General features: G+C 45.6%; 3 protein-coding genes across 4 annotated transcripts; 1 reads left to right on the top strand and 2 right to left on the bottom strand.

Moving 5' to 3' along the window:
• Nucleotides 1-16,396: 16,396 nt before the first annotated feature.
• snx2 (sorting nexin 2) lies at nucleotides 16,397-42,776 on the bottom strand. 2 transcript variants are annotated; one of them, XM_023958810.2, is made up of 16 exons: nucleotides 42,400-42,776; nucleotides 36,781-36,880; nucleotides 31,547-31,707; nucleotides 30,297-30,363; nucleotides 29,978-30,021; nucleotides 29,705-29,846; nucleotides 28,973-29,051; nucleotides 27,162-27,237; nucleotides 25,710-25,823; nucleotides 24,937-25,030; nucleotides 23,088-23,293; nucleotides 22,867-23,010; nucleotides 18,997-19,008; nucleotides 17,827-17,907; nucleotides 17,667-17,738; nucleotides 16,397-17,572 (listed from the first exon to the last, which is right to left on the bottom strand). In XM_023958810.2, the coding sequence occupies exons 1-16, from the start codon at nucleotides 42,496-42,498 to the stop codon at nucleotides 17,522-17,524; spliced, it is 1,542 nt and encodes a 513-aa protein (XP_023814578.1). In that variant the 5' UTR covers nucleotides 42,499-42,776; the 3' UTR covers nucleotides 16,397-17,521. The 2 variants fall into 2 exon arrangements, with proteins under 2 accessions (XP_023814578.1, XP_023814579.1); XM_023958811.2 differs by lacking the exon at nucleotides 18,997-19,008.
• A 1,015-nt stretch (nucleotides 42,777-43,791) lies between these two features.
• On the top strand, nucleotides 43,792-48,059 carry rnf214 (ring finger protein 214). The gene is made up of 6 exons (XM_023958812.2): nucleotides 43,792-44,093; nucleotides 45,936-46,165; nucleotides 46,240-46,373; nucleotides 46,515-46,743; nucleotides 46,820-47,029; nucleotides 47,110-48,059. The coding sequence occupies exons 1-6, from the start codon at nucleotides 43,961-43,963 to the stop codon at nucleotides 47,809-47,811; spliced, it is 1,638 nt and encodes a 545-aa protein (XP_023814580.1). The 5' UTR covers nucleotides 43,792-43,960; the 3' UTR covers nucleotides 47,812-48,059.
• Nucleotides 48,060-52,459: 4,400 nt separating this feature from the next.
• On the bottom strand, nucleotides 52,460-65,015 carry sncaip (synuclein, alpha interacting protein). The gene is made up of 12 exons (XM_011479682.4): nucleotides 64,921-65,015; nucleotides 60,690-60,778; nucleotides 59,818-59,890; nucleotides 59,209-59,747; nucleotides 58,928-59,075; nucleotides 58,604-58,860; nucleotides 58,331-58,510; nucleotides 58,098-58,211; nucleotides 57,277-57,402; nucleotides 56,474-56,643; nucleotides 56,264-56,353; nucleotides 52,460-55,286 (listed from the first exon to the last, which is right to left on the bottom strand). The coding sequence occupies exons 2-12, from the start codon at nucleotides 60,744-60,746 to the stop codon at nucleotides 54,311-54,313; spliced, it is 2,730 nt and encodes a 909-aa protein (XP_011477984.1). The 5' UTR covers nucleotides 60,747-60,778; nucleotides 64,921-65,015; the 3' UTR covers nucleotides 52,460-54,310.
• Nucleotides 65,016-70,882: the final 5,867 nt, after the last annotated feature.

The following is a 70,882-nucleotide window of genomic DNA, read 5'->3' as shown; positions in this document are numbered from 1 at the left end:
TTTGGATGAAAGAGAGTGAAAGAAAGATGAGAAGAGGACAAGAGGAAGTTGACGGGGACTGAAGCTGAGGCTTCAGATGTCTGTTGAAAAACAAGGAAAACATCCTCTGAGAAATAATATCTGCTGAGAAATATCCTCTGCAGCTGTAGAGTGGATGAGTCCATAGAGAAAATGACTGAAACATCTCAGCAGCTTCTATGGGGCCAAATTAGAAAGAAAAAGAAAGATTTTAAACTTTAAATAAATTTTTAAATTGGCACATTTTAAATTTAAAAGAAATTAAAAATTTAACTTTGAAAAATTATATTTTAATCTTGAGAAAGAAGTATTGAAGCTTTGAAAATATAAATTAATTGGAAATTTGGATTTAAAAAAAACTACATATCTAAAACTGTCACCAAATAAAAACTTTTTTTTTTTTGCTAACAGCTGCTGTTTTGGTTTCTTTTTGCTTTCTGTGGAAGTTTTTTTAGTCATAATTCAAAGTCATATGCAATTCTTCATTGGAATTCAATGTGCAATTTGAAAATGCCTTTTTTTAATTGAAAATTCAATGTGCAATCCAGGCTTGGAATATGAAAATGCATTTGTAATTTAGAATTCAATCTTAAGATTTACAATTCAAGTAGGCAATATTAAAAAATAATATATTAAATAAATACAAAACCAATTCTATTTTAAATTGTCGTGGGTTTATGATATCATGTTCAAATAACAAGGTATTTCGCAATTTACAATAAAAATTCAAAAATATGGAAGCGTATGTGTCTCATGTTTCAAAATAAAAGTCAAAACCCGAAATGCTTTTTCATTTTCACAATAAAGCTGCGTTTTTTGACTCAAAAATGAATGAAAAACCAATCCTCCAAAATGCTTTTTCATCTTCTACTTACATCACTCATTGTATGACATAATGCAAAACTGCAAAGAGAGGATTGCATTTTCGTTTTCACATCCACCACGCAAAAACTGTTGTTCCCCCTGTCCATACACTTTCGGGTAACAACCCCCGTAACGGAGCCCACAGGTGGAAGCCGGGGAGGAGGGAGGGGCAAAGAATGAGCACTGAAGGTAAGAGAGAATGAACAATTGTACACCTGACTTAAATAGGACGCTAAGCAGGTGAGTTAATTAACTGACCCGCCCTAGGGGAGTAACCTGCAATTCTGCCGAGTGTCTGCCCGAAATGCGACGAGTCGCTATTTCAAGTTTTCTTCAAATCTGAAATAAGTTTTTTTTCATTCACATTGAGCTGATTTGACTCCAAACACAGTAACGTGAGTTTTCTTTCTCTGTCCTGATCAAACAGAAAAACTAGTACAAGAAAATAAGACATGAGGACATGTAAACATTTCAGGACTGAATGGGTTTGACTCTCATTTCAAACAGTAGCTCCACATTCAGGTGTGCTGCTGTAACGAGGCCCACATCGATCTCAGACTCCAACGCTGTCAAATTTGAGAAAGTTTCCCTTCAGTGCAGAAGTTTCAAAGTGGGTCAAGAGGAGGATGGTGGGCTCAGCGAAAGTCCTTCCAGTTTCCAGATGATTCTCCAGGAGTTTTCACTGAAAGATCCCAGGAGACGCTGGAGGAAGGCAGGGGGAGGCTCAGGAAAGCGGGGGGGCACTAAGCCCAACAGTCCTCCACAAAGAAATGTGGTTTCAGCTGGAAAAGTCCTGCATGATAAAAGAGGTGAAGACTTTCAGTCATAAGGAGAAAAACCTCCAAATCTTTCATTAAATTAGAACATTATTGACCTTCTCATGCCTGGTCAGGATCTGCTGTGCTTCTGGATATGCCCCTCCCCTTTCACTCCAGGTTCTATTTTTAATTGGTTAGTATCCTATGGGTGTGGCTTCTTTGATTCTAGGATCTTGTGAGCAGCTGGTTAAGGGGCGGAGCCTGAGTTTTAGAGTGTTTGTTATTGTCATCTTCAGCAGACTTGGCTGACGAGGTGCTTTTCTTCACAGAAGTTTACATTTAAATGTAAGGAACGACTTTTCTTTTAGCGTGAAGTTATAAAAACAGAGGTTTCTGAGCGCTAGCAGCTCCGCGCTAACGTAGCCGATCGGCGACAGTTGATGACGTTACCGAGTGGGAGGGACGTCCGAATTCCCACCCGAACTACTAAATAACTATATAGTGAAGGACAATCTAGTGCCCTGGATTTAAAAAGGAATTCAGACACTATGCTCACTACTATTTTTTTTTAAACAGCGAAAATGATGTCATTGATTTCACAAAGGGAAAATCTCATTGATAGGAGTGTTTCGCGACGAACATTTTCTGTTCTGATGACGAAAATCTTGATGATTTATTTAAAATACATTTTATTTGCAAAAATTAGTGAAACGCAATGCATTGTGGTCTATATGCAGCCATCTAGTGAGCATCGATGCACACCCGTCTTTTGGGAGACTTCTAGGGCACTCGATTTTGGAATTGTAAATTCGGACAGCTCTACAAAACGCCGACCGCAATATATAGGATTATTTTTATATATGAGAATATTTTTCCAAAACTCTCTGTTTGGAGGACTAAATGTAGGGGTAGGGAGAAGTAAGAATTTGGATTCGGCCTATCTCTCTTTTTAACATATTAACTGTCTGAAACATTTCCATATTGTCCAAAGTTCTGCAGCAAGGATTTTAACTGGAAAAAAGAAGTGAACTCATGTCACTCCTCTGCTTTGATCGCTACATTGGCTTCCTGTTTAAGTTTGGGCTTTTGGACTCATTGATATCTCTTCTTCTTTGGACAGAAAAATTGGGCCCTCTTTAAGTCAAATGCCCTCCTTCAATTTTGCGGTATTGCAACAATAGTAGCTCCGCCCCTGAGCCTTAGCCACAACTGGACAACAGGGGGGGAGCAAAGGTCCCCCCTGTAGCTCCGCCCCTGCTAAGGCTTAACATCACAGCCTGATGTATTCAACTCAAAAATCAAATACCAAGAAGGATGTCCATAACCCTTGTGCTGTCTTAGATGACCCCACCCTTACATTGACGTGTTCTCCCTACCATGACAAAGGTGGAGAAAGGTGGAAAGATTTCATGTAATCCATGGACACCAGTGAAGATCACAAATCATTGAAGAAATAAGGTTCAGTGCAGTGTCTAGTGGGTCCAGATGACCCAACTCCCAATGTTAAAGTGCCTAGGATAGCATAAGGGTTAAAAAATAAGAGGATCTCCAAACATTCAGTTTCCTCTCTTAGGTCAGTGAGCTGAGCGTTGAGTGTTTATCTGTGCTGTAGCTTCTTTTCTAGGATTTATACACTGCGGCTTCAGCATTTCTGTGAACACCAACCCCGATGCTCCAGGCAGACTCACATCTTCCGTCTCACTATTCTGAAGCTCTCACTGCCCATCAGCTTTCACCCATCACCGAACTCCTGCCTCTTTTCTGGCTTTCCTGCTTCTGCCAGCGCACAGATGAACTTTAACAAGTGTCCTTTTCCATTCTCGTCTTGTCAGGACGGGGAGAGAAAACTTTGATGGAAAAGGTCTCCCTCTCCGTCAGCCTTTTGAGAAATGAGGCCTTCACCCCGTTTATTGCTGAGCTGCAGCCTTTCCGAGCGCCGGGCCCAACAGGAAAAGTGTCAGGCCAGTTTCTGACGGGAATTTGCATCCCTCAATGACGGGTGACGGCGCTGAAAGGCCAGGAGAAAACCGCCGCATTGATCCAAGCGTGGAAACTATTCAAAGAAACAGATGAGCTGAAGGAGCAGAGGCCCTTCACCCCTCCATTCCTGCAAACCGCCACTTGCTTTAAAGAACAGAACTTCATTAAATTGTGCCACTCGGTGTTTGGATCAAGGTGTGGAGGCGGGGGCGGGGGTGACGGGTGTGGGGGCGCTGAAAGATCAAAGCTTCGCAGCATAGGAACTATTAACCGGACTCGGTCACCGGCACCGCCGTCCTGCATACCAAAGCAGCAGGTTGTCACGGCGCGTTCCCACGACGACGACACCACTGCACCGCTGTGCGATGAGGGCGTGCGCACGTGCACAGGAGCATGCGTGTGGTCAGAAAACACGAGAACACCTGCAGAAAACAAAGAAGAAGAAAAGTTCACTAAAGTCCCCACATGAAAAAGCTAACAAATGTAACCTTTAAATGCTCTGTGTTTCAATAAAGTTGAATCAAAACCTTTCCTTTAGAAAGTTGAAACTTTAAAAAAAAAACTTTAATTAAACATTTCAAATGTCATGGGAGTGTTGAGAAATGTTAAAGCTACATTTGACCAAAGCAAAAAGTAGAATGGAAAGAAAAAAACTGTCACATTTAGCCGCTGGCCAATTTTCTTTCTACTCAAAAGTGATGCAGCCTGAGCCCCTTCCTCTCACTGCTTCTCTTTGAGGGTGGCACGGTGGGGTAGTGTTCAGCACACCGTGAAGGCCCTGGTTCGAAACCCAGCTGGGCGTGGAGTTTGCATCATCTTCTCCTGCATGAGTGGGTTCTTTGGTTGTTTGGTAAATGGTCCTTAGGTGTGTGTGGTCCTGCAACAGACTGGTGACCTGCTCAGGAATGTACCCCACCTTCGTACAACGGTAGCCGGATAGGCTCCAGCAACCCCACACTCCTGAGTGTCACAGCAGGTTCTGGAGATGGATGTGTCACACATGCAAACTCTTCAGTGCCATCCACACAGAACAAACAAAAGAATACAGACAAAAAACTATAACCACAGAATTTCAAAATATGTATTGTATATTTTTGGTAAGAGACATTCGAATAACGGACAAAAACATGCTTAATGACATTTGGCAAAAGGTGACTCCCCCTCTGCAGCTCTGAGAGGACAGGGGTGTAGGTACCCAAGATAACGCAAGCAGGAACTGTGCACATACCCGGTTTTTCAAAATAAAATAAAAAGTGGAGATGAATGAATGGATGGATAGTTCTCTACAAATGGTGCAGATCAAACCAGGACCAAGCATGTCAGTAAGAACGCTTCTAACAATCATTCAGCCCTCGACTGTACTTTATGTTTTTTTTTCTAAATCACCAGTGTTTCTGTAAAATCACAGGTGACGATACCGTTTGATGTTCTCCAGCGGGATGAGTAGATGTACATAAAGTATCAGACAAAAATAAAAATAGGTAGAAAACCTGTCGAGATCAAAGCAAATAAAGGAAGCATCCAGGAATTTTCTCCATAACGTTAATATGTTGTTGATAACTGTACTTTACAGGGAAATATTTAAACGCAGCCAAGAGTCAGTTTCCAAATCAGATGGAAATCTGAGAACGCAACCTAATAGAGAGGGAATACACTGCCGTGCGTTTACGTGTGCATGCATGTGTGCACGTTGATGCGTGTGTGTTGTTGAGCAGGCGGAGGCTTCCTCACTCTTCAATTAATTCTCTCTGCTGCTTTGACCTTTTCCCCTGACAGAAACAAAGCGAGAACTCTGCCTCTCACACACAGCAGAACACGAGCGTGCACGCCGCATGCACGTGCACACAAAAGCTGACACATGACAGATTTCCCAGCAGCTGCATTTCAGGAATACCACTGCAACGTTTCAGTGTTTATCCTCTCGGCTTTTACAACAGAACAGTTTGATGTCATGAAGCATCCAGCTGTTAAAACCACCAACTAACATCCGTGTCCTCCCTCTGCTGCAGGGATGGGGGGGGGCACAAATCAGAGTTTTCAAGTCCAGGGTTGGACGGCTTCTTAGGCCAAGACATCCAACGACACCTTAACTGAAAAATTATCTAGAAAAACAAAGTGGGTTGTGCTTTAAGTGACAAAAAGAGTAAATATCTCTCAAAAAATAAAGTGGACTTGATTCACTAAGATTTAAGTTTTTTATGTCCTGAAAATCTTACTAACCTTTTCCTCTGGTCAGCTTCTTTTATGTCTGACTGGTGCTTTTATTCAAACGTTCAGATGGGGCGGCCGTGGTGCAGCGGTCGACCTCTGATTGGAAGGTTGCAGGTGAGGTTCCCACTCTGCGCACCCATGGGTCAAAGTGTTTTACACTGGTGCCGGTGTTCGGCATCAGTGTGAATGGGTTTCTGGGTGACGGGGACTTTGACTGTCAAGCACTTTGGCCCCTCCAAGAAGGTATTAAAGCGCCATATACGTACACGCCACTTGACCAAATGTGTGATCACAACTGCAGTCCAGCATCTGAGCCCGGACAAAGTGAGGAAGGATACCAAACCAGGAAACCAGGAAATGAATTTCAGCTTCATCAGAATTATTATCATTAAGATGCGTTTAAACTAAAGTGAAATTTGACAGATGTTCCAATATTTTTGTTTCTGTGTTTGTCGCTTTCCTCTTCTTTCTTTTAGTCCTACCGCAAAGTAGATTATTTTCTTGTTGACAAAGTGGGCATCAAGGGTCTTTTTTTTACAAGAATATATATGCGTTGACCTAAGCAGGAGGCGGAGCTAGAACATTTTATATGGGGGGGGGCCTTGACCTTGCAAAGCCAAAGTTTTGACGATTTCTTAATTTTTGTCCATTATCATACTAATTTTGACTCAAAAATTAGGGGGACAAGTGTGGGGCAAAGCTTTTTGCTAGGGGGGCAGATAACCCCCCCCCCCCCCCCCCCCCCTTAGCCCCCTGTCTGCCCCTGGATCTAAGGCTACAAAAAAGATGGAGTAAAGTCCAGAAAATCCCAAAATCATGTATCTTATTCTGAAAAATCCAAGTAAAGAGGTTTTGGAAAACACCCTTGGTTGTTCAGGATTCCTCAAATTCTTAGTATGAAACTCGACTTTTGAATTCCATGAGGATGAATTTCAGCCTGCAGCAGCTGAAGGTGACGCATATTTTTTGATTGTGCAGCCAGCAGCACAGCAGCGCTGTCACACTTCATCAAATCTCCATCACCAATGATAATGTGACCCGGCCAGCTCAGCACCGCCGGTCCCTGCAGCCCAGAATATTGGCAAGTGTCAGATAGCCAATAGATTTATGTATGCAAATGAGGCCGATCGATGGCGTCTGCCACGGCCCGAGATCTACAACCGCGCAGCATCGCAGGGAATATTTCCTGTCAAATCCAATCCAGCAGAGCAGAGGGAGGCGGAAAAAACTTAATATGAAAGGAAAAATGATTTGAGGAAGAAGAGAGGAAAAGTGGAGATATGATGAAGAAGGCTCGTTGTCAAGGAGACGGCCAATCATCTGAGAGAATAAATCAGCAGCTCAGGGATGTCATTGGAGGAGAAAGGAGTCGACAGGATGAGGTTTTACAGTCGCATCTTGAACACTTTACTGTCGTCACGGCGACGAGATCAGAAGATCAAACGAGCGCAGGACAACACTTCACAATTATCAAAATGTAGAGCATTTTGAAACAAATATTAAGGATGTTCCAAAAATGACAAAAATAAATTGAATCTGACACATTGTTGTTTTAGGTAAAGAGATGTGAGATCAGATTCATTTGTGGAATACAAACATTTAGACACAAATGATTTCTGATCACATAATAACGTTTAGACTTTAAAAGTTCCCATAAATTTATTAAATAGGTATTGTATTAAAAACTAAAATGTTTACTGCATGTTTTTGTTATTATAAATAATAAAAAAAAGTTCATAAATTGAAAAGTTAACTTTTGGTTAAATTATGATTTTTTTTTCTTTTAAACCTTTGATTTAATAAATGGATATATGGATATATGGATAAAAACAATCATACATAACATTTTTGTAATTTTACATGTAATCAATAGAAAAATGATCTACATATTACAATCATACATGAAGAGTCAAAGATTATTATAAATGTTTCTTCCCGACTGGAGTTAATCAATATAAAATATAAATTACATAAATGGATGAATATTTAATTTATTCCTGCTTGTTTTTAATTGTGATTACATTTTAATATTCTGAGTTCGGTTCTGTTATCATTTTAAATAAGTTTTATGAACACATTATGGATGATTTTTTACAGTAAAGATCTAAAACTGTCATCAATTCTGAGCTGATTTAAGGACTTTCAAATTAAGAGTCGCATAAGACGTCAAGCTGTGGGGGCGTCACACCCCTGTGAAAGGCCAAGCTCAGCAGAAGGTGAGGAGTTGGCGAGGCAGAGGAGGGGGAGGCGACCGCCGTGTCAGGGGCGCCCCCCCCCCCGGGGAGGCGGCCGTCAAACGGAAAGGTTGTGGCACATCTGCATAATCGTTAGCGCAGCGACAGAAAGTCGTTCTGGGAAACAATCAATGCTGTTTTAAGGAACTTTACAAAAACACAACGACACAAAAAGCCCCCAGCTGTCCCCAACAAGATTTAGTGTCTCGTCCCGACGAACGGCAGCGCTGGCAGTTTTACCCGAGGCTGGGGGGGGCCTCCGAGCTCCCAGAAACAAACAGAAAGAGCTGGAGACGCAAACAAATCCTGACCTGCTGCTGAGGCTTTTACAGCCTGTTACAGGGGGGCCCCGAGTCCTGCGGTGGGACTGTTTTTCCACAGGCAGCCCAAAAAAATTGAGGGTGAAGGGGGTCAAGGTCAAAAATTAGCTTCAAGACTTCCTCATAAGGACCCGGCCCGATGAAAATGGTGTTTTCTGTGTTAACATTGTGGCATTTTTTTGATGAAGGAGAACACAGTTAAAGATAAATAAGCTTTAAAATGTCATTTCTGAGTGTTTCTTTAGTCAAATTGTTCTGATCCAGGGGCAGAATGAAAAACACTTTTCCGAAAAGATCTTATTTGTGACGTAGAAAATGTGTCTGGTGGGTCAAAAAGCTTCCTGCTCTGCTCCATTCTGATGCATCCACCTGCAGACAATCAGATCCATGAACGTCTTTGTTTTCCTGGTCTGAGCTGGAATCTGGATCTTAACTGTACGGCTGTTACGTTGGGGTTATGAGGGGCTGTAAGCTAGTGGGGGAACATGTGCAGTCCTCCATCTGTCTGCAGTCAGAGGAGCAGGCAAGTCCATTGAACGGCTGACCCCCTTCTCACCCCAGCTAAGAACAAAGGACTTAACAATGACCCCAAAGCTGCTCAGACCTTTCATTAGTCGCATATTCTTTTGACCTATAGACCCCCATGCAGCGATGTCACACATGCGCTACAGTGTGCCATTTTGGGAGTCAAGCACTCATTATTTTGATGCATCCGATGGGTAAAGACAGCGACTTTGGTATAAGAGAAAAGGACAGCACTATATCATGGGCTGTATTAAATCCTATGTTGCTGGATGGAGCCTAGCTGACCGCTGTCTGCTTAAAGGGCCCACTGAGTGCCCACTTAAGCCAAAGTGGGCGAGCACAGTTGGGGCCACCACGGAAACTGGGGACAAACCCATTCGGGGCCCCTATTTCCTGCCCACTTTTGAACCATTTGGGGCCCACTTGGCCTTGCTGGCTAAGATAATACACATGCATTACTACTGGTTGTACTAACAGAGAAACTCCTGCGTGTCACTCTTCTCGCTCTGACGTCTGACAGGAAACGCCGTTGTCATAAATCCTTTCAGCTGATAAGTACATTTCTTAGAGGTTTCTCCATGATAGAAGTGGTTTTCTATAGATGATGGATCATGCACGTTGAGTAGGCCTAAAAACAAATTGTAGTTTGTTTTCTTAACAATGTTTCACTCGTTTCCTTTCATGGAGTCATGGAGTCTGGCTGTTTGGTCCATCCTGTAGCCTCATAAGAGCCAGAAAATGACAAATGACAGGCTAACAGGAGGCTTTTATTTTGAAAAACCAGAGAAAAAAAAAGATTAAAAGAATTCATCAAATAAAAAGAACAATGAAGAGTGAATAGAGGGAGAGAAACGGGATGCTCAGGCAAAGAGGAGGAGAGGAGGCCGGGAGGCTCCTCCATCAGGAGATAAGAGGCAGAAACAGATGAGTCCAGTCGGCCGGCGAGCTTCTTCCAGCTCTTATCTTCCCTTACTTCATGAACTTGCTGCACATTTCATAAAAATTTGCGAAATCAGGAAAGCCGTGCATCGTGTCATCGATCACAGCCCCCCCACCCACACACACACACACACACACGCACACCACCACCAAAACACAGCTGACACTTTCTCAAAGTTTGCAGCCTGCCGTAAAGCTCAGACCCACCTTTTCTCATGGAGTTTCAGGTTCAAAACCAGCAAATCCCCCCATAAATCCCAGCAGCAGGAGAAAGGAGGACGTCGGAGTGTTTGATGGGAAAGTTTGACGGAAAGGAGTGAAACTGGAAAACAGCAGCAGAGCTCTGAGGACTGTGTTTGATTGCCTTGATTTGATTTGATTGCTGTGTCACACAGGATGTTTGACAAGTTCATGCTTCTGCAGAAACCTTACGTTTGATCAGCTTCACTCCACCAAAATGTGGCTGTGATGCTTTCCCGGTTTAAAGAAAAATGTGTTTCTGAGCTGAATTTAAATACAATGTCACTTTTTAAAAGCTGCATGATCAGACACAACAAGACTGGCATTACAAGTCTTTTAAAGGCTTGATGCACAGGTTTATTATCATATCAGTTATCATTTTTTAAACATTAATTCATTTAATAACATTAAAAGAATGCTTCAAAATCATAAATTAAACTAGAAGGAGCTGCTTTTCCAGAAGGAAATCCAGGGTTGAATGCTTTATTGCTGAATGAAAATGAAACTTAAAGGGCAATAAATGGAACAAAAAAAAACAAAGATAGAAAGAAAGAAATGATCAAAGTTGACCATAAATAAAGTGAGAACAGCACAATAACAAAAAAGATATTTGTGAAAAATGCCAGCGCTGGGTCTCGAACCAGCGAGCTTCACGCACCAAGGATTCCCCATGTAATTCAATGGAGACAAACATCCTGGAATATCTTGAAAAGTTCAAGGATTTGAAGAACCAAAAGGAAAGAGCTGCACATTTGAATAGTTCAATGGTTAAAACAGCTGAATAAGAGAAGGAGTTAAGCGCCACAACACGGCAGAAGATACCGGTACTATAATAAAGAAAGAGAAACAGGAAAACAATGGGGTGAACGCTTCATAGCATTCAATCCATTATAGCAGTTGATACATGAAAAGGAGCAGAAAGAAGCAAATGTTTATTATCTGCGCCTATCGCTTCATCGACAAAAGTAAATCAAGGCACATGAAATAAAAGAAAACAAAAGTGATTTTTGCAAAAGTATTCAGCCCAGGCTACATTTGGAATAAGCATAAATACATACACACATATACCTACACAAATCCTCATTTAATCAAGTTCAGTTAAATCATCCATAAATCATTTAGCTTGATACATAATCCAACATACTAAATATCACATTTGCTCAGCATCTCGTTCTCAAACTTTTAAAGGCGGCAACAGTTTTTAGTATTTTCAGTTTCTTTGTCCAGATGATTCCACGTTAGGTCCGCACACAGTCCAGTCCTTCTGAGTGAACATGACTTTGTCGTTTATTGAATTGGCCCCGTAAATGAAGGAGTAACCATATTTATTATCTATTTGAGTTCCATCTTTGTAGATTTACAGAAAAGCAGCTGGAGACGCCACAAGCGTGTCATAAAAGCCGTGAAGAGCTCGCCAAACAACGAAGCGTTCCTCAGGGAAACAAACATTTAGTAGAGGTTCTGCTGATTGTTCTTCATAAACCCGCAGATCACACCGATCCTGAACCTAAAACTAACTTTATCCAACATCAGAATCCTTGATCCAAAGACAGAGGAAGAGGAGGCTGATTGCACCGGGATCAAGGCCACCGAGGCTTTTTTTAGTGTTTATTTTTGTTTGTTTTTCCCCATAAATCTCCTGTTTTCTGATAAAGGTTTGTAATTTAGGTTCTTCTAAAAATGTTTCCTATTAAAAAGCAAAACTCCTGTGAAGTTATCAGGGACAAAAAATATGTTTTGACACAAAAATACATGTAGTATCACACAATATATTCTTTCACTGTCCGTTTTGCTTAACAAGTCTGAGACTAAAGTATGTTAATAAACTCACCTAACTATTGACGGATTTTGTATGAGAATAAACAGATTCACATTTTTACAAACTATTAAATCAAAGCTCTAAACTCATCCGTTTAATTCTGCCTTCTCAGCTTGATTCCCTTTTAATTTTCTGTCCATTTCTATTTATTGTGCTTTTAATTTAATTTATTGTGCTTTTAAAAAACTCTGTTAAACACGTTGATGCAGTATCACTGCTTTTCCATGAAACCTGAAACATGTCAAAAATGCATCACGTAAATCGGTTAATGGAGAAAACGCCAAAAAATGAAAGCTAGAATGAAGTCCAAGGATGAGCGCGAACATTGTCAGTGACGTGTTTCATCAGGCCTCCACTAGAGGCCAGTAGAGAGCAGCAGGCGGCCCGCCGGCCTCATCAGCATAGTCAAATGATTCCTACTTCCCATGTAAATGTGTCTGCGTGGCTGTTCTCTGTCATGGCGTCTTACTTGGTTCTGCACAGAAGGTCACGTGCACGCAGCCTCAAACCATCGCTCACCTGCGTGTGCACGTGGTGGAGCTGTGCATGACAAACTGGTCCAATTTCAGGCGTGTCGGGGCGCCCGCCGCTTTGAGATTTGTCTCCCTCCTCATCTTCTTCCTTTAGCCCCCCCACCTCAGATTTGAATCGGCGTGGGGCCGCGCTCCCCGCCTTTGACAGCACCAAATAATTACAGTTCAGCCTCCCCAGCTCTCTTATATTAGGCCTCTTATCGGCCTGCTGGGGGTGGAGGGTGGGGGTACTTCATCAACAGAGGTCATTGTTTCCTGACCACAGCAACAGCTACATTTGGAGATATGATAAATAAAAAGCTGCAACAACACTGTTATCTTCTGCCCCCCCTCCCCTCCTCCTCCTCCTGTTTGCAGAGAAATCTGGCAGAGTCTGCTGATGAGCTGAAATAATAAAGTCTGTATGATTCTGCTGATTCCTAGCGGTTATGCAAACACTCCAGTACCCTCCCCCCCCCAACTTGTTAGAAAAGCTGTGTGGCTGAATGATGGTGGTGGGGTGGGGTGGGGTAAATATACCCCCACATTATTCTAAAGGGCTGCAGACAGAGGCGCTGCTCTGGTAATAGATGCACCTACATTATCCTGAAGTGGCGGGGAAATTGAGGGGTTAGGGGGGGGGTTGAACGGAGCAGATGCTACTACATTATTCTACGGCAGACTGATAGCGGCGAGGTCGAGGGGGGGGCCATGTAAAAATAAATGCACCCGCATTATTCTGTGCTCACGCCGGCGGCAGAGGTGAGCACCCAAAACAGATGCAGAGGCATTATTCTAAAGGAGAGGAGCGGCTTCAGAGGCCGGAAAACTGTATGCTCTATTCATCTTCAGTTAAAGTGATGGCGGGGGGGTTAAGGAGGCAGCTTTACCTACATTTGTCTCAGAGGCTGCAGTCAGCCGACTGCTGAGGGAAAGCAGCCGTGGGTGGGACTTTCCCAGGAAGGGTGGGGCGTCACCAGACGTCAGGAAAAAGAGGAACAAACAGCTGGAAGTCTGTTCATTGGGTGATTAGTTGAAGCTGTTGCAGATGTTCTTAACGAGGCAATGTTCAAACCAGGATAAACCGATTTTACTTTAGTTCTAACCAGCTTAAACCATTGACTGTACGTGAGAACTGGACAGAGTGAGCGTGGCGTCAACCACAGAAAATTACTTGGTCACCGTTTGTTTGGGATCCAAACGCCGCCATGTTGGAACCCGACGAGGTCAACAAGCACTGATTTATCCAAGTCGGTCTGAGTCACCATTTCTACGACCACCACTCCCACCAATCAGGAGAGACTTTGTTGGAGGTTAACACCCCTTCCACCTAAAGCAGGTTCTGGAGAACCTGTCAATCAACCGCTTTGAACATTTGACATGTGTCCATCTTTCTTTATTCAAGCATCTGATTGGTCAGTTTATAACTTGAATAACTTGAACTACAGAAAAAAATATTGTGAAAATGATGAGAATTATCAAGAAGATGTTAAACAAAAGAATGGTTCTTCTGACCACCAGAGAGACTGAGTAACATGTTTTTCTTGATGGGATTTTGGTACTTCCTGTTTGGAACGCCAGGATGGAGGGCTCACAGTCCAGTTCTCATATACAGTCACTGGTTTAAACTGGTTTGTTGGGAGATTTTCTTTAGTGCCTCCAGCTGAACATGTGATCGTTAACAAATGTAGTGTTTGTCTTTTGCTACTATGAGGCACAGATCTGAGGCTCGGGACGTCATCATGCTATCATGCAGGTCTGTAACTGGAGTCATTATGAGCCGTTTAGAAGTAAAGTAAAATGTCCCAAGATAGTTTTACTCCTCAGTCATCTTCTTTTTACTTCACTGGTGAAACTCAAGTGAAAAGAGGAGTTCTCTGATCTTTCTGAGGAATTATTGTCTGTGGAGAGTTGCGACGGATCATGTATCAATGAGAATACAGCCAGTCGCCATGACAGACATGAAAGCTAGTAAGAGATTACAAAGAGAGAGCTCAGTGGAGAAACTGAGGTAACTTGCTGATGTACAGTACAACCTGAGCAAACGACACTTTTGGACGACAACAGCCTCCCATAACAGTGAAGGACGCAATGAAGGAAACCTGAGGAACTGCTACGCTGCGTCAAAGTGTCCCTGGGCAAGTCACTGAACCCCACGTTGCTCCTGTTCTTAACACATACGGAGGATATTTGTAGGAGAATTGAGCTTAAAGTGGCATTCTTGACTATTTCTTCAAAACAAATAATGCCATTTGGATAAGATCGTATTATTGATGTGGAAAATAAGCTGGGTGGGCTCCAATCTCCCTGCTCCGCTGATACATCCAAAAACATCTGTTTTCCTCAGAAACCTTCAAGCTTATAAAAGGAAACATGATGACTAAATTCAACAAAATAAAAGTCCTGCAAACAGAAACTTCCTTGTTTGCAGTACTTTGGGAGATTAGGCCTCGGCTGCATTCTCGAATGAACCAAGAAGTTAATTTGTTTGATTTTTGCAAACCTGCAGCTTCAATAGAAAATTGCGCCAATAAGATTTCACCATCCAAAACAACAGTTCTCTGACAGCTCAGCATGCAAAGCTGTAGCATGAGTCGTAGCAGACTACGACTCTCAAGAGAGGAGCCGCTGAGGAAACACAGAAAGAGCTATGCTGACGTGCAGAAAAAATACTATAGACAGCATTTCCTTTTTCTAAAGTCAATTTTAAAGACCCCAAACGTGTTTCTAACATGTTCTTGTGGCATTTTTCTGAAGATGGAGGGCATTTGTAAAGAAAATTAAGCTTCAAATTTCATTTCTGAAGTATTTCTTTATTCAAATTGTTGGGAATCAGGAGCAGGGGAAAATTGGAAAAAGCTTGTAGCTACAATCATGAGGCCACCAGCTCCCTGCTCCATTCTAATGCATTCTAATGCGTTCACTTACAGCTCAGTAGATCCACAAACGTCTTAATTTTTCTCATCTGAACTGGAATCTGGATCTAAACTGTACAGCTGATTGGCTCCAAAATAGCTCACCATTTTTTTTTTAATTATTTTGTTTTAACATTTTTTATTGCTATTTTGTTTAGTTACATACATCCAGTTGATGTCATGGAGAAACAGATTATCATAAGGTCAATTAGAAGACACGGTTTGGACTTCCTTTATAAAGAATGTTGACTAGATCACTATGGTTATGGCTATGGAAGCAGAGGCTTCCATTACTTTTAAAAAGCATCAGAATTGCCCTTTAAGGGGGCACAGAGGCGCTCCATAGGAAGAAATCTGAATGCCTCTCTGTGTGACAGGAGGAGGTCGTCCCTGAATCCACTGCAGCAGCATGCATCGTCCTGCCAGATGTTAAAGCTTATGTAATAAAACCAACTCCTGACCAGACAGAGGCAGCTTCTCCACAGACACGCTAAGAGGAAACAATGCTGGGCTCACAGGGATTGCTTCGTGAAAAATACAGCTGAGGTCCGTTACAATATTTTTCCAGAATCTAGTGATCAAAGGACATTGCCAGATGCAGTGATTGCTCGCCATTTTTGTTGCAATCGATAATGTTAGGTGTGGGGTCGTGAGGGGCTGTAAGCTAGTGGGACAGAGTGTAAACAACAACTGTTCCGCTCACCACTCAGCGGAGTATTTCTACTGAACTCCTGCCGCTCTGCAGAAACTTTCCTAGAAAACGACAGGCTTTTTTCTTTAGTTGGCTTAAATCAGCACAATCATAGTTAAAACAAAAAACACTGGGACAGCTTTGACAATGGATCAAAAGATGATTGGAGTGGGACTTTCATGAAGCCAAAGTAAAGACATGAACACTAAAAGCACCGACGTGGCTCATTGTTTACCTAAAGGACAAAAGAATGCTGATAAACCTCAGCAAACATTTTAGCAGAAGGGAAATAAATGGAAGCTTCTTTTTTATTTTCTAGTAATTTGTTTCTACTAAATTGTTCCCGTTTTTAAAAATTTGAAGAGGCAGGTTGAGGACATTTATTCCTTTATTAAAGTTGTCCATCAGCTGTGCTGCAGGAATGTCACATTCGAAATAAGAAAAACAAAATCACGTCGCAAATCAAAGACAAATCATAGCAAAGAAGAACCAGACAGGATACATACGTTAAAAAAAAGGCAGAAATCAGTGATGAAGACGACTGAAGGGAGGCAGAGAAAAATTTGAACCTGAAAAGTTCAGTTTTGATCAAATATGAAATTGCGTTCTTTTTTCTTTGAGACAGAAATCAGGAAAGACGCACCCCTTGTCCCATGACCACCCGCCACCCCTCCCGTTCAGTTTTGAGTTTTGCTCCGATCCTACGATCTGGACCCGAGATAAAAAAGACTGCAGGCAGATTCTGATTGCTACAATAACAGAAAAAAGGGAGGAAAAGTAACTCAGTCATACAGTAACAATGCTGCCTTTTATTATGAAAGTCAGAGAGGAAGTGTGGAGAGCAATCAGCTGATACAAGAGGGGGGAAAAAAACAAAGATAATGAGACAGCAAGACTTTCATCGCCAGCTGTGGAGCTGCCAGATGTTCTGGGGCAAAAGACATCTGAAACAGCCAATCAGAGAACACAAGGACTATGTTGCTGGGCAGAAAAGAAAGAAACTTCAAGCTTGAGGTTTAAAAGTTTGCTGAGTAAGGTTTTTCAGCCCTCCTCTGCCAGTGCTCATGGGTAATGTAGTGACTGGAAAAGCTGCTCGAGTAAAAGCTGTGAAAACCTTCATCTAAAATAAAACTGAAGACGGGTAAAATTATGTACGAAAAGAAATGATTTGGTCGATTTAACACAACATTTGAAACATGAGCATTCGATTACAACCAGTATCTTCAAACGTGAAACAACAGTGTTGTTTATGTGGACTTGCTCTTCATAATTCAGGTAAATCAAACAAACACCTCCATTTTTCATCTTTTCCAGGGAAAAAGAAAAGAGTCATGATGGAGGCCGTGAACGGAGGTCACGCAGAATCACACAGGATGATGAACATTTGTCTTGGAAAGCTGGGAAGTCTCTCTGCTGCCGCTTCACTCTTTTGCAGGTCTGGAGAGGTCAGGTGCATCGTGGGTAGTGTAGTTTCAGTGCCTCTCTGGTGTGCAGACTATGAGATGGCCTTGGCCTCGGGTAAGAAGGCCTCCCAGTACTTAATGAGCTGCAGGTCAGAGAAGATGACATGATTCCACATGTAAGGAGGATGAATTCAACAACCATGACCGCGGAGGTCTGGAACCGGATCAGGAGCTTACCTGCTGTTGAGTCTGAACCAGTGACTCCAGGTATTTAACTATGCTCATTTTAAAGTCCTTCACTCTGTCTTTCTGGAGGAGAAGATTCAAAAGAATCCATTAAAGCTGGAATCCTTGAAGAGGCAGACATATTACCACACAGCCTTTCCTTCCTCCTCACCTCAAACCTGCTGACTTCTTTGCGGATGGTTTTAGATATCTGCTCAAAGTCTCGTTCGCCCTGCTGGACCTTCCCCTCCAGCTGAAAGACAAGCACAGGAGAGGAAGATCGTGAAGTTCCGCTCATTTCTTTGCAGCTCTCAGCCCAAAGAAGAGGCTGATGCTGGGCTCAACCCGGGTCGGGTCTGTTGAGCCAGTCAGAACCTGGCATCAGCTCATCCAGTTGATCAGCTGCTAGTAGGGCTAGAAAAACGAGAGGAGAGGGAGAAAAAACCCAAAGTTCTGCTGTGGAGAGATAGAACCATCCGAGGAGAACCGGAGGTCTGCAGAAGATCTTAAGACATGATTCCTCAGAACCTCCTGCAGATCAAAGTCCAGGTCCTCTGGATCCAAAACTGGACTCAAATGTCCTGAGAATCCATCACAAAAGGGGAGCGGCGGTTGGAGAGTTAAAAATCTCCTGGCAAACAGAAACCTAACGTGATCCACCTGAGAACCAAGAGGTGATTGGGTTCTTGAAGACGGGTTTAAAGTCCGCCTCTGATCATCTTTGGATCCTTTTTCAGCGTTTCCAGTGGTCTTTTAATAAAAAGAAACTGTCTAGGACATAGTTTCTGCAGAGCAGCAGGAGTTCATTAGAAATTCACCTCTAGGTTGTGGGTGGAACTGTTGATGTGGAGCATCCCCCCCCCCCCCTTCCTTTTTGCTGATAGCTCTCAGTTTACACGCTCTCTCTCTCTCTCTCTCTCTCTCTCTCTCACTAACTTACAGGCCCTCACTTCCCCAACCTAACATTACCGGCGAGCAACATTTGGAGCCGTCCAGCCGTTCAGTCTGGATCCAGATTCCAGCTCAGAGGCGTTCATGGATGGATTTGTCTGCAGGTGGATCCATCAGAATGGAGCGGGGAGCCACGTTACATTTTTTGAATGGCTTTTTTCATCCTTTCCTGACGATTTTCTAGAGTAAATCAAACGTCATCAAATCTCAGGGATTTTCTGGGAGAACGAGGATGAAACGACTGAGCAGCTAAAGAACTAAACAACCCATAGATTGAACTGAAAGAGGCTAAAGCGGGACTGGAATGCAGCAGAGAGACAGATGTAGGCGGGAAGCAGGCAGTCAGGCAGGCGGACAGACAGCACACACAGACAGACGGGCCGGGTCCTACCTCCTCAATCTCCTGGTAGCGGGCAGGCAGGCATGGCAGGGAGAACGCAACAAAATTTAGGAGGCAGTTTCAAAAACAAAATCAAAGAGGAAACATGAGCAAAAGGAGAAAGGAAACAAAACTCTTCAGAAAGTAAAAAGACTTTTTGTCTTGTGACTAGAATTTGTTTTTCTTCCCTTTTTGGCAGATTTTTTTTGCTCATTGAAAGAGCATCTTCCAATCTGGTGTAGATTATGACTCATTTCGATTTTGCAGTGTAAGATCTGACAGCAGCTGAAAACCTTCAGTCAAAGCTGATTTTCACGTTTACATCCGAACCATTTCAGATCTTCCTTTCCGCTGTTCGTCTTTTAACAGAAACACATCACAGCCGCTTTAGCTTGATTGCTATCCGTCTGTTTTACTCTAACCTCGTCAGACCTGAGCTATTATGTGAGGTGACCCGCTCCACAGGTAGACACAGGTAAGCAGCATTCACTACTGTGGGAATAAAACCCAAAACGTGAGCTCCACGCCTGTGAACGGCAGGTCTGAAGACGTTAAACGGTGAAAGCTACGGCCCAAACACATGCAGTTCTCTTCTGCTTTGCTCTCTTGAAGTTTTAAATCCAGCTCCAAAGAAAAATGAAAAAGGACAATTATTATTGCCCCAAAATCCTGAAGCAAGGCACCACTGCCTACAGAGGTGCTACCCCCCTCCACAGAGAACCTGCACCTAACTGAGATGAACTCAAACTAAAGAGCTTTAGAGGGTTAGGATGTTCATATAGAGTAAAAAAAAAGAAGTTTAACATGTAAAACCGAAATTGAATAGCAACAAGAAAACAGAAATAGGACTCGGGTCTGTCCTCTGGCTGTAGCTGCAGGTATTAACCCACAGGGGGCGTTACATGCTAAAATGGGGAAGATCTTCGGAAGAAGTTGGAGCCCTAAAAGAAGGTGATTCCAAGCTTTCTGTGGCGAAGATAAACACTAAACTTTCTCAGGAATCATCCTTAAATAGTTTTTGTCAACAGCAGAATTCAGATTTTCTCCACAGAAGAAGCTGTGAGCTTCTATGGAGGCCTTCTCCTGACTGTCCTCACAAAGGCCTACGATTCACCTCATTGTGGCTTTAGTCTGAAATATTTGATATGAGAGTTGCACAGATTTATCTGTAAATCAAATGAGATAAACCGATTTTTGAAAACAAAAATCCTGTTTCTCTACCCCACTTCTTAAGCCTCCTTTTCATGAGGAAGGTTAAAACACATGGAGGAAAGCAAAAGTTCTCCTTTTTTCAGGGTTCTTTGTTTTTCTATTCATTATATTTTGGCAGAGTTTGTCACTTTTAAAGTTTCCCTAAGTTCTGAAGGCTATGACTGTACAGAGCTTTGGTTTAGTATCTAAAAGTGTTAGAAAGCGCGTGAACTTTTGTCAAAGTTCTGGTATTGAAATGAACCAATTATGATTGCAAACTCAAATTTTTTCTTTTTTTTTTTTCACTACAGACATAAAATGATGCAAGCAAAGACAGGAAGTAAAACAATGGGTGAATAGGTTTATCAAATTAAAAGTACATGGCATTATTTTGGTATTTCTTCAGGGGGGGGGGTAGTCCCTCCTCCTCACCACCCCCTCGTCCAAAGAGAGTTGGGAAATTTGCCCCTTTAAGAAAAGACTAAAGGGCTGCACTGAGATTCCTCTGTAAATGTTCTGGGATAATGCATTTGAACTGAAGGAGGTCTGCAGGTCCAGACCGGACTGATCTGGACCTGCAGACCGGTGGGGGTTGGTGGGTGGGGGGGTTCTTCCTGCAGCTGCAGAAGCTCTGCAAGCATGAAGTAAAACTCCGCCTTCATATCTCTGCCCTCAGAAAAAGCCTGAGTGTGTTTTTTGTTGAAGCGGACTCCTGACAGCGGCTCAAATAAATGCTGGTTGTAACTCTGTCCCGGTCTGCAGCCTCTGACATTCCCCCCTCCACTCAAAACTGCCCGGTTCAAAAAAACCCGGCTCCTGACAGCTACAGCGCCACAGGCGAGGACGGGAGCGAGCGCGGATCCTGACAGACGGCAGACGTGAATTTGTTCAGTGACGGCTTCAACACGGCCTAATAAAGTACTTTTCAACTCTGCTCTGGTTCGAGGTTTTCACATGACTGAGCCGAGAGTTTGCCTCACCTGAACGGAGCAGAGCGGCCGAAGCGAGCGGCTGAGGCGAGCGCGGCGCGTCAGAGCGCACGTGACTACATCACGGCTGTCATTAAGAGGATCAGACCCGAAATAAAACCTGCAGCCGGAACCTTTCAGACACTAAGGCTAAAGACAAAAACTATTCTGTTGGCTTGTTTTTTACAGAGCTATGAAAGCAGCGGCTAAAACTGACAATGAATTAAATTAATGAGCAAAAAAAAAAAAATCCAAACATTTCATTTAGGTTTAAAATTTGCCTCTTGTGTGCTGATAATCTAAACTGGGCCTCAGCTAACAGAATTAATTTGTGTAACTCTGCCAGAACTGCAAAGATGAAGTTGAAATATTTGTTTTGATGACTTCAGAGTAAATCCTTCCATGCTGTCCGTCACTGGGTACAAATAAATGCATTATGGGTAGCTGTGGTGTCAGTTCCCCCCTCAGGCTACAGGTAAGATGAGTTCAGATTAGCACAACAGGAAAGAATTTGAAAATACCCGATTTTATGATTTTTCTAAAAGGAGGGCGTGGTCATCTGCTGTGGCGTGGCCCAGAGGCCGTGTTCCTCTGACTGACCGGGATGAAGCCAAACCTGCAAACCCATCATTTGAGTTTTGGAATGGTAAACATTATTGTTCCCGTTGGTAATTTAGAAACTGCGCAGCAGAAACCCTACATTCTGTTCTAGATTAAAGCTGCGGTCACACTGAACGTGAGTCCCGGGTCAGAGGCATTCCGTTTTGATGTTAAGTCAGCGTGCAGACCCGAGCTGGGGTCGAGGCGATCTGAAGGTTGCAGCAATCGGCCAGTCAACTAACCAATCAGGGGTTCAGTTTTGGCCCGTCACGTGTTAAAAACACGATCAGCGGGTGGAGTCTAAAACCAACATGGAGTAGAATCTGATCCTTCTCCTCCTGAACTTTATGATATGTTTTTATTTGTATGGAGGCAATACTAAAAACTGCCTCTAACTTTATCTATGGACTAATGCAGGACAGCAAGTCGCCGAACGGATGAAAGTAGCGCTAAGAGCGCCGTCATTCAGACGCAGCTGCGGCAGCAGGAGTGAAGCTCAGCGCACTGGAGAGTCTCTGAATGACGTCATGGAGACGTGGAGACGCGGTTACCGATGCTTTTGTAGAGCTCTTCCCAATTAATAAACATCTCACATCATCCGTGTCTTCCACGCATTGTAATGAGATATACAGTCAATGCTTCCATGTAGCGATCAAGCTGAAACTTCTGGCTCCTCCCACACGTGGCGGGGGCATCAAGCTTATGAAGACATTTTTGGACAAGCATCCAGCAGCAAATGTTACGCGGTAAAGGAAAGGTGAAGGACGCAAACTGGATAAAAGAATTGGGTCTCAGCAGCAGAAGTTATTATGTGAATATATCAAAAGTTATTTCCACTAGACTTAGACAAAAATATTAACAGGGAACATATCATCCAAGCTTTTTTTTTTTAATTGAGGGTTAAGATGTTTATGAAACCATTCCTTCTTCATCAGCTGACAGGAAGCGTAATGAGGAGGGAGTGGATAATTAAGTGTTTATTTGAAAGCATGAAGCAGCTGTGATGATTAGGATGAAATCCTGTGCAGGTTACTCAATCTTAAAATAAGAAGTGTGACACTTTACTCTGCAGGAAAGCAGACCACTTGGGTGTTTGTGGTTCGAGTCCCTGCAGCCTCCTCACCTCCTTGATCTCGTCTTTGGTCTGCTGTAGTTTGTCTGGTTTGTTGGTGAACTGAAGTTTGGCCTCGGCTTCTCTCTTCTTCTGTAGCAGCATCTGACTGTCCTGCCATTTCTGCCACGTCTTCATGCGCTGGTCAAACACCCCCTGAACACACATGTATGGTCATTGTAAACCTGGTTTGGTGTCTTCTTCAGATGGAGACGTCCCCGTGAAGCACGTACCTTGACAGCGGTGATTAGGCGGACGTAGTCGCCCAGCAGCTCGGAGAAGAGGTAGAAGTCTGCGTTGGCCTGGTCCTGGTGCAGCTGGTCGATCTTCTCCTCCACCTCAGCCAGCTGGGACAGAGCTCGAGACAGGGCCGTGTGGTCCTCGCTGTTTCCCAGCATGGCCGCCGACTTGGCAAACTGTGCCGTGTTTACAGACAACTCTGCAAAAGAAGGAGGTCAAATCTGACCTTGTATGCTCTGAAAGAGTCTCCATGTTGGCATCACCCTTCTCCTCGTGAGGCATAGAACCCAGAACTACTATTTAACCAAAGAACCCCACACCACAAAGCCATCGATCCAATCCCACCCCCGGTAGATATCTGACATAGGTCACACCTAAAAGTCTGAGCAGGCATACAATTGTAGCGTCTAAAAGTGTAAAGTTTGAAATAATAATAATACATTTGTTAGCCACCTTTCTAGGAACCCAAGGTCGCTGTACATAATAGTAAAAGTCAAAGCAATAAGATGTACAGTACAATATGCAGGAATGTCACACTATGGGGGTACATATGCACATTGGAAAAGGTGTGTTTTTAGTTTGTTGGTGAATTGTGAGAGAGAGCCAATGTTTTGGCGGTCAGGAGGTAGTGGATTCCAGAACCGGGGGGGCAGAGCAGCTGAAAGCTCTGCTCCCCATAGTCACGAGGCGAGCAGTGGGGACAACCAGATGGAGGGAGGAGGAGGATTTACGGGTACAGGTGCATGTGGCGACATGAACGAGATCCAACGAGTACGAGGGGGCAAGGCTGTGGATGGATTTAAGAGTTGGGAGAGGTATTTTATATGTAATTCTGTGTGTTATCGTTAGCCAGTGGAGCTGCTGCAGAACAGGTGTGATGTGATGGACAGAGGGTGTTTGACTGATAAATCTGGCAGCTGAGTTTTAAACATATTGCAGTTCAAAAAGATGGGAGTTGCAGTAATCCAGGCGGGAAGTGACAAGACCATTCCACTGGTTTGAGAATGAGGACTGAGGGAAGGGCGAAGACGACGGATGCTGCGTTGGTGAAAATAGACAGATTGGGTGATGCTACTGATGAGTGAAGAGAAGGAGAGGGGGCTGTCGAAGATGACACCCAGACTATTAACCAGAGGAGAGGGGAAAATGGAGGAGTTTTCAAAAAGAATGGAGAGGTTCTGGATGCTGGTTATAATGTATTTAATGCCTATCAGGAGAAGTTTGGTTTTATAATAATTTAGTTTTGGGAAATTTGCAGTAAACCTGGATTTTATTACAAGAAGGCAGTCGGGGAGGGAAGTGGGAGGAAGAGAGGAATTCAGCTTGGTGGAGATGTAGAGCTGGGTGTCATCCGCTTAACAGTGGAAGTGAATCTTGTATATAGAAAAGAATTGGACCAAGAGGTAGAAGGTAAATGATAAGAAGCAAGGGTCCCGGGATAGAGCCCTGGGGAACACCTGTGCTGACAGGAACTGTGTGGGAAGTGAATGGTTTTAATTGAATTAATTGGGTGCAGTCTGAGAGGACAGAGTGGAACCAGTTGAGAGGTATGTTTGTGACACCTATGGCGGATCATCTATCTAGCAGGATGGTATGAGCGATGGTACCGAAGGCTGAGCTCAAATCGAGGAAGAGGAGGATGGAGAGTAGGCCGGAGTCAGAAGCAAGGAGAAGGTCGTTTTGAAATATATTTAGCCTTTTCTCAGGAAAAAGTCAGAACAATCGAGTCCAAAAAGGGTCCTTAGGGTCGGTTTTACTAGTGTCAAATTTCCAAGCAGGTCATATTTGACCCCAACAGTATAAAAGGGGTAAAAGAACCAAAGCAGAAAGTAGAAGAGGCACCTTTCCTATGGCAGACCAGACACTCCACGCTGGCATGAAGCTTCCTCAGCTGGGCGTCCAGGTTCTCAAAATGCTGCTGCTTCTCCTCGAACCACTGACACACAAACACACTGTAATTTAGTTAGGCTTCTCAACACTAAATATTAGGCCTGCACAATAAATCGCATATTTATTGTTTTCGCGATGGTTTTCAAGCTGTGTAATACGCATATCGCAAAAGACGGTGGAAATTGCAATAAACCTTAAATGTGCTAAAACAATCTTATGGCAGCTTGACGTGTTAAAAAAAAATCAAATAAATCCATGTATGTAATTGACCAATCAGATGGACGACTTATGTTAGATACTCGCCTCCTATGTAGACGAGGGTCATTTAGAGTATAATTTCAGCTTTTTTGACTCTTTTCAATTAAACTGTTCCAGTGAAATGAAAATGATGTTTTGGTTGTTTTGCTATTTCTTCATGTATCGCATGTTATTTCGTCATCGCAATACTGATCATTAATATCGCAAGTTTTCCTCATATCATGCAGCCCTACTAAATATCTTCACCCTTTTTTTTTTTCAAACTCCTTCTGACTTTGGTTTATCCTTTTGTGCTGCTGTTTTCACCAGAACCAGTTTTGATCTAAAAGGCTTCTACCGCTTTAATTAAAGTACAACAACTAACAAAACAGAGCAAACGACAACATGCGTGAGAGTGGCATGTGAAGGCAACACGGTTGGAGGAGCATTTGTCCCTGGGACCCCCCTTCCCCTCCCCCTCCACTCACAGCATCAGACTCGTTCATCTTGATGGTCATTTTGTTGACGGCTTCGGCGGCCTTGTTGACCATCCTCAGGATCCCGGCGCTGCTGAGAGCCTGAGTGTTGACGGCCCGCGGCAACTAAAGCACACAACAAACAAGCAGACATCCGTTAATCAGTCGTGTCGTCAGTCGTGTTAGCCGATTTATCCGGTCGTCTCTGTAACTTGCTCTACATTTACAGTTTTCATTTTCCTGCTCCATCTCCCCCCTCCCCCTCTTGATTGCCATGTCTTCCACGTTTTAGCTCCAATCACTGAGACTGCAGCCTCTTTATGCGCCGAGCAGCAAAAACCGACACGGAACCGGCGCCGTCAGCCTGAGAGCGGCGGCCCGTCCATCTGGAAACCGCCTCATTTTTCTTCATTTCGGAAAAGTTTACTTTTTTCCGGACGTGCTGGGTTTTCCTCCCGCCCACCCCCCACCCCCCCCATCTAATTTAACAGGAGCCGCGGCGCTCCGTCCCCGGGGCCCTCCGTAAAGAAGGGACAAGGGTAAATGAGTGGAGGGGTGTAAAAACAGCTTTAAATTGCAGTGCACCCCCCCACCCCACACACCTCTGGTTTCATTAAGCGGGCCAAAAGGGTCGACACGCTCGGTGTAGCGTCCGAGCGATTCATCTGTTAAGTCCGTGACACAAAGCTATTTATTCTGGACGAGAGAAGGCCTCACAACACAATCCTACCGCAGACGGCAGCTTTGGGGATGGGGGGGCAGTTAAAGAGGACCATATTTTAGAGCATTTCTCCAGAAAGAGGCCCGCAGGTCTTATGAGGCCGGATAGTAGATTTTTCCGTGGTTGTTCTCAGGTGTTGGGACAGGAAGATGCCGTCTGTGGGTGAGTGTCGGGGCTTCGAGTCTCATCGCTGACTGTAAATGAGACTGTATGTGAAAGTATGCGGTGGCTGCTGGCACCCCATGTCCAAAAACATTTTCAGCTTTGTTAGTATAAGTGTTGCATAACGGTGCAAAGTCGCCATGAAAAGCCGCTTTTCTCCGTGTCAGAATCAGCTGCGGGGTAAAGAGTTACAGTGTGCCAAAGAGCGTGCGTTTTCATGGATTTCTGAGCGCCCCAAACCCAAATCAATCCAAAGTTCTGTTGAGGCACCTAGCCTCAAATTATTGCCCAGACCGAGGCTTCCCACACAAGCTGCTGAAAAAAGGGAGCTCAATCTAAATCCAAATCCAAAAGGAAACCAAGTGTGCCTGCAAACAAGCTTCTGGGAGTTTCAGAGCAGAGCTGCAGATCGACCGGCAGCAGGCGGGGGTTCGGCTCCGCCTGCTGATGTGTTGATTTTCCGCAGTGAAGCGTTGAAGCAGGAGCCGTTTAAGTAACGAGCGCGCTCCACCGCCGCACTCCAGAGGTGGGGTGATAATGAGCAGGCCTGCAGGTAAATCTGTCATCTCATCTGCTTTTACCTCTGAGCTCTCCAGGAACTGCAGCACATCGGGATCCTTCAGCAGGATGGGATGCTTCACCGTTCTCATCAGATACCTGAAACACACAGAGCCAGCGGATCAACTGAAGCGCAGCTCGTCCTGGAGGCCAGTTTGACTTCAGAAATGGCTGCTCCTACTTTAAAGCTTTACTTTTCGCAGCTCCTGAGCTTCCGTTTGAAACAACAAATTTGATTCAACAGCTCACATGCGCACACACAACTTTCACCATCTCACAGCAAACAAGGAGTCACAAAAAGGATCACAAAAGCTCTGTGGAAAAAGTAAGGTTGTGTTCACTACTCAGCGCACTTCTGTGGATTCACCAGTTTTCTGGGGGGGTTCAGATCTACAATTCCAAAATGGAGTGCCCAGAAGTCTGTGAAAAACCAGTGTGCCTCATTGTTTACTAAAATGGCAAACATAGACCACAATGCATTGCGTTTGGACAATTTTTTTTGTGAAAAACGTGTATTTAAATGAATTTTTTTATGCAAGTTCATGCAAGTTTTCACCATCAGAGTGGATCCATTAATAGATAGTCTATGTAAAATGTTCATATTAATTAGCCTTTTACTTTGGTAAATCTGTGATGTTATATTTGCTATTTAAAAAAAAAAAGTATGGCGTCCGAATTGCATTAAAATCCAGAGCACTGGATAGTCTGACATAGTCTTACTAATTACATCAGGTCACCATAGTAACCGTGAGAACAGGAGCTTTGTCAGCAAGGAAGATGTGGAAGAAGTCTAAAGTTGACCCATGAATGGCCGACATCCCAGCCTCCGTCCAATCCTGAGAGACCAAAAACCTCCGTGAGGAAACAACGATCGTAGATTTGATCAGGACCGAGAGCCGCCAAACCTGCAGCTGCTGGGAGCCTCAGTGAAGTAAGAAAACTGTCAAAGTGAAGGACAGAAGGGAGATCCTTTTCTCAGCTGTTCGCAGCATGAACCACGTTTGACATCCACACTCAACTTTTCTACAAATTAGGAATTTTGTCCTCATTAACCTCACCAGTGTGTGTGTGTGTGTGTGTGTACATCCATCAGCGTGAAGTTCTACAGATCTGGGCTCCGTCAGCTGTCACTGGCTGACCTTCCTGTCAATCAAAGCCCCTCGGTAAAGGCCAACAGAATGTCAGTCCCGCCCCCTCTCCTCCCTCCTGTTTTGGTATTCAGCGCGCACATACACACACACACACCTACGCACACACGCAGGTGTGAGGATATGTTGTGTTAATGATGTGTCTAATACTTGTAGTTTAACCTTTCGGCCTGTAAAGCTCTGCTGTTGGTGTGTAACGTGCACGCACGTGCACTTCTTCTTTAGTTGTTGTTCTGTCAGTTGTTCTGGTTTTTCCGGTTCTTATTTCCAGGAACAATCCGTTAGTCCAGTCAGAAAAAGTGTGATAACCGAACATTGGGCCGTGATGCTCTAACGGGCCAAATGTCGATGCAGAGACCCCACGAACAGCTGCTGATCAGCATTAACTCACACCCTACCAGCTGCTGTTGGACGTCCCTTTACTGGTGGAACCAGCTGCCAGCTGAGTTCCTTAAAAACGGGTCCAGGCAGATTCAGGACAGGGTTCTGGGTCTGTGGTTCTGGATAACTAAAAGCTTCAGCTCATTTTTCATCAAAACCTTTTTTTTTTAATCAAGTTATGTAATTTCAAAATGTGGATTTGAGCGAAGGCATGAACTCCCACTGTCCTTGAATGCACCAGGATCAGTTTCAGCTTCAGGTGTTTGTGGCTGGTTAGCATGGCTGTGGCTTGGTCTTCGTCGTACCTCTCTAGAGCCGACCTCCTCTTCTCCACAAACTCGTTGGACGACTGGTCCTCCTTCCCCACCTTCACCTTCGTCATCCCTGAAGAAAAGGAGGCGTTTATGTCAAACGTGAAGCTTTGCGAATCTGACTTGCCTGCTGGTTGAACGAGGTCATCGCTGTGTGATTGCAGATAAAGCCTGTCTGTCTTTTCACATTACATGTAACCATTGATCAGTTTAAATCGGTTAAATGCCTCTGTTGGGGTACCTCAGGGCCCAATACTTGGTCCACTGTTTTTCTCTTTTATTAGTAACATGTTTTCTTACGATTTTCCAATACAAGCAGATGTAATTAAGTGTAGAAAAGCTTCAAGAGCATCTTCACCTCTGACCTCTACAGTGGCTCCTGCCAACGAAGAAAATGGGTTTTGGATGTTCGCACAAACAACTGGATCAACGACCTTTGAATCGTTTTGAGAGGAAAACTACTCAAAATAATAAACTTCAGTTGATTTCACCCAAAATTAATCACTTAAGTTTTAAGAGACAAAATTAAAAGAGCAGCTAAAACTCTGAAATGTAACATTATGAACAGATGAGTTAGTTTAGATTCTGCTAGAATAACTGATTCCACATTAAAGCACCAGTTGGTCCTGACATCTTCATCGTCCTTTCCCCGCTGTCCTTCAGTCAGGAGGACAGCCACAGAGACTGACGTTCAGGTAACTAGAAGCTCTGGCTAGCTCAACGTACCCACAATGCTTTTCTCCGGCGCAGGAGGAACGATGTATCCGATGTGCAAGTATTTCGAGGCCAGTTTGCTGTGCAGACCCAGAAAATCGCTGAAGCGCCTTTTTACCGAGAAGTCCCTCTGCTTGAAAAGCGCCACGGAGGTCTGAGGCACGAAGACAAAGAGGTGGTGAGGAGACCGCGAAGGGAAGGAAGACCCGCAGGGACACAAGTCCTTTTCAGAACCACCACAAACCCAGAAGGCTCTGCCTGCGTAGGGATGGAGGATGTTCTCACCTTAGTTGTCACCTTGTAGGCCATGTAAGCGTTCATCCCGTCACCTGAAGAACAAAACCAGAAGCTTAGACACACAGTACATCAAGCCTGACATGGAGGACGGAATGGAAACGTTCCAGATCAGATCTTCAGATCAGTTTGATGCCAGGAGCCCACCCGAACCTGTCAGACAAACTTCCACCAGGGGGCACTCTGCTCTCAGCCTGCATCACAGTCTGTTTATATTTACAATCAACAGCAGGAAACCAACCGATGGGTTACAGAGTAAACTGAGATGATTTCATTGCTCCAGAACTTTCCAGGTAATTCCAGGACTCACCAACTTTCTCTGGGTCGGACACAGATATGTGAATGTCGAAAGAATCCCCGCCCTCCTCTTCTTCAATCTGCAGAAAAAAACAGCAAAACAATAAACATCTGTAAGAATAAAACGCTAACCACCGGATCCTCTCCAATGAACAAACATGACATTTCCATTATCCTTATGAAACAAGAGCGTCACATGACTTTCAGAACTATTTTCTGCCTCAGACCAAAGCCTGAAAACACAGAGATGTTTCACAATAAAAGTCCAGTGGGAGCAGCAGTTTCCCTTTGTTGAGAAATTTAATAGACGTTTTATTTGACTGTGTGCAAAGTCTGTCTATAAAATCCAACACATAGTTCACACTTTTCAATAACCTGGATAATAAATGAGGAAAAATATAACAAACAAGCAGAAAATATAAGGTCAGTGTACAAAAATATACCTTTAAGAATTCATTTAAAAAACTAATTTGAAAAAAGTTTACTCGAAATTTAATCTTTAATCTTCAGAAAACAAGGAAAATTTGAACAATTCCCTTTTCTAGGTGTACGTGTTTGTCCTTTATGAAATCACTTTTTAACAAACTAAGGTAAACATTGACGTGTTTTGGGAAGAATATGTGAAATTTTCTTACACTTTTAGTGTAAATTTACGATAAACTGCAAATGATCAGAAAAGGCTTAAATAAAAAAAAAAAGGAATAAATTCTGTTGAATCCTGATGACTACAAAAAAATCCAATATGACTGGAGGGACGATTATTAACGACTGGAAAATGATAGAATAAAAAGAATATAATTATATTTGTATTATTGTCTTAAAAAATGTATATATTATATTAATATAACCTGAATTGTTAAATACATCAAAATAACTAAATACTAACAGAATCACAATACTTGATCAAAGTTAACTCCATTTTTGTTTCAATTTAGAGAAATGAAAAATGAAAGAAATAAAACTTTGTAACCTCAAAGGTCTTCTCAGAACTTTAGCGTTTGCAGCTTCTAAAAGTTGTTTTTGCTTTAAAAGCTCATGAATTGACCTAACGTCTAACATAAAGAAATGATAAAAGCACTTCAGAAAGTGTGGACGTACACTAAATGTAAGTAGATAAAATCCCAACATTACATTTTTTTAAAGGTCAAAAGTCAATGTTTATTGTATCTAAATGTGTAACTAGAAAGCTGTCATTTCAAACGTCTTGCTGTCATAAAAGTAAATGGCTAACAGACAAGAGAGGCGACGTGAATGCGCCGTTACCTCATCAAAGGAAGAGTGGGTGAACATGTCGTCGTGGGCGTGGCCGATGCGAGGGCTGATGACTGAGATGGGCGGAGTGATGGGGGTGATGGCGGGGGAGGGTCCTTCAGATAACAAAACGTCTCTCTCTGGACTGTCCAGCGACACCTCCTCTGTGGCCTCTGCAACATACAAGAACGTCACCGTATGTTCCTAAGCAACACACAAGAACGTCACCGCGGGTTCCTTAGTAACACACAAGAACGTCACCGTATGTTCCTGAGCAACACAGGAGAACGTCAGCACGGGTTCCTGAGCAACACACAAGAACGTCACCGTATGTTCCTGAGCAACACAGGAGAACGTCACCACGGGTTCCTGAGCAACACACAAGAACGTCATCGCAGGTTCCTGAGCAACACACAAGAACGTCAACGTATGTTCCTGAGCAACACACGAGAACGTCACCACGGGTTCCTGAGAAACACACGAGAACGTCACCACGGGTTCCTTAGCAACACACGAGAACGTCACCAAAGTTTCCTGAGCAACACACAAAAACGTCACCGCAGGTTCCTGAGCAATACACGAGAACGTCACCGCAGGTTCCTGAGCAACACACGAGAACGTCACCACGGGTTCCTGAGAAACACACGAGAACGTCACCACGGGTTCCTGAGCAACACACTAGAACATCACAGCACGTTCCTGAGCAACACACGAGAACGTCACCACGGGTTCCTGAGCAACACACGAGAACGTCACCGTATGTTCCTAAGCAACACACAAGAACGTCACCGCAGGTTCCTTGGCAACACACAAGAACGTCACCTTATGTTCCTGAGCAACACAGGAGAACGTCAGCACGGGTTCCTGAGCAACACACAAGAACGTCATCGCAGGTTCCTGAGCAACACACGAGAACGTCACCACGGGTTCCTGAGAAACACACGAGAACGTCACCGTGGGTTCCTTAGCAACACACGAGAACGTCACAGCAGGTTCCTGAGCAACACACGAGAACGTCACCACGGGTTCCTGAGCAACACACAAGAAAGTCACCACGGGTTCCTGAGCAACACACTAGAACATCACCGCACGTTCCTGAGCAACACACGAAAACGTCACCACGGGTTCCTGAGCAAACACACGAGAACGTCACCACGGGTTCCTGAGCAACACACAAGAATGTCACCAAAGGGTTCCTGAAGCAACACACGAGAACGTCACCACGGGTATCTGAGCAACACACGAGAACGTCACCACGGGTTCCTTAGCAACACACAAGAAAGTGACCGCACGTTCCTGAGCAACACACAAGAACGTCACCGCACGTTCCTGAGCAACACACAAGAACGTCACCACGGGTTCCTGAGAAACACACAAGAACGTCACCGTGGGTTCCTTAGCAACACACGAGAACGTCACCGCAGGTTCCTGAGCAATACACGAAAACTTCACCACAAGTTCCTGAGCAACACACGAGAACGTCACCGCAGGTTCCTGAGCAACACACGAGAACGTCACCACGGGTTCCTGAGCAACACACAAGAAAGTCACCACGGGTTCCTGAGCAACACACTAGAACATCACCGCACGTTTTCTGAGCAACACACGAGAACGTCACCACGGGTTCCTGAGCAACACACGAGAACGTCACCGCACGTTCCTGAGCAACACACAAGAATGTCACCACGGGTTCCTGAGCAACACACGAGAACGTCACCACGGGTTCCTTAGCAACACACAAGAAAAGTGACCGCACGTTCCTGAGCAACACACAAGAACGTCACCGCACGTTCCTGAGTAACACACAAGAACGTCACCACGGGTTCCTGAGCAACACACGAGAACGTCACCGCACGTTCCTGAGCAACAAATGACAACGTCACCACGGGTTCCTTAGCAACACACAAGAAAGTCACCGCAAGTTCCTGAGCAACACACAAGAATGTCACCGCACGTTCCTGAGCAACACACAAGAACATCACCACGGGTTCCTGAGCAACACACGAGAACGTCACCACGGGTTCCTTAGCAACACACAAGAAAGTGACCGCACGTTCCTGAGCAACACACAAGAACGTAACCGCACGTTCCTGAGCAACACACAAGAACGTCACCACGGGTTCCTGAGAAACACACGAGAACGTCACCGTGGGTTCCTTAGCAACACACGAGAACGTCACCAAAGGTTCCGGAGCAACACACAAAAACGTCACCGCAGGTTCCTGAGCAATACACGAAAACTTCACCACAAGTTCCTGAGCAACACACGAGAACGTCACCGCAGGTTCCTGAGCAACACACGAGAACGTCACCACGGGTTCCTGAGCAACACACAATAAAGTCACCACGGGTTCCTGAACATCACACAAGAAAGTCACCACGGGTTCCTGAGCAACACACTAGAACATCACCGCACGTTTCCTGAGCAACACACGAGAACGTCACCACAGGTTCCTGAGCAACACACGAGAACGTCACCGCACGTTCCTGAGCAACACACAAGAATGTCACCACGGGTTCCTGAGATACACACGAGAACGTCACCACGGGTTCCTTAGCAACACACAAGAAAGTGACCGCAGGTTCCTGAGCAACACACAAGAACGTCACCGCACGTTCCTGAGCAACACACAAGAACATCACCACGGGTTCCTGAGCAACACACGAGAACGTCACCGCACGTTCCTGAGCAACAAACGACAACGTCACCACGGGTTCCTTAGCAACACACAAGAAAGTCACCGCACGTTCCTGAGCAACACACAAGAACGTCACCGCACGTTCCTGAGCAACACACAAGAACGTCACCACGGGTTCCTGAGCAACACACGAGAACGTCACCGCACGTCCCTGGGAAACACACGAGTGTCACCATGGGTCCCTGAGCAACACACAAAAACGTCACCGCAGGTTCCTGAGCAACACACGAGAACGTCACCACGGGTTCCTGAGCAACACACAAGTTTGTCATCACGGGTTCCTGAGCAACACACTAGAACATTACCGCACGTTCCTGAGCAACACACGAGAACGTCACCACGGGTTCCTGAGCAACACACGAGAACGTCACCACGGGTTCCTGAAAAACACGCGAGAACGTAACCGCAGGTTCCTGAGCAACACACGAGAACGTCACCACGGGTTCCTGAGCAACACACGAGACAGCACCACGGGTTCCTGAGCAACACACCAAAACGTCACCGCAGGTTCCTGAGCAACACACGAGAACGTCACCACAGGTTCCTGAGCAACACACAAAAAGGTCACCGCAGGTTCCTGAGCAACACACGAAAACGTCACCGCATGTTCCTGAGTAACACACGACAACGTCACCACGGGTTCCTTAGCAACACACGACAACCTCACCACGGGTTCCTTAGCAACACACGAGAACGTCACCGCAGGTTCCAGAGCAACACACAAGAACGTCACCGCAGGTTCCTGAGCAACACAGAAGAACGTCACCGCACGTCCCTGAGCAACACACGAGAACATCACCACGGGTTCCTGAGCAACACACAAAAACGTCACCGCAGGATCCTGAGCAATACACGAGAACGTCACCGCACGTCCCTGAGCAACACACGAGAACGTCACCACGGGTTCCTGAGCAACACACGAGAACGTAACCGCAGGTTCCTGAGCAACACACGAGAACGTCACCACGGGTTCCTGAGCATCACACCAAAACGTCACCGCAGGTTCCTGAGCAACACACAAAAACGTCACCACGGGTTCCTGAGCACCACACAAGAATGTCACCACGGGTTCCTGAACAACACACTAGAACATTACCGCACGTTCCTGAGCAACACACGAGAACGTCACCACGGGTTCCTGAGCAACACACGAGAACGTCACCGTGTGTTCATTAGCAACACACAAGAACGTCACCACAGGATCCTGAGGAACACAGGAGAATGTCACCACGGGTTCCTGAGCAACACACAAAAACGTCACCGCAGGTTCCTGAGCAACACACGAGAACGTCACCGAAGGTTCCTGAGCAACACACGAGAACGTCACCACGGGTTCCTGAGCAACACACGAGACAGCACCACGGGTTCCTGAGCAACACACCAAAACGTCACCGCATGTTCCTGAGTAACACACGACAACGTCACCACGGGTTCCTTAGCAACACACAACAACGTCACCGAAGGTTCCTGAGCAACACACGAAAACTTAACCACGGGTTCCTGAGCAACACACGAGACAGCACCACGGGTTCCTGAGCAACACACCAAAACGTCACCGCAGGTTCCTGAGCAACACACGAGAACGTCACCACAGGTTCCTGAGCAACACACAAAAAGGTCACCGCAGGTTCCTGAGCAACACACGAAAACGTCACCGCATGTTCCTGAGTAACACACGACAACGTCACCACGGGTTCCTGAGCAACACACGACAACGTCACCACGGGTTCCATAGCAACACACGAGAACGTCACCGCAGGTTCCAGAGCAACACACAAGAACGTCACCGCAGGTTCCTGAGCAACACACAAGAACGTCACCGCACGTCCCTGAGCAACACACGAGAACGTCACCACGGGTTCCTGAGCAACACACAAGAACGTCACCACGGGTTCTTGAGCAACACACGAGAACGTCACCGCAGGATCCTGAGCAACACACAAGAACGTCACCACGGGTTCCTGAGCAACACACAAGAACGTCACCGCACGTCCCTGAGCAACACACAAGAACGTCACCACGGGTTCCTGAGCAACACAAGAGAACGTCACCACGGGTTCCTGAGCAACACACAAGAACGTCACCACGGGTTCCTGAGCAACACACAAGAACGTCACCGCACGTCCCTGAGCAACACACGAGAACGTCACCACGGGTTCCTGAGCAACACACGAGAACGTCACCACGGGTTCCTGAGCAAAACACAAGAACGTCACCGCAGGTTCCTGAGCTACACACGAGAACGTCACCACGGGTTCCTGAGCAAAACACAAGAACGTCACCGCAGGTTCCTGAGCAACACACGAGAACGTCACCACGGGTTCCTGAGCAAAACACAAGAACGTCACCGCAGGTTCCTGAGCTACACACGAGAACGTCACCGTAGGTTCCTGAGCAACACACAAGAACGTCACCGCACGTTCCTGAGCACCACACGAGAACCGCACAGCAGGTTCCTGAGCAACACACGAGAACGTCACCAAAGGTTCCTAAGCAACAAACGAGAACGGGGGGAGTATGAGAACCCCACAGGGATCTCCGGGTTACCTGCAAACAGATCCTCCGTGTCCTCATCAAACAGTGATTCCTGTTTCGGCCCATTTGACTTGGTGCTGATGTCCACAGCAGGCAGACTGGCTGGTTGAGACTGGAAACACAAACAACATTTGAGTGACATACTGTGCAGACAACAATAGAAAACAATCAAACCTCACATCAGAAACACAACAAAACAATCAGAGAAAAACCCAAAGACCAGAACCAGGAGCTTCAGGAACTAATGACTTTGGTTGGAACCATAAACCAGTTCTAACACGCAGGGCTGCTTCACCCATAACCATTCTGTACAGATAAGAGTGTGTCAGGGCTCGACATAGCCATTTGTCCGCTGGCCCGGTCCTGTTTTTCGAGCAGTACGGACCACAAGACTTTATTTTTTACTTGTCCGCTCGGGCCACTAAAATATCTAACAATTAATACAATTTTCACCTTTTACAATAAAGTATATTTTTCGAAAACGTGTAGATTTACCTCGTCTTTATAATTCACTTTTTCTGCTAGTCCTGTGTTCAGACTTCAAGGGTTTCTATGGGAAACCTTTTATCACTCTTCTCCTTCTCTCCCGCCTGCACCGCGGCTGTCACTGCCGAGCACCACGCGGCACGTGCTCACTCAATTTTTTTTTCAAACTTTATTGAATGTAACAATTCAATACTAAACAATGTTAAACAGCAACAACGAAGGAACAAGCCAGTGGGTTATTATTACATTTTAGGCAGATATATTTAAACTGACACACATATCAGCGCGCCCCCTGGTGGTTTTTCACCGCGATGATCATAAATCCAACACCGTCACTGAAGAGAGACTGAAGCATGTCAGAGATGTGGAAGACATGGCAGGAATAGATAGGAATATGTTAGTAGTTATTAATTAGTAGTATGGACAGCAAGATATTTAATGAATGCATTGAAGATGAAACTGTATGCACTAAGCTTTAAGCTGAATGTCAAAGAATCAAAGGCAACTCAAAATACCTGAATCTCAGACTCAAATGGAGTATAAGGTCAAACTACTTAATTTTGTTTTTCTTTACAACACTGTAAGCAGTAAGTATTTCTAGTTAGCTGAATGATCTCAGTAATTTAATTGTATTTAATTTTTCAATTATTTAATTTAATAAGGTAACTAAAGTAACTAAAAAGTAAATGTAACTTTGCAACAGTAACAAAAAGCAGAACCTTAAGGGCAAAAAAGTCAATAAAACTTCTTAACTATTGATTAGGAACAAATGTGAAATAGCAGTGATTAGAAGCAGCATGAAAACTTCTTAACTAGTGTTAACTACTACACTGCAGCGCTCTCTTCAAAACATCTGAAACAGACTAGAGCAGATTTAAGTTTGATATGCTCTATTTTTAGTCATTGAAAAGTGTATAAATAAGTGCTAGATGTCACCAGAATGCACCAAATTGCACCATATTAAAATTTTCCGGGGGGGCATGCCCCCGGACCCCCCTAAAGTTGCAAGCACCTGCGGAGCGGCGGGTCTCGCTGTGCGCGGTGTCGGGCCAGTAACTTTCAAAAACTACTGGCCCTGTGGGCCAGTGCAAATTTCTGGGCTATGTCAACCCCTGTGTGTCCGCGTTAAACTTCACAATAAAAGCTTCTGTGTGCAGATGTTCTCAGATCCTGAAAGGACCTTCGCCTGCTTCAGTGAAAACCTCTGCTGGTTCCTCTGAAGAAGCAGAGAAGATGAAGGAAAACCCTGATCAGCAGGTGGAGGCCACAAAATATTATCGTGATGAATGTTCACGACTGGAGTCCAGGTGGTGGGGGTGATGGGGGTGTGGGGTGGGGTTAGCTGAGAGGACAGAAAGAGGAAAGAATGAACAAGAGGGAAGGAAGTGAGTGATGATAACAGGAACTTCCTCCCTCCTTACTCAGCAAACAGGTCAGGAAAGCACAGGCATCCATGCACACACATGTACACACACACACAAGCAGGCGCACTTGCACACGCACACACGAAATGCGTCCATTCAAAAGCATCTTTCAGGAGAGCTTTTTATTCAACCAATTATTTCAAAACAAAAGCCTCTGACAAAAGAATACAATTTTTACATTAACAATATCTAGAATGTTAAAAAAAGAAGTTGAACACATTTTTTTAATTGTTATTATAAAGTTAAAATAATACTGAAAATCTGACTAATGACGAAAAGGAAACTAGGACATAGTTTCTGCAGTTCCCTTTGTTAAATCACTTTGACTCAAGGTGGCTGCTAACAAATGTTTTTCCAGATCAGGCATGATGATGCATGGCGTGTATCTGTCAGGTGAGGTCCAACACCTGCAGACCTGAGGATGTGAGGCTACCAAAGACGCACCATGAGACATCCAGCCCCCGTGTTCTGTTCCCATGTGGGACAAATACCAGAAACTCCTGCAATTCCTCAAATGACCACTAGATGCTGGAGTCAGTTTTCCTTAAAGCTCATGCTCGTGTGTCACTATGGAGGGTTTTTTTGATTGGCAGGTGAGTGGACCCAAAGGTGAACTAAGCGAACACTCTTCATTCAATTTTCTTTCTCTCTCTCGATCTTTTCATTTACTCCAGTCAATATGGCCGCCCCACCTCACCGCTCAATGAATAATGTCAGAAGTCTGAGTCATTTTCATCATACATGTGTATGTGTCTCATTTATGTGTCAGGTGCACCAATGATCAAATACCCGAACAACTAAATCTGTAACCGATCTCCTGAGGAAGCAGCTGGGAGACGTTTGGGTCTGCTTTGGTGTGTTTGAACACTTTATTTAAAGATTCATGATCTAAATTATTCATGAATTCTATTCTTCCTGTGCACATTCAGAGCGATTCTGTCTACAGAGAAACAACCAGCTTTGAGCCGAAACTGACAAAGAATGAAAACCCTCAGGAAACTTAACGGACCAGCACTCACTTCTACAGACCAACTTAAACCGAACACACACACAGATACACACACATAGCCATAAGTGCAGCAACACACAAGGAAGTCAATCATCACAGCCATGAAAGCTGCCATGCTGACATGACAAAACACAATAATGGGTGGGTGTGTGTGTGTGTGTGTGTGTGTGTGTGTGTGTGTGTGTGACATCAACCATTTCACCCTTCAGAGCCACACATCAGAGATCATGTTTCACAGAGGTCTCACTCCTCCTTAAAGACGACTCACAGGGTCAGCCTGCAGCTTCAGCTCCACATCTCTGATCTTCAGACAGGATTTCAGGAAACTGTTGGGTCAGACGTGTGAGGCTACACCGTAACCAACAGACATCTTTTGACCAGGGGGGTCATTGGTGCTGATGAGGGGCATTCAGGGGGGTTAGCAGAAGGATCTGCAGAAACTTGGCTGAGCTCTTCAGCATCAGTCACATGAACGGCGCCGTAAAACCTGAAGAAATCTACTTTAAGTTAAGCCGATCCAAAAAATTGCTCAACAAGGATTACGTTTGTGGAAACTACCCCCCCCCCCAATCAGACTCTGCCATTTCAGATCAGAAATCTTCAGATGATGAGATGATCGAGAGGCAGAGACTGCAGCCGCTTCACCCTTCCCTCCATCAGCGGCAGTGACGTTCAGACCACCGTGACACTGAAACCCAGCGCCAACAAAGCAGCAGACCTCCCCGTTTTCCGTGTTGTTCTGCTCAAGCCGCTGTAGGTACCACAACCATTCGGCCTGCAACAACCGTTCGGGTTCCTTCGACTAGTGCTGACGTCACATTATGTGATTGGCTGTGATTCTCTGCCTGCGAACACGAAGCTACGAGACTCCAGCTGCTCTGCTCAGAGACTCGGTTCTCTTGTGTGGAGCAGCAGCTTCATTCTAACAGCCACAGATGTTTTTACAAAGTTGTTTGTGGCAAAATCTCTATAAACACTACAAAGAATAATAACGGGGTGGGATTATATAAGTTTGCTTCCTTCCACTCCCTTTCAAGCAATATTTATTAATATGTCTAATTATCCTAAGTTTGATTAGTTTCTGTATGAATGTATAAATGATGATTATATTGCTGTTGTGTATTATTTCTACTTAATTGCTTGAAATAAACCATTTCAAATCAAAAATCAAAAAAATCAAATAATGTCAGACACAACTTATGAGGGAAAAGAACTTTAGGCTATAAAAGGAAACGTGAAATGAAAATATGTAGAGCCCGAGCAGATCTCCACGCTACGTCGTTTGTCCAAGTGGGGCCACCGTAGTGTGATGTCATCCTCAGTCGAAAGGACCCTGAACAGTTATTGCAGGCCGAATGTTTATGGTACTTACACCGCATCATCTCAGATGACTGATGTCTCCAAAACACAGCTCAGGCAAAAAACTATTTTAAAGTCTCACCCCGATCCTCTTTGGATCTGCTGTCAAAGCGTTCCCGGTGGTCTTTTGGGTACCATGATGCCGTAATTAGCCAAAAACTAGGACATTGTTTCTGCAGAGCGACAGGAGTGCATTAGAAATTCACCTCTGAGTTGTGGATGGGACTGTAGACATGGAGCAATCCCCCCCACACACACACTTCCCTTCCTGCTGAGAGCTCTCTGTTTACATGCTGTCCTGCAAGCTTACAGCCCCTCACAACCTCAACCTAACAAAGGCGTTCATGGATGTGTTTGACTGCAAGTGGATGCTTCAGAAGGGGGCGGGGCCAGCGAACTGCATTCTTCTTCTGATCCTGATTCACCACAATTTGAATTAAGAAATACTCGAAAAGGCAATTTCAATCTTAGTTTCCTTGTATAGGTCCTCTGTCATCAGAAAAAGGCCACAAGAAGATGTTAAAGACGTCATTTTCATGGGAGTGGGTCGTTACAGTCACAGGTTCAAAATCCTTCTGCCCTTTTTGGGAACTTGGATCAGTCCGCTCCACGGATCAGTTCTGACTGGACTCTCCTTTTTATCCATCAGTAGATGTCCCAGTCTGCGGTTCCTGATCGCTTCTGCGTTTGTGTAGAATTTCTATGGACGGAAAGTGGAACCTGGACTTTAGGGAATCTGATCGGATTCATAAACAACATGGAAGTCATTTAAGGTTTCAGCAAACAAACACCAGCTTCCAGCATGTCCGTGGAATTGCAGAGGAAATGTAATTTTCTAGTTAATAGTCGGATGTTGTCATGTGAGCGGTCTGCGGGGTTCAGGCTTCAGCTGTCAGTCCGGAACAATGAGTTCGGTCCTGCGGACCTTTGACTCCATCCCTTCATCTTAGCTCTTTAGATCCACCTTGTTCTCACCTGCAGACAAACGGCTGTAAAAAAGACTTTTACTGAGTTCAACTGAAGGGAAATGTTCTCGAATGAGCCGACATTCGCGTTTTCCCAGCCTGTCCTGAAGGCACCACCCGTACCTGTGTGACTGTCACCTGACCATCTGCAAACTCACCTATTCTGCGTTTTCCCCCCCTCAGAACCATCATGTCACGTCACGGTCAGACTCTTTCACGTCATTGAAAACGGAACAGAACCGGATTTTCCCCCGAACCTTGTCGGAAAACGACCCACTTACGAGGAGCCCTTGAATCCCACAACACCAGCCCCTCCTGAATGACTCCCCGTCCACCTGCGGCAGTGCCCCCCCACCAACCTTCGGGTTAACCCCCCCTTGCTACTCACCTCCCGCGCGGCAGCCGACTCCGAGAGCAGGTCCTCCCCGTCCTCCAGCTCCTGGAAGTCGGTGTTCTCCGCCGGAGGGTCCCTGATTGAGTCCGCCATGTTCGAGCAACCGCTAACGGCTAACACGCGCCGCGAGACCGCAGTCAGCTGACAGGACGAGCGCCCGCCCCTGTCACGTGACCGAAGGGGTTCTGGGATGGGAAGCTCAGACAGGAGGTCTCACTCCAACTTTTATTTAAAAATTCCAGTTCAGGAATGTTGAGGAAAATCTTTATATTCAAAACCGATCCGAGAAAACACCTAAAATATAAAAAAGATAATGAAAGAAATTCAACACAGGAAAGTAAACCCAGCCCTGCAGAAAATCCTCGTGCAATGACAGTTTTTACATTTTGGTAAATGTGAAGCAAAGTCCAGCACAACAAAAACACATTACAAACAAGAAAATTACATTTCTTTAAAACAAAACAGTAAAACACATTCATCTTGTATTTCTGCTTGGTCCCTCGGAGGGTCATGGGGTTATTGGGTCATTACAGGGCAGCTGTGGCTCAGGTCCTTGAGCAGGTCGCCATTGTTTGAAGGGTTGGCAGTTCAATATCAGTCAACTGTCGCTGTGTCCTTGGGCAGGACACCTCACCTGCGTACCAGCAGCCATGTCTCAGACTGAGACAGAGACAGAGTCCCTTTACTGGAATCAGTGAGAAAACATGTGTAGGACAGGTTTTTTTTCTATCACTACTGTTATGGGCTTTTATTTGTTTCAGATAAAACTTTAGTTATTTGCAGAATCTTATAGATATTTATCTCAAAATCTTCTGAGAACATGGTTTGAGTATTGCATATGAAAAATCGAACAAAATCTAAACATCTATTGTGAAACTTCATTTATTGACTTGAGATATTTTTTAAAGACGTTTTACAATATCGTTTCTTTGTTACTTGAATTAATTTTCAATGAAAAAATATTCACTTTATAAGGCTATAATTTTTTAAATAACTCTACATGGAAGCGGATGACTTTTTGTTACCAAAATAAGCTATTTTTAATCCAAAAATACTTTTACATTTGGAAATATCACAACTTTAAACATAGTTTTTTCTTAATTTCATGTTGTTTTTTATATCCCACAAATTGTACTAGAAGTAATGTTTAAAATGGTACTCAGTATTTTAGTTGATTTTACAATCCTAAGTAATTAATTCAAAGATAGAGAGATTATAAACAAATAAATTATAAAACGTGGTTCTTTGGGCATGTTTATGTTTTAGGTGCGTTTATGTTTTGTCAGAAATTATGAATGAATGATCGAAACAGTTCAGGTCCGTTACGGCCTCCAGCCGATAGGTGGCAGCAGTGCAGCCGGTTTAAAAGCAAACTGCGGGTAAACTACAGAAAGGAAACCGGAAGTTTATGTCGACGAACTTTTCCCTGTTTGGCGGCAGAAAACTGAAAACATTTCGGCAGAAACTGTCCTGTAACATCACCAGAGGGGCTCTGACGATCACAGACACGTCGTTTGTGGTCTAATCTTGTACTGAGTTCCGTCAGCGCGCGAGGATGGAGGCGAACGAGGCCACAGAAGAAGAGGTTCAGGTCCAACGGACAGATGATCATGTGGGAAACGAATCTAAAACAGAGCGGGACCTCATTTTGGAGCTGGACCGGGAGTTATCCAGACTGACACTTGGAGGTATAATCTGTTTTCATCATCTGGTCCAGACTAAATGTTGGACCCAGTTTATGTCTGCGGGAGATTTTTAGAAAGAACTGCTGAGTCATATAAAGGCGGAACGCTGAATCACGTCTGATGAAGGTTTGCAATGAAACATGATGTAGGCAAAGCTGCCTGGAGACGGACGAACGATAAAGCCTCTAGCTTTTGTAGTTACACTTTTGTTTCCACTGAAATGAAAGTGTCCTGCTTCCTCATTTTGAGGTTGAAATTCGTTCAAAACGTATAAACAGCAGAGGTTAACAATTCATTTGAACGAAGATTCAATTCATGTCATAATTTGCGCCAATCCGATTCATGGTCGATTCTGAAGGATCCGATTCTCTGACCTAAGCTGGATCCGCAACATCTTTAGCTAAAACTTCAACAGTGAGACTCAGATAGAAATTCCTGCTACTGAACAGTGAAGTTTTCCAGATTCCTTGTATTTCTTACAAAGTAATCAAGTGTGGCGGCTGGGTAGCTCGGTTAAACCAGGGTTCGATTCCCGGAGGGGAATGAGCAATGGTGGCAATTACCATATCAATGTCTGAGCAATTAACATCACCCAGTGAGGGTCCTTAGGCAAGACCCTTAACGCTACTACTGCCTCCCGAGCCCGGTGTACCGCTCCCGGAAGATGGATCAAATGCGGAGAAAATAATTTTCCTTCGTGGGATAAATACAGTGTAATAAAAAAAAAATGAAATATGTGTCCAAACAAACAATAATACCGTACTGGTAACTGTAGAGTAACCATAAAGATCATGAAGACATAGAATTCAATAAGAAATTCTAAACTGAACTAACTTAACAGACTAAACTAAACGGGGCGTCTTCTTCTTCTTAGACTCTCCTTCACACATGAAGGAGGGATCCAGAACTATTAAGTTCTCTAACTCTACAACTACACCTTTAAATAATCCAGCAGACAGGCTTCATCCAGATTTCCTGGTCCTGGTCTGGATCAGGGTCCGCTTGGGTGAATTCAGACTGAAAATGTGTTCTGGATTACCGGTAAACAAACTCCGGTTCACTTTAAGCGGCACATCGGGTCCGCTTAAAGTGAACCGGAGTTTGTTGACCAGTCTGAATACAGCCGATGGTTTCCTGAAGTTCAGCCCACTGCTGTTTCTCCACACGGATGGGATTCGGTTCTACCTCAGACAGATCGAGCCGGTTAGATGGTAGGAAATCGATTAAAAGGATTCATTGTTACACCCCAGCAAATGTACTCAGGGAATGACGCAAAGCAACGTTAAAAAGTTCAGAAGTGCCTTCATTACAAGTTTTTTAGCTCCATGAAATGGAGCAGTAAGATTCTAGTTTCAGCCAGAAATTTGCATTTCTTAGTTTTAATAATATTTAAGAGAAGTTTGTTAATAAACAGAAAAACGGCATCAGTAAACAGGAAGCAGCTCTGCGTCTAACAGGAGTCCCCCCCCCCCCCCCCCCCCATAGAAGATGGTTTACTTCTGGCTCAAACCAAAGTCAATTCAGTCGCCATGTTGTAGCCAGACAACATCAGGAAGCAGTGATTGGTCCAAGTCGGCCTGAGTCAATGCTTTTATGTTAACCACTCTCACCAATCAGGAGTCAGCTTGTTGGAAGATGTCCCAGGGGGGGGTCACTCCGTCCAGTCAATATTTAGAACGGGCTTTAGGCTTTCTGTGTTTTTAGGCTTTCTTCTTGTTAAATGAGGGAATTCTGCAGAAACATCATCTTCATCACATTCATCTTCATCACAGACGTCTTAGCTAAAGAACCTTTTAGCAGCAGGAACCATACCTCATTAATACCCCTGCCACGCCCCCTCCCCAGGCCTGAAGCAGAAGGAACAGGCCGTGCAGGCGGAGCTCCCGGCGTCGGAGTTTGGCGTCGGCACGGATCCAGACTGGGAAAGCCGGGTGGAGGCCGTGTTTGAGCGCAGCGCCCAGCTGGCGGATGAGTACGAGCAGCTGATGAAGAAGCAGGCCGAGGAAGAGGAGGCAGAGGAAAGACACAGACAGCATCTGCAGAAAAAGATGGAGGGGGCCGCCCAGCAGCACCAGGTGAGCCTGCCCAATCTGTAAGCCCCGCCCCCCTGAACGGGTCTGAGTGGGTAAAACTGAGCTGCTGTTCTTAGGCTCTTCTGGAAAAACTGGAATCTCTGAGGGTGAAGCTGCAGCTCAACAACCCCAAGGCCACCAGGAAGAGCTTCTTAACCAAGAAACAGGAAATGATGTCAGAGAAGGCCAAAGCTCAGGAGGAGAGGGACAGGTGAGACATCAGCATCGCCTCCACCTCCTGAGGGGAGCAGTCCGTCTCCAGGAGAAACGGGGAGCAGCAGAAGCTTCTCCAAACATTTAGGGAGATTCTGGGGACGGCAATAAACGGAAGAACGTTCCTTCTTCTAATCAGGTCAGCAAAGGAGCAGCAGGAGAGCGACAGAAAGCTGGCGGCGCTCGCAGACGAGCAGAGGGAGGAGCAGAGGAGGTGGCAGGAGGAGCTGGAGGAGCTGAGGAAGGAGATGGAGCGCGTGAGGAAGGAGGCGGAGGAGGCCCAGCTGCAGGCCCTGAAGGACGAGGTGTCGGTGGTGGAGAAGCAGAGAGACGTGGCGCTGACCCGCATCGAGGAGTGGCTGAAGGAGGTGCGGGCCGCGCCGATCGGGTAACTTCTGCCAGGTCTGCGGGAGCTCAGCAGCACTGTCCCCCTTACCCGTCCAGGTTAAGCAGTACCTGAGTGTCCTGCGGGCCGAGTTCCCCGAGAAGTTCCCCCAGGAGCTGGTCCGGTGGGAGAAGAAGGAGGTTCTGGTCCAGAAGAACAAGGCGGACCTGCAGAGCCGCTTCCAGGAGCTTCTGCAGCAGCTGCAGCAGGGGCGGGAGCTGGAGTCCCTCCCCCAAATCAACATGCCCAACCTGCCTCAGGTTCCCATGGTAAGGCTGCCGGTCCCGGTCCTGGTTCTGGTTCTGGTCCGGTTCAGAGCTGACGCTGTGATGGGTGTGTCTTCCAACAGGCTGAACTCCGCTTCCACCAGATCGTCCAGAAGCTGCTGCGGCCTCAGCTGGCCCCCCCTCCTAAGCCTGCCAGTTCCCCGCTGCCTCCTCAGGCCCCCCCTCACTACTACCAGCCGCGGCCCCGTCATCCACAGCCCCCCCAGTACCAAGCCCCGCCCTCCCCTCGCTTCTTCCAGCCCCCCGGTTATCCCCCGTTTGGCGAGCCTGGCGCTCCCTTTATGGTGCCCCGCCCTCCCATCTTGTACCCACCCCCACAGGTTCAGACCCTGCACTCGCTGGCGCCCTCCCCTCCGCCCCCCGCTGCCGCCGCCCCCACAGCTTCCGGTCCGGCGGGTAAGCTGGACAAGCTGCTGGAGAAGCTGGGGGGGCGGTTCCCGCAGTGCAGCCGGGCGCAGCTGACGTCTCTGCTGCAGCAGGTGAAGAGCGCCCGCGGGACGCTGGCGGGGATGTCCCACGACGAGCTCATGGAGCAGGTGGGCCAGCGGCTGGCCCGCGGCGAGAGGACGGCCCCGGGGCCCATCCAGAGGCCGACCCCCTCCCTGCAGAGGGCCCCCCGGAAGCTCTGCCTCATGTGCCAGAACCACGTGGAGCCGGAGAGCAGACACCCCCTGAGCTGCTCCCACACCATCCACAGAGACTGCATCCAGATGTGGCTGAGGTCCAGCAAGAACAACTCCTGCCCCTTCTGCCCCGCCAAGTGACCCCGCCCCCTCCAGATTCGAGGGGGGTTGAGGCTGAGACTCCCCGCTCTGCCTTTGAAGGAGAAGGTTTTTAGAGAAAAAAACCACAACCCTTTTTTTATTTTTGGGCTACAGGAACAAGAAAAGCAGACTAAAACTGTGATGTGTCAGTCTGGAACAAAACGGCTCTAATCTCATCTGAATATATTTTAGCACCTGACTAGAAAATGCAGTTGGCTTCTTTTTCTTCTTCTGTACCCCCCCCCCCCCCCCCCCCTCCTCTTAGGTAAATCCAAACATTAGTATGAACTGAACGTGATGGTGGATAATCTGCTGCGATGACTCTCTCAAGCAATCGACGAAAGCCGGCTTCTTCCTTGGAACCTTTTTTTTTTTGTTTAAACTGACCTTCACCTTTTCCTTCTTTTTCTCTTCACGCTGCTCATAATTGGTCAATACGTGTTTATGCTGAGCGGGGGGGGGGGGGGTGGCTAAAGCTGGTTATACGCACCGCGTGAATGGAATAGAGCGCCAGGTGCAACAAAAGACGAGAAGGAAAAAGGGGCAACATTCGGAACCACTTCGCTTTAACTGATGAGACTTTAAGAGTCTGCAGGAAAACGATTCCATCCAGAACCGGCTCCAGAACCAACCTGGACCTGAGAACGGAGAGAATCTCCTAAACAGAGAAACCAGACCAGCTTCTCAGAGTTGAGACACTTTCTGACCGAAACCTTTAGGGTGATGAACAATCACACACAGTGGGCGGGCATCAATGTGTTTAACTCCGCCCACTCTGAGGCACGCCTCGGTCTGCAGTCAGGTAGTTTTACAAAATAAAACTTCAGTTAGTATCAGGGCAACGCTTTTTTTTCTTTCTTTCTTTTGTTTTTGATGGTCTCTCCTGCTGGGAGATGATCTTTTTTCACTGTGTACCAGGTTCATGCGAGTACGGTCAGAGTAAAACCTTTGCTCAAAGGGGCCACAAGAAAGAAGACCTGAACTATCTGGTCCCTGCAGGAATGTGGAGAGGCAGAACCCCCACTGGTCTGAGCGAATGGCAGTGAGGCTCAGGGTCACCTGCCTTTGGGGGAGGAGTCTCCGGACATCTTTTCAGGCCACTCTGGTTGACCCTTCATGGCCGTGGACCACCGACGGGTCTCTGGATGAGGACGGCTGCAGCTCCTTTGGTTACATATTTCATTTGTGCCCCGGCTGAGGGTTTTTATGGATCCGAGGCTCTGCTGGGTCTCGGTGGATCTTGTGACAGCTCTAATGTTGCTGTGATTTACACGCGGCTGGACAAACAAGCATCATTACTGCCGCCTGTAAATGTAGGCCTCCCTGACTGGGGTCTCTGGACCCTCGGGGGCCCTTAAGGAGCTCCCCGAAGGCCCGTCTGCAAATTGAGAGAGTTTTATTTGACCATTATTTCCATGCTGAGGGGATAACAGAGCGAGGGAGAAGCAGCCATCAGAAGGGTTGACTCTCAGAACCTGAACCACCAAATCATTTAAGCTGCAGAGTTTAGGGGGGTGGGGGGTCCGTGCTGCCATCCACCGAGTCCGCTTAGAGGAAATGTACTCCATAAAACACCTCGGTAAAAATGTTCCAGCTCAAACAAAACCAGTCCTACTTATCAAGTTGTGCTCGGTCTAATTGAGCCGCCGGGGTGTCGTTTACCAACAAAGGTAAAGAACCTCAGATGTGTTCCGGATCAGGATTCTTTACACAAGCAGCATGTCTGAGGAGAAAAACAAACGCCAGAACGCCAGAAGTCTCCGTCCATTTTTCAGATGAAGTTTCTCTGATGGCTCAGGTTTTCAGGCTGGTCTTCAGTGAAGGTCTGGACTCTCAAAGACAACCAAAAACTTCTCCACTGCACCACATGTACCCCCTGAGTGTTTTGACATTTGATCTATTTATTTGAATACATGCATCTTCAAATTTGCTTCCTCTACTCCCTTTGGTTCTCTTCTTCTCTTTGGTCCGTCTGCATTCACACTGAAGTGAACCGCACCGCAGCGCACTTGTTTGGTCCAATCCGGAGCTCAGGTGAGCATTCACACCTGACAAAGAGGGCTTCCTGAGGAACCGACTCTGTAGCCAATCGGGACTCAGCGGGACTGAGCTCCGTGACGGAGGTTCATAGAGATCAGTCAGCAGACATTAAAGGGGGCGGGGCAAACACTGGTTTCAGGGAAACAGGACTCGACTGACAGTTGGATGACATCAAGGAAGAAATCAAGAGTCTCGCAAAGGTGAACTTCATTACGGTATTGGGATTCAGAAATCCATAAAAACTCTTCATCAATGAGAAGAAAAGAAAACATTCCTGAACATTCATCATCTTCCATTGGGCTTTCAGCTTTTACCAAAACCCAACCCTCATGTTGAGTTTAGTGATGCCAATCTGGAGAAGAACCGGTGAAGATCTAGATCTAGAAGCTTCTTCCAGATCTTCAGCCAGATCTGAGGTTTTCCACCTAAATGTAAACAAACAAACAAAATCTAATTTTGTTCTAATGAATCCATGTAAGTTTTGGCATCATTTCAGGGCATATTTGATATTTTCTGCAAACAAAATGCAGGAAAAGAAAAACATTTCTAAGTTGATTACAGTAGGTTGTAGAACAACAAAAAAGTTAGTTTTAGGATTACATCAGAGAAGCCGTTGCCATGGTTTCCTGCATTTTTCTCATCCTTTTAACACGAAGCTCTGAGGATCTTCTACTTTTACAAAGATGCATCTCTGACATTTCAGAGCGGCCTGAGCCCGTCTGTGTGGTGCGGGGAGGGGGGTGGGGGTCATGAGGGAAACCAAACAAACAAACAAGGCTCGGATCAGCAGAACCACCGTCACTTCAGCGGCCAAATGCCAGAAAAATGAGGTCCACTGGTTCTGGCAGTGATTCTGAATTACAATGCTGCCCCCTGCTGTCCCGTTGGGGAACTGCACACCATAACAGAGCCGAAGCAGAAAGATGGAGCACCAAATATTTGAATAAACAATAACAAAATAGTCCTTTTGACTGTTTAAAGAAAACGTGTTTGGGGCATCAGGTGCAGCAGCTGCAGCACAGAGGAAAGTCCCAGTTCGGTTTGGGTTCGGTCGCCTTCATCGCTATGGGTCTGAGCCTCCCCCCTCCAGCAAATCTGGCTCCAGGTTTGGGGATAAAACAGGGACCCTCCTTCCTGCCGCTTCAACTACATGTAAGATCTGCATCTCAATGATGCTGCGTGTCTGTCTGTGTGCCCCCCCCCCTTACCCCCACCCCACAGAAGATGAATGGTGTTTATCCTCAGCAGTCTGGGCAGAGCGGCAGGCGTCTAATTAGCGTTTTTCATAAAGGTTGGGATGGTTGGTATCCATCATGGCCGTCATCGCATCAATTAATGCCACTGACGGTCTGAGGAATTGTCCCCCCCCCCCCGGACGGTCCACCCTTCACCGGCAGAAGAACCTCCTCTGCTGTGGTTGGCATTAAAGGCCTGTCATCCCAGCATGCCGCGGGGCCCCCGGCCACAGCCCAGCGGTGTCAATTAAATTTGATTGACTGAGTAAAAGAAGCACACAAATAAGCCGAAACAACAGACAGAAAAATCCATACATGACCCCCCCACACCCGTCTGAACGGCTGTCAGCTCCAACGCTCGTCTCGTCCGTTTTTGCCGCTCGTGTCGGAACACAGCCACTTTCTGTGTGCCCCCCCCCCAACCCTCCATCTAAACACAGCCAACCAATTAGTGGTAGCAGAGCCCCCCCCCAGCATCGACTCAGACTGCTGTTCAATGAACGAGTCCTAATTTATCAGTTTAACTTCACCTCTGCTGGACAGGGGGGGCCGTTTGGAGGCGGGGACCCCCCCCCCCCCCAGGTTAACGTGCTGATTCACTAATTGTGGGGCTCATGTTTCATATGCACGGCCATGATGAAGGGGCCCCATTACAGCCCCCCCCCCCCTCTCGCAGCCCCTGGGGAACGCTGCCCGCCGCGTGGGAACCATCAAAGGCCAATTTGTCCTCCAAAAACCATAAATCGCACGCCGTTAAGTGACCATTTCTGATCCTGCTGCGGCGGTGGGGGCGGCCAACATTCAGGCGGCGTTATGAATCGCTCGCTAAATTAGAGGACACAACAATTCACACAAGGCATCCATCTCAATCGGACGGGGAGGGGGGGGGGTCCTGACCCCACCTTTACATTGACGTGTTATCGCTACCCTGACAAAGGTGGAGAGGATTTCATGTAATCCTTGGAAACCAGTGAGGATCAAAAATCATTGAAGAAAAAAGGTTCACCGTCTTGTGGGGTCATCTGGACCCCACTTCCAACGTTAATGTGCCGTTGATAGCACAAGGGCTAGAGAAGTGAGGACTGAAACCACCTGGACCCATCCTGCAGTTCCAACTGCTGTCCACCTGAGGGCAGCAAACACGGTCCTGCAGACCCTCTGGCCGATGTTTCTTTTACAATTCTGAACACTTTTGGGTTACGGTTTGGGGAAATTGCTTATTTGGTCGATGACGTCATCTCGTCTGCAGCCCGTCGTCTGTGCCGGTGTGAATGCCCTCTGTGGCTTTAAGAAAATTCATTTTTCATAACCAGACCACTTTAATTGGAAATAGAAATGTAATAAACTGATCGGTGTTGCTTCAAACAAAGATGTTTTTTCTTTTGAAACCTCAAATGTTTATTGTAAACACGTCAGATCAAAGTCAGCTCCATAAAAAGAGGCTAAAGCTCTCATTAGTGATGTTGAAAAGCAGCTTTTCTGTGAGTCCAGCTTCACTTTTTCAGTCAGGAGAGGAGCTTCACTTACAATTAAACGTTTCTCAGCCTTCATCATCATCCTCATCATCCATCAATACTTGGTAGAAGGTGCATCGTTGAACCCCCCCGTCTGAAAATCACACAGCTACCTACCTATCTACTTCATGCAAAAATACTGCATAGATCCTTAACACAAGTCAAAGCAAAGAAAACTTAAATACAAACATATATATATATATACAGTGGTTTTCTGTTGTGCTGTTACATGTTAACACTGTGCACGTTTATCATAAATCATAACTGTGTGCAGAAACATAAATATAAGTCAAAAAGAACAAGGACTCTTCCTTTCAATAGAAGAAACAAAAGTGACAAATTCAAACTAAATCCAAACGTCCTTCATCCTGCAGAGCTCTTCCTCACAGCCGTTTCTGTTCAGGAGAGCCGACTCTGAAAATCAACTGAATCCATTTAAATTCATCTTTTTCTGGCAAAAGCAGCTTTAACATTATTTTTTTTCAAACTGCACATCCTCTCTTTAATCATTTTAACAAGTTTAAGACGTTTTGAATGGAAATGAGTAAAAGAACCAGAATTTGACTGAATTGCTGCTGTAAGTCTGAATTGATTCAGAAAGCCAGCAAAGATGTCGCCCCTTCATCATCATCATCATCATTGCTCATTTGAAGCCTTCTAACCCCCCCTCTCTATGGCATATAACTCCAGGATGGGCGGCTCGAGGGCCGCATGCATGTTTTCCAACATACCCCGCTCTGGCATGTTCCCGTTGGCTGGAAACACCTGAACCAGGTAATCCGTCACCAGTAGCGCTCGGATGTCTGGAGTTGCCAATCTCTGAGACCCTTCCTTCGCTTTCCAAACAGGAAGTACCCCCTGGCTCCAAGAAGCCAATATCCCGTAGACGTCTATAGAGTAACAGTCGTTACTCATTGGTCACAAGAACCTTTCTGGATCTGATGCCTTTATTTAAAAAACATTTTCTTTATAATCCTCATCTGTTTATATTTTTTTAAGATGCCTCAATAGAAGTATGCGGTGTAGCCCAAAGGGGCGTGGCCTTCCAACAGGCACAAGTGGTTGCCATAGAAAAACGTCGATTCAGCCCAATCACTGCTAACTAATGTCTGGTTCCAAAGTGGTCCGACTTCATTTTGCGGGAACTGGAAGTGAGTTCTTCTCCATGGGTGACCTCACACTCACTCAGTCCAGTTTTCATTTACAGTCAATGCAATGATCCAGTTGAACAAACAGCTCAGAGGATCCCCCCCCCGGACAGAGACACAGCCCCCCCGCCCACCTGCACCTCTCCATGGCGATGAACTCTGTGTCTGCTTCCCTCCCGACTCCCTAAACGACCACGTGGTGCAGGACTATCGCTGGACTTCAGTGCAGCTCTGACTCGTGCTCACTTGAACTTAAATATGACGTCACCCATCTTCTCAAGTGAAAACCTGATCAACATTTTAAAAAAAGTCACTTATGAATCTTTTTGGGTTCTCCAATAAAAATTTAGATGATTTATGAAACATTAATTTACATTTTTAATTAAAAAAACTGTTCAAATTCAATGCATTGTGGTCTGTATTTTCCAGTTTGCCAGTCTGGTTCTCAGCAAAGGCTTCTGGGAAAATTTCAGGACTCTGAGAATTTGGACACCCCGAAAAAAACGGCAAACGCCCTTTATAGTGGCATTAAGTAGTGAGAGGATTCGCCTCATCAGCTTCCTCAAACGTTACTGCTTTTGCTCTTGCTCTTGGCTCCGCCCCCTGGGCTGCTTTTGCCCTCTGACTTCCTGCTGGGGGAGCCCTGGCAGGTGGCTGGTTTGGGGGCGGAGCCTGCCTGAGTATTGTTGTTGTTGTGGTTGGAATTCCCACTCAGCGTCTCCATGATGGAGCGGAACGCCCCGAACGGCCGCTTGCTTTCGGAGCCCCCCGCTGAGGTGCCCCCCCGCCCCTGCGGGCCTTTGGAAGGCTCTGCTTCCTGATTGGAGCTCTTGTGGACCTGCTCATCAAAGGTGACCCTCAGCTTGAGGTTCTGGGACGTTTTCCTGCGTGATGAGGGCGACTTTAGGGCGCTCTTGGGGCTGGTTGCGACTTTCTGTCCGTCATGCGCGTCGTTGGGTGTCTCCGGAGTTTTCCCGTCAGCAGCTTCGGGGTCGCTGGAGGTGGGGGAGGAGTTAACGCCGATGCTGTCTGCAGACTTGGATCCGTTCAGAGAGAAGGCCAGCCTCCTCTCTGCTGACGAGGAGGGGGCAGAGAGCTGCTTCTTCGTCACAAGGTGGAGGGAGTCTGGTCCGGGTTCTTCCTCTGCGATCGGCAGGTGGGTGGGCCTATCCGGCCTCTGCGTGTTTGGGTGCGCCCCCCCCTGGTTCTTGCCCTCCTCGGGTGGATACCCATCCGAGTCGGACTCGCTTAAGGAGCGCTGCATGATCTGCTTCAGCCTGGCCAGTTTCAGCTCCCGCCTCTCCACCAGTCCGAGCCTGCGGCCCCCAGCGGGTCCGGGGCCCTCTCTTCCAAGGCCTGCCGGGGGGGGCAGCCTCTCCCGGGGGCACAGGGAGTCAGGCACGTCCTTTCCCAGCAGCTGACGCAGCACAGAATCGGGCCCCACCCCTCCCTGACGAACTGACCAGTGGGTGTCGCCGGGCGTCCCCTCCGCTGTCAGCATCATCTCTGGCCACGCCTCCACTGAGGGTTGATGGGAGCTGGAGTTCAAAGAGGGAGACGAGGATGGATCAGACAGTAAATGGATCCCTGGACATCGTTCAACTGAAGTGTTTTGTCAAGACTGTAGAAGAGAAAAACGACTGAGAATCACCTCCGACCTTTGACCTTTCAGATCTGTTTCACACAAAGAAGTGAGACAGAAACTGGAAATAAACTGGTTCTAGTGTTTTTGGTCGGTTCAGATAACTAATTTTAAGTATTGTTACTCTGATATAAACTTATTCCAAGAACTATTTATGAAAGTAAGCAATTAACGAAGCTTGGCTGTTTTTTCCCTCCATAGTTTTCACGTTCTGTGTTTTCTTCTCATTCAAAACGGATTTTCAAAGTAAAGTAAAGTAAAGCGATGGGACAGATGATGCTGTGTTCACAAACACAATTGGCTTATTAAATTTGCGTCCTCTGCCTTTATTCAGACGGGCTTCCGATTCACGGCTGGACACTTGTGTTCATACATCTGCCGCTCCGCCCCATATGGGCGGAGCTACTGCAAAAGTGTTCAGCCTCATCGTTACATTGCGGATGACACAGATGATGTTCGGAGATCAGATTTATTTATTTTGAAGAGCTCTACAAAAGCACCGGTAATCGCGTCTCCATGTCTGGGTTCAGAGATCAATCAGAGGCGGTGAGCTTCACCGTCTCCTGCAGGAGCTGCGTCTGAATGACGGACGCTTTCAGCGCTACTTCCGTCTCTCTGTGACCCAGTTTGATGACTTGCTGTCCCACATTAGTCCGAGGAGGGGAAAAAATAAAATTACAGGAACTTTTCATTATTGACTCGATGCAAATAAGACAAATATTATAAAGTCCAGGAGGAAACCGATCAGATTCACCTCCATGTTGGTTTTGGACTCCACCCACTGCTGAAGACATCAAGACGTCACGAACCAACGCTGGCATCACCAGTGAGTCCTAAAGTTGTGAAGTTTAGTCTGTGGTGTGTTTGTGGTACCTGGGAGATCTGGATGGCGTCCCCTCTCCCTTGTTGGGGTCCATCAGTCTCTGGAGTTGCTTCTGTAAGCTGACCCTGTCTGCCGCCTGCCTGCAAAGCAACGCCAGAGGAGCTCAAGGCGCCTTCACTGCTTCTGCATCGTCAAAGACACTTTTCCCTCCGTCCACCAGCTCTGGACAGGTTTCCTGACCCAAACACACGACAACTTACTCATTGAGCTGCTTGGTGAGTTTGACCACCTGCGAGGCCAGCGACATGCATGTTTCCACGACGACCAGGTACCGGGCACACGTGGTGTGGCCCTGCCGCTCAGCACTCTGGGAGGGCCGCTCGCTCTGCTGGTTCTGGACCGTCACGTTGGAGCCGTACTCCACCAGAGTCTGCGCACAAGTGAGCTCAGATCAGAACCAGGAGGAGTCTGACGAGAGCTGATGAAGCTTGCAAAGACTCAGTTCACTCGTTCTTTCCGCCAGTTTGAGTTTTACAGCGATTGCTTCCACACTTCCTGTTTGGTTTACTCTCAGAGTAGAGGTTTTGTCTGGGCATGAGATTCATGGACAGGAAGGATGTCATGGCTTCATGAGCGAGACGGGATCATGGGAAAAATGCAGTAACAACGTATGGAGCTTTGTTTATGACAGAAACTCCTCAAAGTCTGAAGCATTTTTAAAGTGACTGGCTCTTTATTTAGTTATTTTCAAAATAAAAGCAAAGCCGCGGATCACAGTACTGAAGTGCACTCGGCCTAGTTTTTGTGGTAACTTCTTCCAGCTGTAGTTACACCCGGAAAACCATCCTGCTGATCCTGAACATCCATAGAATCTCATTTACAAGTCTTGGTGCTGCTCTCCTTATTCCTCTTTTAGTCAACAAAACAAAAAGGTGAAAAACTTCTCAGTCGTGGTACAAAAAGTCTCTACATGTTATTTGATGGATTTGAAATGAATTTTGTTTGGACAAATGAATCTTTGCCTGATACTGACGTGTTCGTCACTACAGGATGTTCAGCTCACCTGTATGCAGGTGAGGTGTCCGTACTGAGCTGCCACATGGACGGCCGTGTTCCCGTTCTGATCCACTTCGTCCAGAGAGATGGCCTGTTCCTGCATGAACTGAAGCAGCCACAGCAGGACTTTCTCCTGGACACACAGACAGACAGACGGATGCTGAGGAGGGGGGCTCCTTCAAAACAGCAGTTGACGCGCACGCAGGGACCAGTAAACACATCATCTACATTAACTTACCTTCTTCTTTCCGTTCCTATTCCCCTACAGGTAGCACACTAGGTTGCCGACTCATCATCCTCACGCATACATTTACACGAATCACACACGACGCCATCATTAGAGTTCATTTGTTTACCTTGAAGTGGTCATCGACACACCGGGTCATGTGACGCATCGGTCTTTGTTTGTATTTATTTTTATTAAGGGTTATTGGAATTTCTTTGTAATGAACACAGAATGTTTCTTTGTATGAAACTGTTTGTTTCTGAATGTTTATGTTTTTGAACAATGTAAAACTCTTTTCCTTCTTCCTTTGGACTGATGGAGAGCTACGCCCTGGAGGAGGGGCTTACCATTTTAAAGAGGACCTGTTACAGGTGTCAGAGTGGAGTGTGGGAGTCTAGGTGGAGAAACATATGTTGGTTGGCCTTTGTGGAGCAGTTGTTGTGCTCTGTTCTTGCATTAAACACAGGAATACTTTCACCTTGGCGCCTCTGCCTTTATTGACCCACGACAGGCGTCTTTGTGTGAAATCATTTCATGTGTGTGAAGGATAAAGTCCTTGACAGGAACAGATTTCTGGGTTCTGATTTGACGTTGGATCGTACCTGACCGTATCGAGCCGCATAATGAATGAGGCTGGGATGTTCTCGGCTGCAACTGAGCTCGGCGATGGCCTCCGTCTCGCTCACCATCCACCGCACACACTCCAGATGACCGTTCTGCACACAGTCGGGGTGAATTCAGTCAGGATGATGCTTCCTCTCTGAGCCAATCTCCACTCGTGTTTGCATCAACACAATTTTGGGCGCAGACCTGGCACACCGTGACAGGAACTGACCTTGACCCCCAGGCCGGCGGGCGTCAGCTGCTGGCTGTTGCGCTCGTTCAGGCTGTCCTCCCCCATCAGAGAGGTGAGATGCTGCAGACAGTCGGCGTGGCCCTGGGAGGCGGAGACGTGCAGGAGGTTGTTTCCATCCTCGTCCCTGATCAGTTCCAGGTTGTCTGCCGCCAGGTGAGGCTGAGGAGGAGAAGGGGGGGGGGGGGGGGGGGATGCAGGTGAGGAAGGCAGCGCTGAGGACGCCTGTTAATAAACAGTGAGGGTGTGACTGACCAGCAGTGAGATCTGCCCCTCCCTGACGATGTTGATGATGTTCTGCTTCTTTTTGGTCTCCTCATCCACCTCCCCTCCTGCTATTCCAAAGCCTCTCAGTGCCACTGCTCCACTTCCAGCACTAGGGGTCCTCACCTTGGTGCTGTCTTGCCTGCTCAAGCTGCAGCCCGGCAGGGGGAAGACCAGTCCTGACCCCCCCGGAGGATCCATGGGGGGTCTCTGGGAGTCCGGGAAGACGCGAGCAGACAGCAGCTTGTCTGGAAACGAGTCCGATTAGTGACTTTCTGTGTTTACGTGGGAAGAGCGGAGAGGTTGAGGCCCCACCTGCATCTGAGAAGGAGGCGAGGGAGGAGGACAGAGGCTCCGGCTGGTAACCCCCCCCACCTGGAGAACGGTTGAGGAGGTGGAGGTCTGGATCCATGGACCTGGACTTCCGTAGATCTGACCACTTCAGCGGAGACAGAACACAGAACTGGAGGAAAACAGAGACAGCACAGGTTTAAGACCCCCCCCCCCATGTTTTACACCCATTATTGTGTAGGTGGAGGTGGGGCGTGTGTGTTTGGGCGGGTTGAAACAGACTAACTTTCTGACAGAGGACTCACCTGCGTCTGCGAGCTACTGCCCAAACTCACAGGCTCATTATGGGGCAGACCGGAGCTCTTCAGGACCCCCCCTCGACTCCTCTCCAGCGTGCCCCCACCCGCATTACCCCCCATCACAGATCGCTTGTCGAGGGGGGCTCGAGGCAGTGTGGACACGTGCTGGCTGGACTTGATATAAGGCACGTCCAGGATCTCATCCATGTCCAGGTCGTAGTGTTCCAGCTCCCCGAACAGAGCCTGGGGGCCGCCCCCCTCCCCCATGCTGCTGCTGGGCCCCTTCACCTTCATCCCAGACCCATCCAGCGGTGTGGGGGGGTTGGAGTGCTTGACAGAGGTGGGGCCATCTTTGCCGAGCTCCTCCTGCTCCCCCAGCGCCTGGTCCTTCCCCTCAGAGTCCGAGTCTGTGGTTTCGGGCTGGTGTTTGAGGGGGGACACCCTCTTCACCGGCCGAAACTTACTGTGGACCTCAGCCAGCCCCCCCGGTTTGATCCCCCCACCGCCGTGTGAGGAGACGCTGCGGCCCCAGCTGATGGGCGGAGCTGCGGGAGGAAAACAGGTGAGTGTGTGAGGCGGTGAGCGCCAAGGGAAGAGAGGCAGGATCAAACACACCTGCTCTGTCCTCGGCCGGCACATCGCTCCTGCGGGACAGCGCAGGGATGCTCTTCAGGGAGGAGACGGCGTACTGCGGGACAACGGGGGGTGCGAGCAGTGAGACCCTGAGCTCATCATATAAACACCAAGCTGCAGGAATTAAACGGGCGAGGAGAAACCGCTTCAACCCTAGTGACCCTTCCTGTGACCCCGCTATGATGTCATTTCCTGTCTGCACGGTCATAAGAACACAAGTGTTGTGTGCAAATCCCTTCACGACTCACAACATATCGCACTACATAGTGCGTTTGACTTTTTGTAGTGCTTGTTTGGATCTACAATTCGAAAATCGAGTGTCTCTGCGAAAAAACTAGTGTGCATCGATGCTCACTGGATTAGCGAATATAGACCACAATGCATTGCGTTTTGGCCAAAAGAATGTATTTAAATGTTTTTTTTTAATAAACCAACCATTTAACCTTCAGAAGATAGTGGATTCATAAATGGTCATCGCAAAACCTCTTTAACAAACAATTTCAACTTCGTGAAATTGATGACATCATCATCACTGTTAAAAAAACAAAAAAGTAGTGACTGAATTGCTTTTAAAAGTATATAGAAAAGTATAACTACAAAAATCTCTTAACTACGACCACCTGCTGCACGCCCGTAGAAAAAATGTGCATGAACATTTTCTCTCTACGGGCTCACCGAGTTGTCTACGACTGAAGTTTTGTGCGAGCCCCCTGTGTGCCCCCCCCCACGGGTTTGACAGCATGTATCCACCCATAAGAGCAGCTGGGACTAAGGTTTAAGAAAAGCCCATTGAGGTAGAAAGGTGTGGGGAAGACGCCGGTTGAGTTTGTGTCGTTTCTGCTCGAGATACTGACCACTGAATCATCAGAGAAGTCGATCTCATCCAGGTCCAGGTACTCAGGAGGCTCCATGTTCCCACCACATCGTCAGCCTCACAGCCAACCTGCACACACACACACACACACACACACAACTTTCAGTCAGTCACCTCTGAAAAACACACCCACTCAGCTGCGATCCAATCTGCAGAAACAGCAAGACAGGAAGTGGGCGCAGGAAAAAGCAGGATTCAATGTTTGGGCTGAAGCAAGCTTCTGCACAGAAAACCAGCAGAACATGAGGAAGTGAGTCACTTGTGTTTTTGGGAAAAGGGGAAAACGGCGCCTTTGTCCTGGAGCTAAACCTGAGCTGTGCTGATCAAAGGCAGCTGACAGGATAATCAGGATTAGTCAGCGTGACTCCCTGTCAGAGCCAGAACTGACTTGAACCAAGCAGCAGCCATGGACCTGCACGCTTCCCAGCATGCTTCACTGACCCGACTTCAGAGCATGCATGGTTACAAAAGAACAGAGTTCCCATCTTTTCTAGAGTCAAAAAGCTCAGGTCAGACCCCTGCTGACACACAGCTCAGGTTTCCCAGCTCTTATTTTTTATCTCGACTTCTCATGTATTAAAATCCACCAGCTTTAGGAATTTCTAGCCTCTGACTATGGTGCTGATAGGACAGAGGAAAGTTGTTGCTCACTGATAAACTACCAAAAATCTTATCTTTTTGGGTTCAAATGTTTTTTTGTTCGTTTTCATTTAAAGTTCAGAAAACTTAAACCTTTTTTTTGTCTCCTAAACACATCAAAACCCCTTTTGGGTCCGGCTCAGATGTGACCCAAAACCCTGAAGTCATGTTGGGCAAATAAACTGATCTGAAGCCATTGTTCACTTCTGACGCCATCTTGTTGACATCATCAAGCCCCAACTGTTCCAAAAGAAACAGCAAAATGGGCGGGACAACCACACCTGTCAGTTGCCAGAACCATTGACTATACATTTGAGAACTGGACTGTGTGACCCCTCCCACCTCGCTTTCCAAACAGGAAGTACCTGCTGGCTCCAAGAAGCTAAAATCCTGTAGACTTCTAGAAGTAAACAGCTGTTACTCAGTCATTTTATTGGTCAGAACACCCATTCTTGCTCTGATACCTGTTCTGGATAATCCTCTTTTTTCTGTAGAGCAAGTTATTCGAGTCATAAACTGACCAATCAGATGCCTCAATAATAGTACCGTTAGACTGACAGATTCTCCTTAGCCCACTTTCAAGTAGAAGGGGTGTGGCTTTACAAGAAGCTCACTCCTGATTCGCAAGAGTGGTGGCCATAAAAACCTTGACTCAGACCGGACCAATCGCCGCTCACTGTCGTCGGCTGGCTCCAACGTGGCGGCGTCCGTAACATGGAAAAATTGGGACTTAATTGAATTCCTTTGGTTGGTGACGGGAGTAAAGCATTTTTAGTGGGCGTCGTCACACTCAGTCCAGTTCTCATACAGTCAGCGGTTGGAACACGCCCAGAGAATTTGAAAGTTTCCGATCAATCAAGTAGCCACACACATTTGAGAGCAGCATCAATAAAAAAATAAATAAAACAGAGTTGGTAGAACATAGAAATTCCCCCCCAGTGCAGCGGTTTTATAAGTCTAATCACATTCTGAGCCAGACTGTTGGGAACGGAGAGCCACAAGCCCCCTAGAAGTAACTCAGTGAACTAATCTGACTACAGTTACTTTTTCTTTTAAATCATCCTCAACAAAAAAGGAAACGGTTGCCGCTGGGCTGCAATGAGCCACTGAACTGTAGCATATAGAGAACTGGACAGAGCGAGTGAGACGTCACCCATAGAAAATGCCTCACCTCCGGCTCCAGCCCAAATGAACCCAATTCTGTCGCCATTTTTCTGCGATACGGACACCGCCATGTTGGAGCCAAAGGACAGTGAGTGGTCTGTCTGTCAATCAAACATTCCAGGAGGGGGCCAGCGGGCACCACAAGCCTTTACTGAGGCATCTGATTGGTTAGGTTATAACTTAAACAACATGCGATAAAGAATCATGAATAGATCTGCACATAAATCGCAAATTTATTGTTATGGCGATATCAAGTAGTGCAATCAAATATCGCAAAAGACGGTAAAAATTGCACTAAATGGTTACATTAAATGTGCTAAAACAATCTTATGAAGTAAGCTTGAAGTATTTAATGAATCAAAAAAAATCCATTTATGCATTTGACCAATGGATGGACGGATGAACCCTCTTCACGACGTTGACCAATCGCACGAAACCCTTTGATGTTAGATGTTCCCCTCCTGTGTGGCCTTGGGTCATTTGCTGTATAATTTAAGTTATTTTGACTTTTTAAATTAAAACTGTAGCAGTGAATTGGAAACGATGTTTTTGGTTGCCCTGCCATTTGTTCATGTATCGCAAGTTATATCATCATCGCAATGTTGATCAGTAATATCGAAAATCGCGAGTTTTCCTCAGATCGTGCAGCCCTAATCCAGAACAATAGAGTGACTGAGCAACAGCTGATTATTTCTCTATTGAGGTCTATGGGATTTTAGCAGGTCCTTCCTGTTTGGAATGCGGGGGCGGGGGCACTATGTCCATGTAGTAATGAGATGTTGAATCTCCCGTTCCATCATGTTACATGAATGCAGGCTGATGTGTTCCTCACACGACATCCAAACCCAGGTCTAAGCAGGAGGAACCAGTGTTCCTCTGGACAGCCATGAAGAACAGATCCAGATGAGAGGAACCTGATGGCTGATGGGGCAGAGTTCTGCTCCTGAACGAGGTCCAGATGTGCAGAGGAGCCTACAGCTGCTTTCATCTCTCTCTGGAACAGATCTGTCAAACAGATCCGCCCTCTGGAAGCCTCATCCCAAATAAAACAGTCTGCTTTAAACGCACAGGTCTTCATTGAACCGATCCACGGCTCCCTGACAGCTGGAATCGTCTACAGACGAGAGTCAGCCTGAAAAAACGAATCGTGAAGTTTGTTTTTTGTCAAACTAAGATCCACAACCCCCCTCCCTGGAGAATGCTTCATGCCTCCTTGTGTGGAGCTGTTTTTGGACTGCGTGGGAGTGAGCACCCAACTCAGCCGGGCTAAATAAAAACCCCAGATTGCAGCTCTGCGAACCCTCTGAGCTCTAAGTCGGGGGTGACGGCGTTAGTGTGCACGTATGGGGCGAGCGCTCGTCTGCTGTTTATGTCAACACCTGATCCTTTAAGGCAGAAACAATAAGAAAAGAAACAAGGGGGGGGGGGGACAAAGAAACGTCAAAAGTGAGGCTGCACGCTTCTCTGCTGAGATGGGGCCAAACCCCTCCCAGAGCCAAAAATGAACTCCAACTCCCAGCAGCTTAAGATTCTGTCATGCAAAACACCGCAACGCTGCTCCAGCACACCAACATGAGTAAAAGACCGCTGCAGAGTTTTGACAGACCTTAGAGCACAAAGTTTCATGACGACCAGAGCTCCTCCAGAACTACCAAAGACACAGAGGAAAGAGGAAAAGCTCTGCTGCTTAGCGAGGATCCACCACATACTTCCAAGTATTACATTAGATTAACATGTATGGAGGATTACATTGGATTAGGATGGATGAAATGTGCGCTCACACTGTTTTAGGATGACTTGAATATTGGATTAAACTAGGAGGAGGTGGATGCTTCTTCTAGCCTCCCACAGTTAATAATTGTGCGCTTGTTAGATATTATTAGATTAACATGAAATACATTGAGGGGTTTTCATTATAGCTTATTAATTTAAATTTACTGTACAAACACATTTAATTGGAGCAAACAAACACAGAATGGAAACTGCTTCAGTTAAAAACACGTTAATTATGTTATTAATTAAATAATAAAGCATGAACAAATATGTAATTAAACTCCGGACTGTTTGGTTTCAGCAGAATTCTAGACCTAAACGGTCCGGTCTGGTCCGCCCTCTTGGTCCGGCTCCCTGTATACCAGCTTCTCACCTGGAGATAGAGCTTTTCTGTTATTACACGTGTGAACTCAGAGGGGGGCCGCGCGCCCCGCTCAGCTGCTTTAATCCTCTGATGAGGCGGCGCGTGCAGCGGCGCGAGGCTCGTTAGCTGAGCTGGCTAATCAGTGTGTTAGCAGGTTAGCCTGCCAGGTAGCGGAAAAACTAGGTTACACGTGGCATTCTGGTGAAAGAAACAAACAATTTGGGTCGGAACCGGGAGGCAGACATTCCCGGTTCTTTAAACAGAACAGTACCTTGTTGAGGTTCGAGGGCCGGAGCGGCTTGCAGAGCTGATCCAGCTGTTTTTCTCACAAAGACTCACAAAGAGCGTGATGTCACAGCCTCCGAGAGGATGAGTAGAAGAGGTATCACTCTGCGTGGATTTCTGAGAAACATACCCCAAGAGGAAAACGATGATTTTTCCAAATTAAGTTTTATAAAATAGGAAAAATATACGTGATACTAAAGCAACGTTGTTTATAGGTGCTGTATTTCTTGTTTGATTTTTTTTTTTGTTTGAGCAAAAATAAAGAACGTTTTATGTTAATTGAGAAAGAGTGCTATGCGGAACTCAGTCAGACCTCTTTTTTAGTTTGTCTTTACTCATTCAGAGTCGAAAGTGTTTCAAGTGGGCTGCAGATACATTAATCTAGGCTCTCAGGAAGTGATCAACAGATTAACGATATAGCCTGTAAATTACGACCTTTGGTGAGATCTTCCTGAAGGCTGCGTCCTGTTTCTATAGACGATCTGTGCAGTTATTTGATCCCGTTATTCTTGAAAACCGGAGCTAATGGCTCCAACTGTGATCTAGACAGATTTCCCCTGGTGCAAAAAACACAGCAATAAAAAAATAACACAATTTTGTACTCTATAAAGTTGATGTAAATCCACCTTAGTGTACATTTAACCATTTGAGATTTCTTTAGGTAAAACAAGAAAATATTTGTTCTTTTTGTTTGCTTCAGGAAAAATAAACAATGATCAAACATTTTGTAATACTAGAAATTCTCATATTTTTAAAAACCCACATCCACAGCATTTGAATAAAGCCATTAAAGCTGAAAGAGGCCACATAAAACAACTCTGACATGGCAGAGAAGATAGTTCTCCTGCAGGAGAACCATGTTCTCTGCCTTTGGCTTACAGCAGCTGGGATTGGCTCCAGCAACCCCATGATCCCGTTTAGGATCAAGCAGGATGGATGAATGGATGGATGAAAAAACACAAACATATTAATGCTTTTTAGAGCTCCAAATGCCACAATAACCATTAAAACGGATTAAAAATAGAGAATCCTTTGAGTACCACATGAGCTCTGAAAGCAATGATTAAATTCCTGAAGAAAACGTTTAAAAAAGCAGGAATATAGAGAAAAAAAACCAACATAAAAAAGAGTAAAGTTTAAATCTAAATTACTTTATAAAAGGGAAAAAAAAGAAGAAATAATTTCAGGGTAAAATGGATGTAAACCTTGAGTACTGAAGCCTCAGCATTGAATACTCTCATGTATGTGTGTGACAGCTGTTACAATTTTCTTAGGTCATCTGCTTTAGACTTGAATCAAACCACACAGAAAGAATGCAGGTCAGGGTCCAATCCGTCCAGTCAGTCCAGTCCAAACATGTTTCAATTTGACCAGAAGATGGCAGCAGTGCTCCTCATTAGTTACAAATGACCTCAATATTTGTTGTAAATGAGAGTTTTTATCAGCTTATGAATCCAAACATAATCTCTCTATTATAAAATTAACATCACATAATTGAACAAATGAGTAAATGGTGGATCGAATTATTGCCTTTAGCAGTTTGTCCTCCTGAAAGTCTGACAGAAACGTCTTCAAGAAGAAAATCCGCGTTCACTCAGTGAAGGAGGTTGATTGACAGCTGTCTGAGTTTCATCCTCTAGCCTGAGCGGCGTCTCCTGGGTGATGTCCATCCAATCCTGACAGGACTGCCCCCCTATCAGGAGGTTATTGCTCTAAAGTGTCGGAATCAAGGTTGGTATAATAAACTAATCTAAACTAAAAAGAAAAAACAGGTCTGATCAAACATTTTGTTTGAATAATAAAAAAAAAGAAATAGTAACGTAAGTTGGGAAAATAAAAAAATATTTAAACAATAAAAATTAAAATTAAAACAAGTAAATCCACACTGGAAAATCCAGAAATTAAACTGAATTAAAAACAAAAATTGAGTTAATAAAACTAATAGAAAAATAAAAAACTATATTAACTCTTCCAACACTACTTACAATTAAATGATATTTTCCAAATAATTTTATAGACCAGAAACAACATAAATAATTGGCTCATGCTGGTCTTTTTGCAGCTGGTTGTGGATCCTCTGCCTTTAGCTTCATTCAGCTCCTTTTTCCTCCATCAACCTGTTCTCCTCAGGAGGCCTGTCAGCACATTAATGTCAAGTCAGATCAATCAAATTAAAATCCAATCCACATAAAACTCTGCAGGAGCAGACACCTGCAAAACACCCTCCATCTGCTCACCTGAAACACAGGTGAAAGATCTGGAGGGCCATATCACATTACTGCCTACATGTAGACATATGCGCTGCGTTCCGGCTCTGCTTCAGTGAGTGAACGGGTGGGCGGGGCATGTGAGGAGGGGCTGCCAGGTGTGTGTCAGGGAGGGGCATGTTCATCATATTTTCTGAGTTGATCTTTTCTTAAATGTTATTTTTTCTAAATAATTAAGACTTGATACATGCTATTGGTAAATTCATTGTTCAGACAAGCATTAACACATGAAAACTGGACCAAAACACCTTTGACAAAAAGGGCACTTTGGGCATCTGGGCAAAAAGGGCAGGTGCTTGAGCACCCCCCCACCCTCTCTCTCTCTCTCAATTTACCGGTCAATCTTCGTTCCAATAATCACCTCTGGTCATGATTTGTGAATCATGACTTAAAGAACGAGGTCCTGAATACAAGTTCTATTGGAGATTAGGTGAGAATGTGGATGATTCCTGGACCCCTGCCTGGGGAAGTGTTCCAGGCATGTCCTTCTAGGTGAGGGTCCCAGGAAGGACCCAGAACACTGGAGAGACTACATCTCTCAGCTGGCCTGGGAACGCCTCAAGATCCCCCCAGAGAAGCTGGAAAAGGTGGCCGGAGAGAGTCTGGGCAACTTGACAGACTGTTGCCCCCGCAACTGGATCATGGATGAGCGTAAGAAGATGGATGGATGGATGGATGGATGGATGGATGGATGGATGGATGGATAGATGGATGGTGGATGGATGGATGGATGGATGGATGGATGGATGGATGGATGGATGGATGGATGGATGGATGGATGGATGGATGGATGGATGGATGGATGGATGGATGGATGCCCAGATTTTCCTCAGCCCCCTTCACTCTGCAGGGGAGAGATATCTTGATCTGTGACTTTATGTTCGCTATGATTCTTGTTTATTACACAGTTACCAGTATGAAGCCCACTGAGATGACTATTGTTGTAAATATTGGGCTATACAAATAAAACTGAATTGAATTTAAATGAATCCCAGCTGCATGGGGTCTAGGGAAGACATGGAATCTTGATGTAAAGCGCAGGAGTCAGGTGGAACCAACAAAGAACTCACTGGAACCGGTGGAAGGAAACTCCAGGTGTGACATTGTTCTTGACCCTGTTCCCTCATCCACTGATCGATGCACAGGACCAGGTAAATCAGCTCCTCCAGAACCTCCAGAACCTCCCTCACACCCAGCTCGTCTATGTCTACACTGGAGAGACCCAGAAGGAAGACGTCCACCAGCACCTTGTCCAGATCACAGACCAGTGTCTTTACTCTGCCAATTCTCAAAAATACTTGAAGAAATATTACTCACAGGCAGGAAAATTTTGTTGATAAAACAAGATCTAATCTCCGACGACCAATATGGTTTCAGAAAAAATAGATCAACATCCACGGTGATTACGCAATTGCCGCTCCTGAGTTTCAGCATCACAGCCACTTCCAGGTTGTTCCAGGTAGCTTGCCTTTCTCTTTCTGTTGTGGTCAGGAATATAGAATGCAGGGGACATCCTGGACAGGTCGCCAGTCTGTAGCAGTTATTCAAATCCAATTTGCACAATTTCAAAGTCAATAGAAAAGCAGCTTATGATGAACAATATAGAGCAAACACTTTAGAGGTCACGGGGCCACGGGTCACTTTTTGTAGATTAACAATCATAGATTTTTTAGATTATCTGGATATATAAACATTGTCTCCTCTGATATGTGACCCGCTCAGCTGATTAGTGTTTGTTCATTAGCGCTTAGCTCTCATTGCCTGCACTTATCTGGGCACCATGGAATGGCACATTAGCACTGTCCTTTAAAAATAAAACCCTCTGAGGAAATCTTCTGCTTCCTTTAGGGGTCACCACAGTAATTCATCCAGTTTTACAGGAGAGATTCTGTCCCTGCTGGAGAGCAGTTCTTGGACTGGTTTTTGGCTGTCAAATTGACACAACAACTAGAATTAGCTGATAAATGATTCATGGATTTGGCAACACATCGTCAATCGTGGAACTTCTGGGTGAGTTAAGGTCTAATGTGGACTTGGTCGGGACAATTTTATTTTAAAAAATATTAACTTGGGACTTTGATCTTTCATTGTATTAGATCACTTCAGGTTTACTTCAAAGTTTAGTTATTTTTTTAATTTTGATGTTTGCGTTAACAGTAGAAGTTTATGTTTTTACACTTAAATACATTTTAAAAGAATTAATCATGAAAGAGGAATCTTTGCTTTTAGACTAAGATTCAATAGCAGACATCCACTTTTGTTTCCCTTTGAGTTTTTAAACACCAACCCGGATGAAAAACCTGTTTTTGGTGTTTTCAACATGTTCTTTTTCTCACTATGGAGGACAAAAATAAAGAAAATTAAGCTTATAATTGCATTTCTAAGTAATTCTTTATTCAAACCGTTGTGAATCGGGAGCAAAAATTCTTTTGTTGCACTGTTGGTGTTAAGTTGGGGTTGTGAGGGGCAGCAACATAGTGTGTACACATGTACACAATGGAGTAATGGGAAATGGGGGAAGCCTTACTCTGCACCAACAATTACATCCACAACTCAGATGTGAATTTCTAATCAACTCCTGCCGCTCTGCAGAAACTATGTCCTAGAGAGCAACAAGTCATAATTAAACTCAAACTATATTTATTTATATAGCGCCTTTCATTTAAGATAAAAACACAAAGCGCTTAAGATAAAAGCAGTCATAAAATATGTAAATTAGTTAAAACAGAAAACACAAGACAATCACACAAAGATGGGACCCCTCCCTCGGCAGGTTCCTCCCCACACCCACCCAGTTCCCCCAGTAGAACCCTGAACAAAAACAAAGAACTGCAGCTTAAAGAAGGTCTGGCTTGGTACTGGTGTGAAGAAACGATATCATGGGGATCCCTTTATTCCAAGGCCCAGCCCGACCGCAGGGGTCATTTCTACAGCGCCCCCCCAACACATAGCATCCTAGGGTCCACTCCACGGCTGTTAGACCACAGAGCGGGACCCCAACCAGCCCAATGAGAACGAGCACCGCAGCAACAGCACCCCCTACAGGTGGAGCCGGTGGTGCCACAGAACAATGGATCCCCAAGAGGAAACACCGGATTATGAAACATCAGAATAAAAATTATAATAAAATAACAACAATAAAAATAAATAAAAAAACAAAGTAAAACAAGATATAACAATGTTAATAATTTAAAAATAAAATATGTAAAATGATTGAAACATAACCGAAGTATCATTAGTAAAATAACAATAAAAAGAATAGCATATTAAAAACACAGAGATAATAATAGTCCTTAAAAAAATAGGTAGGTGATGACCAAGTCCAGGGTGTGTCCTCTGTTGTGAGTAGGCTGTGCCTCATGCTGGGTAAAATCCATATTATTTAAAAGATTTAAAAACTCAGAGGCAAAAGGATCATTCATGTTATCAACATGAAGATTATAATCTCCAGTTATTAAAATCTTATTGTGCCTCAGAAGAATGACATAAAAATTCAGAAAAATCTTGTAAAGAACCGGAGGGAGGAGTTGGTGGTCTGTAAACAGTCACTGCTAAAATAGGTGGGTTGCTGAACAGGAAGGAATGATGCTCAAATGAAGGATAATCAGTTAAAATAACGGTTTCAGTTTTTAAACCTTTTTGAGCAATTGATGCTGTTCCACCACCTCTCCTACCTTCCCT

The sequence above is a fragment of the Oryzias latipes genome, chromosome 9 (genome assembly GCF_053564925.1).
Source record: "Oryzias latipes strain Hd-rR chromosome 9, Olatipes_Hd-rR_3.1".
NCBI lineage: Eukaryota > Metazoa > Chordata > Actinopteri > Beloniformes > Adrianichthyidae > Oryzias > Oryzias latipes.
Note: the sequence above shows the minus strand (reverse complement) of the source record. Positions and strands in the feature narration are given on the sequence as shown.

What these genes read in the sequence shown, in the direction of transcription:
- sncaip (XM_011479682.4), bottom strand. Translation starts at nt 60,746, where the DNA reads ATGGAGCCTCCTGAGTACCTGGACCTGGATGAGATCGACTTCTCTGAT. An exon ending in AGGGGCAGATCTCACTGCTG is followed by an intron (nt 58,511 to 58,603) that starts GTCAGTCACACC and finishes TCTCCTCCTCAG; the next exon opens with CCTCACCTGGCGGCAGACAA. An exon ending in GACACCTCACCTGCATACAG is followed by an intron (nt 56,644 to 57,276) that starts GTGAGCTGAACA and finishes ACTTGTGCGCAG; the next exon opens with ACTCTGGTGGAGTACGGCTC.
- snx2 (XM_023958810.2), bottom strand. Translation starts at nt 42,498, where the DNA reads ATGGCGGACTCAATCAGGGACCCTCCGGCGGAGAACACCGACTTCCAG. An exon ending in CCTACAAGGTGACAACTAAG is followed by an intron (nt 29,847 to 29,977) that starts GTGAGAACATCC and finishes TTCGTGCCTCAG; the next exon opens with ACCTCCGTGGCGCTTTTCAA. An exon ending in GCCGGAGAAAAGCATTGTGG is followed by an intron (nt 29,052 to 29,704) that starts GTACGTTGAGCT and finishes CCTTTTCTTCAG; the next exon opens with GGATGACGAAGGTGAAGGTG.
- rnf214 (XM_023958812.2), top strand. Translation starts at nt 43,961, where the DNA reads ATGGAGGCGAACGAGGCCACAGAAGAAGAGGTTCAGGTCCAACGGACA. An exon ending in ATCCAGACTGACACTTGGAG is followed by an intron (nt 44,094 to 45,935) that starts GTATAATCTGTT and finishes CCCCCTCCCCAG; the next exon opens with GCCTGAAGCAGAAGGAACAG. An exon ending in GCTCAGGAGGAGAGGGACAG is followed by an intron (nt 46,374 to 46,514) that starts GTGAGACATCAG and finishes TCTTCTAATCAG; the next exon opens with GTCAGCAAAGGAGCAGCAGG.